The following is a 72089-nucleotide window of genomic DNA, read 5'->3' on the forward strand; positions in this document are numbered from 1 at the left end:
TATTTCGATTACGTGATACTTTGTTAACGTGATACTACGATAACGTGATACTGTTGATAACGTGATACTACGATAACGTGATACTAGTTTGTTAACGTGATACTACGATAACGTGATACTTTGTTAACGTGATACTTGGATAACGTGATACTAAAATAACGTGATACTACGATAACGTGATACTTTGATAACGTGATTTATTGATACGATAACGTGATATTTCGATTTGATACATAGATACTGACGTTTACTACGATAACGTGATACTAAGTTAACGTGATACTATGATAACGTGATACTGTGATAACGTGATACTACGATAACGTGATACTGTGATAACGTGATACTATGATTACGTGATTCTATGATAACATGATACTATGGTGACGTATTACTGTGATAACGTAATACTATAATAACGTGATACTATGATAACGTGATACTTCTATATAAGGTGATACTATAATAACGTGATACTATGATGTCAAAAAGATAACGCGAGAAATGATAACAATGGGGATCTTACAGAACGATGGTGATAATGGGCTTTGTACAATACTGATCATTCCATGTCATTATATATCAGGTGAAAATAGGTTGACGAAATTATCACCGTATTGTACATTGTACCCATCGTACTGGCATATTGTCGAGTCTTAGATGTCATGTTTATCGCATTGTCATAATCATGTTATCGCATTTATCATAATCATGTTATCGCATTATCATAAGCATAATCATGTTATCGCACTTTTGTTATTGTAGGTTGGTTTTTATTATTGTAATATTCAGATTTACATATAAAAAGGGAATTTAATAGTTTCTTAAAATGATAACTCTGTCGGTTTTCAATAACGAAGTTAATCATTTCTTAAAATGATAACCCGGTAGGTTTCCAATAACGAAATTAATCATTTCTAACATGATAACCCTTTCGGTTTCAATAATGTGGTTAATCAGTTTTACAATGATAACTCTGTCGGTTTTCAGTAATCACGAAGTTAATCATTTCTGACAGTTATAACCCAGTCGGTTTTCATTAACGAAGTTAATCATTTCTTTCAATGATAACTCTGTGGGTTTTCAATCTGTCAGTGTTTCTCTATTTATTCTATTTATTGAAATTCTACAAAGTCCGACACGTTCTGTTTGTAGAATCAAGATTAAAGTTCACTAAGCGAGCATTTTGTTTACTTTGTGTCCGATATTGGACCGATAGCAATATTTTCACCCAATAAACACAGGATGTATTATATAACATTTATCAGGCCAAGTTTTCATAACAAGGTCAAGGCCCATCCATTATTCCATACTGATTTATTCGAAAGAAAATAAACAAACGGGTTGTGCCATTCTTACACGGGTTACTGCTTGAAATGTCGCAAATATTCATTTTTTCTGTGTGACGTTCTCATATTATCACGTGTTTTTGTAGGTGAAAAATAAGTCATAACAGCACGTGAAGCATGTGAACATAACATACTTACAAAGTTTTTTGTTGTTGTTGTTTTTTTTGTTGTTTCTTTTTTTTGGGTGGGGGGCATTTTTTTGGGAGGGAAGGGGGAGGGGATGTATGAATGGTATGTGCACGTGTTTTAAAATGGCAAGCATTTCCACACGAATGATATTCAACTGATCTGTTTTAAGCGGTATAAAAGCATGTTTGATAAACAAAATCAGTCGTTTTCTTTTGAATCTATTTAGTTCTTTGATAATTGGAAACTATTCAGTATGGAAAAAGACACTCTTTAAATCAAGTGTGATATGCTACTTTATAAAATTAAAATGACAACATTTAAGCATTTTAGATTTGTATGTTTCACATTTCTTTTATTGTTTATTAATATTATTTGTGGCTCTGGGTGAAATTTCATTAAATTTGATTCTTAGTGTATTTGAAGAAAGACAACTCTTCCTTCAAACATGTTTTACACATTTTTTGATTACCTCCCTTGTAAACAAGCCATTCGTTGTTTTTATTTGTTTGTTTGGGTTAAACGGCAACATCGACACATTACTGGTCATGCTGCGCCTAAAACTATAATAAGTAGGCCAAAATAGTTTGTACAAGTGAGGTAATTAACTCTTATAAACAGAAGATAACTTTCTTTAGGTAATCAATCGGGGATTTAGATGGAACTAAGTTTACTTTCTTTGAGTAGTCAATTAGGCCTTTGGATGGAACTGAGGTTAAAAGTGTTCTAGGTAAATTGACTGGATAAAATCTACCACGAACATATGCAATATTATTGTATTCCAGAAGGAAATGTTTGACAGTAAAATGTTTATTGCATTAACGATTTTAACAGAAATTAACAAGAATTTATTTCAAACAACTTTTCACAACAACTATTGATATTTTAGAAACTTGTCAGTGGTGGCCAGTGGTGTCGGAAATCAACGATATCAACAGTTCAAACATGCCGCCTTTTCATGTTGCATAAGACTGTTGACTGTTAGGACATTTTACTAACATATTTACGCTTAAGATTTGCGCAAGTTTAAACGTAAGCGTCAAATGACGATAACCCTTACGTAAAATTTTCGAATTGTTAGTAAAAACGTTCTCCAGGTACTTTACCATTTCATGTTATTACATGATTTTAATGACCAGGAATCTAAGATAAATAACAATAACTGACGAAATAAATCACCCTCAGAAAATAATAGCATGCTGAATTCAGCATCATAGGATTCTACTCCAGTTAGCTTACGCAACGTCGGCACCGTGGTTCTACTCAGGTGTTGCCTGAAATAATGTACTAAGGGGCACCTGAGGTCTTCCTCCACCAGTAAAGCTGGGAGGTCGTCATATGACCTATACTGTCTTTTATGCAACATTAACCCTCCCCCACAAAAGAGATGCAGGAAATAAATCAAGACTTTTATACACATTAATTATTAACTGTAAGATTTCTAAGAGTTTATTATCATGTTATATAAGTGTTATGTTTAAGAATTCAATTTTCATTCATTTTAATGCTAATAGCCAGCTTAAAGTCGTTGGAACAGTAAAGTGCCAAATCATTGATAAACCAGTTTGCCGTGAGCATAAATACATATTGACGACCTAGTTTCAAGTGAATGATTCAACATAATTATGGTGTACTTTTATTTTTTGACCACAATTTTTTCATGCATCGTGTGCTGGATAGTGAAGCTTTATGATTTTGACCAAAAACCTTTGCTATGTTTCATACAAAAAGAATGTTTCATACAATGGCCAACTAAAGCTTTAGACCAATAAATGGTTCCGATCCGCGAAAAGCTGCATTGCCGTTTTGACAGTTTGCTGAAAACTGTCGTTTCAATAGATAAATATACATTATATATTTCAATAGAATAAATATTTTATTGAAATACATTTTGTACATTTAATATTCAGAATAAAGTGTGTTCACAATTCGCAAGCCCAGTGTACTGATTGTTTATATAACAAAAAATAAAACATTTGGCACGCACACACACACACACACACACAGAGGAAAAAGAAAAAGGAGAACGCATATCAACTAAAATACATGAACCAGATTCATAAACAGTCTAGTGTTTGCTAAAGTTAATGATTATTGTTGTATTTGTAAAATATGATTCTAAGTAGTATTTAACTATCTAACAAAAGTTATATATATGTATATAGTCATCATCACCACAACCAATAACCACATAACCTATTTTGCTATTCACAGCAACTGATAATGGCTTTTTGATGTTGCTGATAATTATCCTGTTTCTACGGTAATTATCTTTTGAAATCTGATATACATTGTCGGAGAAACACCCACACACATAAATATTACCATCGTCGTCTGCTGCCAAATCCGTTATACCTTTCAAATAGCTTCCATCACTGCTTTTATAGAACCAAGACTCTTTGAAAATGTTGCTTGAATGATCGGAATAACCAGTATTGGTGAAACGGTGAAGCTTAGTAAATTCTGAAACTAAAATTTCATCCATGTCTCTACAAAAAATACGTCTATTTCCATCCTCCTGAAATTCAAAGGGAACGCCAACCTGATTTTCAAAAGTGACTGTTTTAAATATTCGGCCAGTTCTAGCACCCCTAATTTGACAGAAAAGCCTTTTGTTAGCGGCGTTTTCAAACTCTTCGAAAAGAATAGCAATTTCATCGACATTTCCTACTTTTGCAATAGCAAGTATTATATATTTTTTTGGGAATTGTCTTAAATTATGAGCATTACATGTTCCAATACCAAACGTTTGAATTGATTTTTCAAAAGAAACTGCAACTGTTTTGTCACTTACATGACACACGTCAAAAGGATGATCACAGAGACCTTTTGTAAATACTAGAGAAAAACTTTCTTTAAAGATTTTTAGTTTCTTGTTGGCATTATCAATCATAACTAAACGTTCGTCAGGCAGAATTTTTATAGCATAAATTTTACAACGTGCTTTATCTCCTGAGCATCGAACTTTATAAGAAACTCCCTGCTGATTTATGTTTCTATTCATCAAACTGGGGATTTTTACATGTTCTGTAAGATTTTGTGTAATATTGGAACTGCTGGAGCCACCAGATGTGTCAAAATGGCCAGTCTGCAAAGCCACTTCATCGGTTTGCGTGGTAGCATTACATTTCGATGGACGAATTTGTACCGATGAGTCTGCCTTTTCTTCTAATGTATGAACTGGTCTAGGGATTTCGTCGCTGGACACACTTACATCAGTGTTTGCTCCTTGTTGTTCATTCAGAGACGCGGGCACCATTGATATGTTTGCAATATTTCCGATTATTTCCATGTCAAGTGTTGTTTCAAAAATAAGTGACTTCTTTTCTGTAATATTTTCTGTTTTGATTGTTTCATGTAACTCTTTTGCTCTGGTCAATATAAGATGAGGCATAACACTCCTCTCAGCAGAGTTCCCAAATTTCATAACAAATTCAAATACCTTCCTATATTCTTCTCCTTCGACATCTGCTTCTTTACATTTCGTTAAATTCCTTTCATGATAATTTACTTCTTTAGTAACAAGATTAAGTGTTTTGGACTCAAGATTGGCCTTTGCTTGTGACAATTTTTCATAAATACTGTTGAAAAGACTTTGTTGTTGTAATTTCACTTTAGACAGATGATCTTTATAAGTGGTTATATTTTCTTCTGATTCTCTTTTTGAAGCCGTTGCAGTGTCTTGTAGTTGAGATAATATTTCTTCTACACGGGCATGTATGTCCTCATTTACAGGGGTAGTAGCTTTTGCGATTTCGTTAACCGTTTTACATTTACGGTGACACTCTGCTAAACACGTGACGCAAACATATTGTTCGTGATCTTCACATTTATACGTCACAGCAGTGTCGAGATGGTCAGGGCAATTCATCATTCTGTTCATTGCCGCAATTGTTGTAAATTTATCTGAAATATCCTCACCTTCGAACAACTTATGATTCCTTGATAGTTTATTCTTTCTATGTTCACGAGCACAACTAGCACATAAATGCTCGGAACAATCCGTACAAAATGTACTTGCTTCTTTTTCAATGTTTTCAAAGAGACAAGGTTCACAATTAAAATTCGTATTTATTACCGAAGTCTTTTTTTTACTGTCATGAAGCCCCCCAACTGCTCCCAACTCTTCAAACGGGTTATCAGTCTTATCAGCCATATTCGTGCTAATCATTGTATTCATGCGCTACAAAAAATTAATATCCAAAAACTATTTCACTTAAAACATATGACTATGTCAAAAGTATGTACAAGATTAAGCTCTGAGAATATGTTTATTATCATGCATATTTTTGTTTACCACATTAATAAATCAAAGCACAGAAGGCGCTGAATTTGTTTCAGAAAGGTGAAGGTTGTGAGATTATAAAACAATTTGTTTTTGTATAGTGCCACCAAAGCTTTCCAGCGTTTTAATTGTAGAAGATTGGCTATAAGACTAATTGCAACACTGATATTCAATCCAATGTTTATTTGACTTAAACAATTTGAAAAAATAATGAGTCGCCTTAACTCCAGACCTCTCGCTTCCTAAGCGAGCGCGCAAACCCCTCGGCCACGGTGAATTTATATGTTAACAGCCTGAAGAAAACCATATTATTCTAAATTAGGGTTTGAAATGACGCCAACTGTTGTTTAACACATGTGTAAATAATCATGGCGCTTACTATAAGCATGTATATCTATAAAGCATAAAACAATATTAGAAATCTTCGACCATTCGGAATTATTTTGCTTGAAAATTAATGCGCCTGTCATGTGACCATATTTACGCAGTGATCTCCCCTGAATTTTTCGGCCTTAGTGTTACATATAAAGGGAAGTAACCGCTTCAAAAAAGCGGACTACTTTCGGCATTTGCAATTAACAGCATTAGAGTCTGAAATTTCGCCACCATTATTTGTTTGGTCTGACGACCCAAACAAATAAAAAATTAATTAGAAGTATGGATACGACGGTAACAAAAACGCTGACCAATAGAAATATTGTGTGATGATGACATTCGTATGAAAACCTGATTAAATGTTCATTTTAGATGCCGATAGCTATAAGTGATAATTTCACTGTGAAACATTCAAAATGGAATATACACTTAATGATTTTTAGTTTGATAATATTTCATAATATTTCATTGTATAAATACAATCACACCCTTAGATATATCACAATAAACAAAAACACAATACATCATTGAACTATAGACGTAAGTTTTGAACCTATGGTATACACTTAACAGCATATTGTGGAGCCTCCCCTGAATTGATATTTTGGTACTCAATTGAATCACCTGTAATAATTATATCATTTTCATCACCCCTTTCTGATCGTAGCATCGTGTTCTTGGTTTTCATATTCAACTTATTTTATGACAATGGTCCTTACACGGCTCGGTACATATTCAGTGTAATCATTATCACAAAGTAAATATACATGTAGTTGAGTAAAAGACAGTAATTTATTTAGCTTTTGTTTTATGTTTTAAATTTAAAGATTTACAAAGTTAAGTTCAAAGCATGAAACGTCATGAAATAATAAAAGTACATCCCTCATGCGTTACACCTACGTCATATCTACCGTCTGGAGCTTTGTTGAAATGAATAAATGAATAGAAATCAGTGTTTTGTGAACCTTATTAAAGAATGTGTAAGTAGGCCTACTGTTACTGTAAAGTAAGAGAATATTAAAGTTTGTCAAAAAATTCATAATTCTTTATTTTTCAAGGAAAGAGTTATTAATGTTTGTTTCGCCCATTGTTTTCTCGTTTATGTCACTCACTTTTCTTTTATGTGGGGACAATACACCGCTTTTCACGGAATGGGCACTAGCGTGTCACATTAAAGGTTCCATGGTAACCTCAGTATGATCACATCTGCGGGTGTTCCTAAATTTCACCATTTTCATGTTTAAATCTTGAATTCTGCTTAAGCCGGGTGCTACAGGGCGTGAAGGGTAGTTTGCACTTGGCAGTACCGTCAATAATCAGGCTCAGTCAAAACCGAGCCTGCAACAGTTTCAATTTTGCCGTTTTGGACTTTCTTTAGGGATTCCTATTTTCCCTATTTTTTACTGTCAGGTCATTTTAGAAAGAGCGAGACTAAAAAATGTGTTTGGCACCCCACTTAATACCGTTTTCCGGTATATACCAATATGCAGAAAATATGACGCGACCCGGAACAAGTATGTATATGTTCATGTCATGTCCTTTTGCAACGTCATGTCATAAAGATGGAATTAAAGTTGTATAAGTTTAAAACATCAGTCAAAAGGCGATTAATGTAAACGTTATCGTGTTCGACTTATAACGTACAATTAGCGGTAGTAACACACTTGTCTAGTAGCGTTCAAAAACTAATTTGGCTAAAAGCCGTCTAAAATCAGATTGACTTCCTGTAAAATTTACAGGGAAGAACTTAATATAAGAAAAATTTTCATTGGTCATTTAAAAATTACAAACTCAAATCTGGCAATCTCATTGGTCATTCTGTAACATTTATCTACTATTATTGTGCGTATACATGTTTAAAAGGATTAGTATAAGGATAACAAAAGTCTTTTAACAAAATTACACACAAAGTGAACAATTGTAAATTCACGTGTTTTTTTTTGAAAAAAAAAACTAGATATCGGTTGAATACACATGGCTCAAATTTGATATTTGAAAAACACTGATAGTTGATACAAAGGTCTTTTTAAATGTTCAATAAATATATTTTGTGTAAACAGACGATATGTTACGTTTTGAACTAATCATACTGTAGGAAAACTCGGTATGAATACATAGTGTCAGTAAAAAACGGCATTTTATTTTTAAAGACAGGTCCACTTTAATTTAACCAGATATACTTGACAGATATATAAAATACAGCTTCCCAAACATCCATCAAGCATACATGTGTATTTCATACACGGGTATATACGAGTATACCCGCGGCAGAGTATGCGATATTTCTCTTACGAGATCACCAGCATTCAAATTCAATATTTATTATGTTATAAGATTATGTTAAAGACATAATTAAGCAAAACTTTTATATAAAGAAAAATTTACAAAGTTATTGAAAAAAATTATTGAATGTGTAGGTTTATTTCAAGTTTGTATATGGGGAACAGAACTTGTATTTTGATTAAGGAAAATATATTGATATGTATATATTTGATATATATGTAAGCATGCCTGAGCACAGTCCGTTGTTTAATATTCCGAGGAATAGTCTGAGGAGGATTTCTTTCGTGTTTCCTCCGTGCATGCCCACGGATTCTACGGTTCCTATTACATTTAAAAAAGATAAAAGGGGTTTAAGACGGCCAGTATTCCTCAGACGAATATGCGATCGAACCTGTTAAGTTTAGTTTATTTGACACTTTATCATGAAATGTCTTGGACATATGACAACAGTTTAGATCTTGATATGCTTTATACATATGCATTTCTCATTGTGATATATCCTCCTGTAAATAAAATAACCTCGCTTTATTGAAAGTTAGAGTAAGACGTAAATGTTTCATCGCTTTATTCAAAAATCTATATCACTTATGTAAATATATGAATACATTTGTCTACTATCAGCTATTTATGTATTTTCCGAAATATTAACTACCAGATAATGTTTGCAAAATGGGCAGGTTAATCATTTCGGACAATAAACGAATGTAATACACGATCAGTAATTGCGACACAATGTCTGATGTTCCCCCACTTACTGTCATACCAATTATTGACATTATTCGCCATCTTTTGCATCTTTTTTCTCGCTAACTGCACTAGATGGGTTCCGACATTTTATCTCCGTCACCCTTTTGCATTATCGTTTTTTTTGTCTACCTCATTTGTAACACTGGCTTCCTGCTCTTTTACATTCACTTCTGGGTCATTCTTGCTAAACTTATCTTGTTTCACTGGGACACCTGAATTTTTGTGCCTTCGCTGGGATTATTCTTGAAACCTCAACTGTTGCACTTGCCATGGACTCTGGATCCTTCTCGCCTTCTTTTTTCTCTTCATTTTTTGACAACTTCATCTTTTTCCTGAGGCTCTTTTAGACTTTGCATCCTTTTTAGACTCCACATTTTTGCCAACTTCACTTTTTTTCAGTAGTATCTTGACCTTTTTTTATCTTATTTTGGTTTCTTCATTTTTTGCTCTCTTCACCTTTTTTCGGGAGACGTTTGATTTTTTTAGGTTCACTTTCTTTAGTTTCGTTTGTCCCATCACCATTTTTGTCGTTTTTATGATCATCACTACTCTTGCTTTATTGCTTTTGTTTTGGGTTAAACGGCAACATCGACACATTACTGGTGTCATGCCGCTCCGAACACTATAATAAGTAGGTCTAAAAAGAGGTTGTACAAGTGAGTTAATTAACTCTTATAAACACAAGATAACTTTCTTTAGGTAATCAATCGGGGATTTTAGATGGAACTAGGCGAAAAGTTTCTCCATATGAATTGACTGAATAAAAAATCTACCAACGAACAAAATAAATTGCGAGATCATTGCCTGTTTGGCAGTCAAATATTTGAAGAAAGACAACTCTTCCTTAAACATAATTTTACACATTTTACGATAACCTCCCTGGAAACAGACTTTAACTAAGCCAGTCGTGTGTTTTGTTTGTTTGTTTGGTTGTAACGGCAACATCGACACATTACTGGTCATGCCGCGCCGAACACTATAATAAGTAGGTCTAAAAGAGGTTGTATAATAAATACAAGTGAATTAATTAACTCTTATAAACACAAGTTAACTTTCTTTAGGTAATCAATCGGGGATTTAGATGGAACTAAGGCGAAACGTTCTCTAAGTGAATTGACTCGATAAAATCTATCACGAACATGTGCAAGATTATTGCATTCAAGAAAGAAATGTTTGACAGGTAAAATATTCATTGAATTAACGTATGATTTACCAGAAATTAACAAGAATTCATTTCAAACAGCTTTTCATAGCAATTATTACTAATATTTTTAGAAACTTGTCAGTGGTGGCCAGTTGTGTCGGAAATCAACGCTATTTACAGTTCAAACATGTCGCCTTTTTTCACTTGGAATTTCATTTTGTTTGCGTAAGTCTGTTTTTCACGATACCGTTTTACTAACGTATTTATGCTTTAGAGTTGCGCAAGTTTAAAACGTAAGCGTCAAGTGACGATAACCCCGTAAAATTTTCGAATTGTTAGTAAAAACGTTCTCCAGGTCCTTTTCCATTTCATGTTTATTACATGATTTTAATGACCCAGGAATCTTAGATAAATAACAATACTGACAAAATAAATCACACTCAGAAAAGAATAACATGCTGAATTCAGCATCATAGGATTCTACTCCAGTTAGCTTACGTAACGTCGGCACCGTGGTTATACTCAGGTGTTGCCTGAAATAATGTACTAAGGGGCACCGGAGGTCTTCCCCCACCAGTTAAGCTGGGAGGTCGTCATATGACCTATACTGTGTTGATGCGACATTGAAATCCATAACAAAATTTATAACTGTAAGGTTTCTAAGAGTACTTTAAGATTTCTTAGAGTTTATCAACATTTAATATGTGTTATGTTTTCACTGTAAAGTTAAGGTAGTACACCCCTAATGCACTATCGCCACTATGAAGAGAATTCAAATAGACTAGAATCACTGTAAAAGTGTATTGAAACTGAGGGGTTCAAACCCCAGAAGGGGCAACATTTTTTTCTTTTTTTTTTCTTTTTAACATTTTTTATAAATCTCTCAGATCCCTTGTGGAAGAAAAAAGTGTTTCATTTTAATTGTAAAATTATTGTAGGTATTTATTAACTAAATAATGCCAAATTTAATAGCAAATATGATACCAGATATTTTCAAAGTTTAATAAAATAACAAGAACTGTCGGAGGACAGTAACGCTCGACTATTCGAAAATTTGTCACAAGGGTGTTTCATTGAGTATAATAATGCTTACCTATATGACTACATAAAATTGTACGAAAAGGTACAAACCCTTCAAGTTTCAATACAATCACAGAGAACAAGTGTGTGAAGTTTCAATCCATTCCCTTCAGTAGTTATGGAGATACCAGCTTACACACAAAAACTTAACCACGAATTTATGAATCGAAAAAGGGGAATAATTATGCGAAAAAGTAAATCAGAGTTATGGGACTTGTGCCAATCATCTTAAATAATCACAGAGACCAAGTGTGTGAAGTTTCAATCCATTCCCTTCAGTAGTTATGGAGATACCAGCTTACACGCAAAAACTTAACCAAGAATTTCTAAGTCGAACAAGGGGCATAATTATGTAAAAAAGCAAATAAGAGTTATGGGACTTGTGCCAATCATCTTAGATAATCACAGAGAACAAGTGTGTGAAGTTTCAATCCATTCCCTTCAGTAGTTATGGAGATACCAGCTTACATACAAAAACTTAACCAAGAATTTCTAAGTCGAAAAAGGGGCATTTTTATGTAAAAAAGCAAATCAGAGTTATGGGACTTGTGCCAATCATCTAAGATAATCACAGAGAACAAGTGTGTGAAGTTTCAATCCATTCCCTTCAGTAGTTATGGAGATACCAGCTTACATACAAAAACTTAACCAAGAATTTCTAAGTCGAAAAAGGGGCATAATTATGTAAAAAAGCAAATCAGAGTTATGGGACTTGTGCCAATCATCTAAGATAATCACAGAGAACAAGTGTTTGAAGTTTCAATCCATTCCCTTCAGTAGTTATGGAGACACCAGCTTACATACAAAAACTTAACCAAGAATTTCTAAGTCGAAAAAGGGGCATAATTATGTAAAAAAGCAAATCAGAGTTATGGGACTTGTGCCAATCATCTTAGATAATCACAGAGAACGAATGTATGAAGTTTCAATCCATTCCCTTCAGTAGTTATGGAGATACCAGCTTACATACAAAAACTTAACCACAGGGACGCCGACGCCGACAAATGGGTGACTGCATTAGCTCGATTATTCTACGAATAGTCGAGCTAAAAATTACACGGTAACAGTATTTTATATTTTGCAAGATCAACCAATATACATTTAACAAAAGTTAGGCAAACTTTGAAAACAGCCCCTCGTTGTGCAAAATTTTAGGGGTATTTTAAGTAAGGCTTTTTACATAGGGAAATGGTCAAATAAGTGTTAGAAGTGGGTGGGGTAGGGTTACATTTTTATACATATTAAAAACATTTTGTTTAAAAACAATCATTTTGCTTGTTTAATTTGTTATTTAAATGTCATTATTGGTTTCTTAACAATGAGCAATAGGAAAATTTTTTCATAATGATGATATTATAGATTATTTAGAGTTTCTTCATTTCTGAAAAAAACCGTTCTAATGGCAAAGTTTTAGTTGAGAAAAATGACTCATAAACCACACGGTAAATTTTGTTTAAATTTTGCATATAGGTGACATTTAAGGCATATAACTGTCATATGTTGTCAATTTTACAGTTCCTTATAGTGCCCATTAGGGGTGTTCTACCTTAATTGCCAGAACGGTAAGGGAAAGATGCTTAAGTGCCAAATTATTGATAAGCCAGTTTGCTGTGGGCATAAACACATATTGACCATTTTGTTTCATATAAATGATTCTACACAATTACGATGTAATTTTATTTCTTGACCACATATTCTTTTCCAAAAAAGATCAAACCACCGTGTGCTGTATAGTAAAGCTTTATGATTTTGACCAAAAGCCTTTGCTATGATTAATTCCAGTAAATACAGAAGAAGGAATATTCATTCACATAATGATCAACTTAAGGCCAATGAATGGTTCCGATTCGCGAAAAGTTGCCCTGCCGTTTCAATAGATAAATATAAATTCTATATTACAAAAAGAATTTTTATTATTGTAATACATTTTGTACATTAAATATTCGGAACAAAGTGTTTTCACAATTTGCAAACCCAGTGTACTGATTGTTTATATTACAAACGATAAAGAAAGCGAACGCAAATCAACTTAATACATGTACCGGTATATTGTAAATTATGCATTGTTCTCAAACACTGCAAACAAATTCACTAATACTGTATATAGTCCTGAATTCATAAACAGTCTAGTTTTTGCTGGAGTTATTGGTTATTGTTTGACAAATGTATTTAAAGCAACACGCCTCCAGATTCATGCTAATTTTCGTGAAATTTTTGAAAATGTATTTGAATGTGTAATATTGTGAAGCAACCAAAAAGAAGCAATATATATATAGATTATCAGTGGCACTTACAAATCTCAAAAATACCAAAAAGTGGTCAAAATATGCATAAATAGCCTTTACTGAAATAAATTTTGAAAAATCAGTCATTAATCGCACATATGTAAAATATTATTTAAATCTTAAAACTTTTTAATTTTCCTTACGTCTTAGTACATTTTTCTCAAGTTTGATTTTATTGAAATATTTTGACTCATCTGGAGGCATGTAGCTTTAAAAATATATTTCACATTTCAAAGTAGTATTTACCTATCTAGCAAAAGTTATATACATGTATATAATCATCATTATCACAACCAACAACCACATAACCTTTTTTGCTATTCACACCAACCGACAAGGGTAATTTGATGTTGCTGATTAAAATTCTGTTTGTTCTGTAATCATCTTTTGAAATCTGATGTACATTGTAAGATTCACGCCCGCACACATAAATATTACCTTCGTCGTCTGCTGTCAAATTTGATATAAATTTCAAATAGCTCCCAGCACGGCTTTTGTAGAACCAAGATTCTTGAACAACGTTTTCATTTTTACCGGCATAACCAGTAGTGCTGGCACTTTTGTAACAGTGAAGTTTTTCAAATTCTGAAATAAAAATTGCAACAGTACCTCTGTAAAGCATACGTAGAGTTCCATCCTCTCCAAACTGACAAGGGACGCCACGTGAGCTTTCAAAACTAACTGTCTTAAATATACAACCAGTTATCGCATTTCTAATTTGTAGGAATGGGTTTTCATTGTCTTCAAAAAGAACAGCAATGTCCTGGACATTTCCAACTTTATCAACACCAAATACCCTAACTTTTGTCGGAAATTGGCCTACTCTGTGAGCATTATTTGTTCCAATATCATACGTTTCAATTGATTTAGAAAAAGAAACTGCGATTGTCTTGTCATTTACATGACACAAGTCTATAGGGTTATCACGAAGTCCTTTTGTAAATACTAGAGAAAAAGTTTCTTTAAAGATTTTTAGTTTCTTGTTGTTGTAATCAGTCAAAATTAATCGATTGTCAGGCAAAATTTCTAGAGCATTAACACAACAACGTTCTTTATCTCCTGAGCATCGAACTTTATAAGACACTCCTAACTGATTTACGTTTCTATTCATCAAACTGGGGATTTTCACATTTTCAGTAAGATTTTGTGTAATATTGGAACTGCTGGAGTCACCAGGTGTGTCAAAATGGGCATTCTGCAAAGCCACTTCATCAGTTTGCGTCGTGGCATTACATTTTGGTGGACATTTTTGCACCGATGATTCTGCCTTTTCTTCTAGTGTATGAACTGGTCGAGGGATTTCGTCGCTGGACACACTTACATCAGTGTTTGCTCCTTGTTGTTCATTCAGAGATGCGGAAACCATTGATACGTTTGCAATATTTCCGATTGTTTCCATGTCAAGTGTTGTTTCAAAAATGAGTGACTTTTCTGTCATATTTTCTACTTTGATTGTTTCATGCAGATCCTTTGCTCTGGTCAATATAAGATCAGGGATAACACTCCTCTCAGCAGAGTTCCCAGATTCCATAACAAATTCAAATACCTTCCTAAATTGTTCTCCTTCGACATCTGCTTCTTTACATTTCGTTAAATTCCTTTCATGATAATTTACTTCATTTGTGACAAGATTAAGTGTTTCGGACTCAAGATTGGCCTTTGCTTGTGACAATTTTTCATAAATACTGCTGAGAAGACTTTGTTGTTGTAATTGAACTCTAGACAGCTGATCCTTATAAGTGGTAATATTTACTTCTGATTCCCTTTTTGAAGCTGTTGCAGTGTCTTGTAGTTGAGATAATGTCTCTTCTACACGTGCATGCATGTTCTCATTTACAGGGGTTTTAGCTTTTGCGATTTCATTCACCGTATAACATTTACGGTGACATTCTGCCAAACACGTGACGCAAATATATTTTTCGTGATCTTCACATTTATACATCACAACAGTGTCGGGATGATCTGGGCAATGCATCATCTTTTTCATTATCGCAATTGTTGTAAATTTATCTGAAATATCCTCACCTTCGAACAACTTATGATCCCTTGACAGTTTATTCTTTCTATGTTCACGAGCACAACTAGCACATAAATGCTCGGAACAATCCATACAAAAAGTACTTGCTTCTTTTTCAATGTTTTCAAAGAGACAAGGTTCACACTTGAAATTCGTATTTATTCCCGAAGTCTCTTCTTTACTGTCATGAAGCCCCCCAACTGCTCCCAACTCTTCAAACGGTTTATCAGTCATATTTGTGCCACAGATATTTGGAGTATAGACTCTGCCCTTCGCCGCCCCTGAAAATAAAAAAAACTAAGTATTATCTATTACAATAATTAGTTTTAAATTTTTGCTTATATTAGTATGAGACGGTTAAGTGTCTAACACGTGAACAACAATTTCATAACGTTTTAAAAATGTCAATTTTTTACCAATGCTTCAATTTCCTAAAGATCCCAAGCTTCGAAATGTAAACACAACTGTGGAACTGACCTACATATATTTCAAGTATTTATGTTATCACATGCCATTTATTTCGGGTCCTACTAAACACTGCTAAGGACCGCTAAGGACTGCTAAGGACTGCTAAGGAGCCACAAAGGACTACTAAAGAGGCACAAAGGACCTTAAAATACCTCCTAGGCCATTCTTATATTACCTGGTATTATTTTTAGTGAAAAAAAAATTCTAATTTTAAGAAAAAATATGATTTTGGTGAAAATTTTATGAGTTGTCGGACCGCTAAGGACTGCTCAGATACACAAAAGACTGCTAGGAAGGCACAAAGGACCTTAGAATACCTCCTAGGGCATTCTTATAATACAAGGTAGTATGTTTAATGACAAAAAATGTATTATTTTAAGAAAAAATATCATTTTAGTGATAAAATTCATGTTTTTTAAGAGTTGTCGGGCCGCTAAGGACTGCTCACGTGCACTAACAACTGCTAGGGAGGCACAAAGGACCTTCAAATCCCTACTAGAACATTCTTATAATATATGGTAGAAAGTTAATAGACAAAAGTGTATTATTGTAAGAAAAAAAAAATTTTTGGTGATAGAATTTATGCTTTAGATGAGTTGCAGGACCGCTAAGGACTGCTCAGGTGCGAAAAGGACTGCTAGGGACCTTAAAATATTTCCTAAGGAGGCACAAAGGATCTTAAAATACCTGTAAGGGCATTCTTATAATACATGGTAGTATGTTTAGTGATAAAAAATGTATAATTATAAGGAAAAATATAATTTTAGTGATAAAATTCATGTTTTTGAAGAGTTGTCGGGCCGCTAAGGACTGCTCAGGTGCACTAACAACTGCTAGGGAGGCACAAAGGACCTTCAAATCCCTCCTAGAACATTCTTATAATATATGGTAGTAAGTTAATAGACAAAAATGTATCATTGTTAGAGAAAAATATAATTATGGTGATAGAATTTATGCTTTAGATGAGTTGCAGGACCGCTAAGGACAGCTCAGGTGCGAAAAGGACTGCTAGGGACCTTAAAATATTTCCCAAGGAGGCACAAAGGATCTTAAAATACCTGTAAGGGCATTCTTATAATACATGGTAGTATGTTAATAGTGATAAAAAATGTAAATTTTAAGGAAAAAATATCATTGATAGTGATAAAATTCATGTTTTTGAAGAGTTGTCGGACCGCTAAGGACTGCTCAGGTGCACTAACACCTGCTAGGGAGGCACAAAGGACCTTCAAATCCCTCCTAGAACATTCTTATAAATTATGGTAGTAAGTGAATAGACAAAATTGTATTATTGTAAGAAAAAAATATAATTTTGGTGATAGAATTTATGCTTTAGATGAGTTGCAGGACCGCTAAGGACTGCTCAGGTGCGAAAAGGACTGCTAGGGACCTTAAAATATTTCCTAAGGAGGCACAAAGGATCTTAAAATACCTGTAAGGGCATTCTTATAATACATGGTAGTATGTTTAATGGCAAAAAATGTATTATTTTAAGAAAAAATATCATGATAGTGATAAAATTCATGTTTTTGAAAAGTTGTCAGACCGATATGGAATGCTCAGGTGCACTAACAACTGCTAGGGAGGCACAAAGGACCTTAAATTACTTCCTAGGGCATTTTTATATTATATTGTAGTAAGTTTATAGATAAAAAATGTATTATTTTAAGAAAAAATATAATTTTGGTGATTGAATTTATGTTTTCGATGAATTGGGGGACCGCTAAGGACTGCTAGGGAGGTACAAAGAATTTTAAAATACCTCCTAGGGGCACAAAGGACTGCTAGGGAGGCACAAAGGACATTTAAATATCTCCTAGGGCATTCTTATAATATATGGTAGTAATTGTTTAGTGAGAAAAAATGTATAATTTTAAGAAAAAATATAATTTTCATGATAGAATTTATGTTTTTGATGAGTTGCTGGACTGCTTAGGAGAGCTCAGGTGCGCAAAGGACTGCTAGGGAGGCACAAAGGACCTTAACTTACTTCCTAGGGCATTTTTATATTATATTGTATTGGTTAATAGATAAAAAATGTATTATTTTAAGGAAAAATATAATTTTGGTGATAGAATTTATGTTTTCGTTGAATTGCAGGCCCGCTAAGGACTGCTAGGGAGGTACAAAGAATCTTAAAAATCCTCTTAGGGGCACAAAGGACTGCTAGGGAGGCACAAAGGACATTTAAATATCTCCTAGGGCATTCATATAATATTATGGTAGTATGTTACGTGAGAAAAAATGTATAATGTTAAGAAAAAATATAATTTTCGTGATAGAATTTATGTTTTCGATGAGTTGCCAGACCGCTAAGGACTGCTCATGTGTGCAAAGAACTGCTAGGGAGGCACAAAGGACCTTAAATTACTTCCTAGGGCATTCTTATAATATATGGTAGTATATTTAGTGAGAAAAAATGTATAATTTTAAGAAAAAATATAATTTTCGTGATAGAATTTATGTTTTCGATGAGTTGCTGGACCGCTAAGGAGAGCTCAGGTGCGCAAAAAACTGCTTGGGAGGCACAAAGGACCTTGAATTTCTTCCTAGGGCATTCTTATAATATATGGTAGTATATTTAGTGAGAAAAAATGTATAATTTTAAGAAAAAATATAATTTTCGTGATAGAATTTATGTTTTCGATGAGTTGCTGGACCGCTAAGGAGAGCTCAGGTGCGCAAAGAACTGCTAGGGAGGCACAAAGGACCTTGAATTTCTTCCTAGGGCATTCTTATAATATATGGTAGTATATTTAGTGAGAAAAAATGTATAATTTTAAGAAAAAATATAATTTTCGTGATAGAATTTATGTTTTCGATGAGTTGCCAGACCGCTAAGGACTGCTCATGTGTGCAAAGGACTGCTAGGGAGGCACAAAGGACCTTAAGTTACTTCCTAGGTCATTATTATAATATATTGTAGTAGGTTTATAGATAAAAAATGTAATATTTTAAGAGAAAAAATAATTTTGGTGATAGAATTTATGTTTTCGATGAATTGGAGGACTGCTAAGGGGCACAAAGGACTGCTAGCAGTGTGGCGCTCAAAATCAGAAAAGCATAATTATCAATTTAAATTCTTAAACGCAACCAGTAAAGTTGAGGTACCAACCCATATTGTGTCGTCATGTGGTGAGTACACTATTGGACATAGACCAGCTGTGGCAAAAAAACCAGGCCAAAAGACCCGTCCAAAGGTAACAAGAACCTTCACACCAAGGAAGTGAACCTGTGTAATGATTCTGTAGGAAACAACAGACATCTTGTTCTGTTGAGCAGCACACTTTCACAACCTTTAACACCCAGCTGTGGCAAAAAAACCAGGCCAAAAGACCCGTCCAAAAGTAACAAGAACTTTCACACCAAGGAAGTGAACGTGTGTAATGATTCTGTTGGAAACAACAGACATCTTGTTCTGTCGAGCAGCACACTTTCACAACCTTTAAAGGAAATAAAAACCAATATGACTTAGATCATTGAAATAGTACTTGTGAAATCTTATTTGCATATAACTTATTTATCTCTATATTTATGTATTTGTAAATAAGTAGACATAGAAACATTAGGTCCTGCTGAGAGTGCACATTGCCTGCTGCACAGTAAATGGGCAAATTATTTCGGAACAAACAACATATAATGCAGGCTTTTTTTTTGAAAAATATATTGCATTTGCAATTACTTTGTTAGGTTTTCCCAAATGCCAAACTTAATTAATACATTAAATGTGCCTTAAAGTTTTTTATAATAGCATGACTCAAAATATAGATACAGACATTGTTATACCCTAAAATTGCCCAATTTTATATGTAATGTAATACATAAGCATCTTTTTTGGATTTTTTTTTTTTTTTTTTTTTTTTTTTTTTTTTTTTTGGTGATAATGGAGTAACCACCACTATTATCTGTTTCATTTTCTTACTTAATTATTTTTACATGCACATAGAAAATGTAATGACCTTTCCGATGATATATATCACTTGGTATAGGTAATCCTATATATAATATATTTAAAACATTTTTACCATAACACTCATTATAGAGGAGAAAAATAAAATGTGATGAAAAAAACTAAAACACCCCCTCACCCCACATAAAGTATCCAATTGTGAAACAAATGCGCATTACGCATGACAAAACCATGTTACTGGTGCTTATTGATAGTCTAACAATGAAAATGTTACAAAAATTGCCATTTTCTCCGGCAATTATGTAACAGTTGTCTGTAACATCCGTCCCTATCATCAGTATTAAATATATATGAGCTGCATCACGACAAAATCAACATAGTGCGTTTGTGACCAGCATGGATCCAGACCAGCCTGCGGATCCGCGCAGTCTGATCAGGATCCATGCTGTTCGCTATCAATTTCTCTACTTGTAATAGGGTTTGTAAGCGAACAGCATGGATCCTGATCAGACTGCACGGTCGCAAAGCCATTATGTTGGTTTTGTCATGACGCGGCTCATATGGTGCTTACTTAATATAGCAAAGGGAGTTTTACCCTAAATCTCCAAAGCAACCGATATTATTTTTTTCTACGAAAATTATTTACATAAAATAGATTATATGTTACTCTAACCTTCAGTGGACCAACAATTTATCAACATAATATTAAAGCTTAAATGAATTTCGGACACAATATATAGAGGATATTGAATGAGTGTAGTTTAATACTAAATTTATTGAAAGAGTTGAATAAAATCATATTATGCGAGCCTCTGGCGAGCATAATACTGTTTTATTCAACGAGTTCAATAAATTTAGAATTGAATCTACACAAATATAATAAGAACAGTGAACTGTTAAAATGAGTAATTCTACAATGACGTGCCCATAGAGTAACGCTATGTTTATATATAGCGCAAATGACGTCACGTCAAAGTGTTATTACACTAGTGTAATATCGTTTTTATTAAATGGCTTTATAACACTCCCGCGCCAGGGTTTATGTGATAAAAATATATATATATAATTTTTTTTTTTAAGGAACTGAAGTGGACAGATGTAACAGAAATGAGCAAATGATTCTTTTTACACTAAACTTATCTTGTTCTCATGTTGTATGATATGGAAGTAGTTAGCTTTGTAACTGTACATAGAAATATTTCACACTAAAATTAAATAGAATAATCATAACAGAATAATCTTATCAGGCTATATATTCACAGAAAACTATTAAAGTAGGATATATAGAATGTTGAAGTGACATTGTGGTTAAAATTAATCAATGTTTAAAACATAGATTCTTTAAGATCATTCTTTTTACTTCAATAAAAAACAAATCGGCTATCCCAGCCCCTCATAAAACAGTGAGATATGGATCCTAACTATATATATACAGATGGGGCTGGCACATTATTGGAAGTTAACAAGCTGTATATTGGGAGCTGTGTATTGTATATTGGGATGTGTGATTTATTACAAACCAGTGGGGGTTGCCAATATAGGGTGATATACTTCAAAACAGTGGGAGAGACTTTCTGTTAGAGAATGCCTATTAAATAGTCTGTAGATCAATTAAGTCTAAGGATCTATTGAACATCATTTTTTTATTGGCCAAATATATAGTCAATATAAAAAAACAACCCAAAAAACAAATATATTTCACCACCCTGAATAAAGTATTTGTCTCCATATTCCAGCACATTGTCATATCACTTGACCAATATAATTATTATAAGAAATGGAAGAAGATCATAAGAAAAGGGATTTTAATATATGGTTATGACCCCAGTAATTGAAAAGTGATAATAATTAAAATTTGTTTGTAAACAAAGTCCTAAACAAATATTTTGACTCTATAAATTTTAATGAATGTCAGATCAGCTGTCCATTTATACTGAAACATTAACATAGAAACATTAACATTACTGGGAAATAATGAACTTATAACACTGAATCATAATAACATCTTCATATAATAATGTTACTGACATTTCACATAAATAAAAATAAAATTTCATCAAATGGTAGTAATAAATTAAAAACAATTTAAAAGCAGATCTGTAAATTTTTTAATGAAAATTTTTATTTGTTGGTATTTACTATTTTAGTAAACAGAAATTCAAGCTTATGACAACTTATAATTTACTTCAGCCTGTATAATATCTATTAAAAACATAAATCTGATTATATCACTATATATTGTTTTGTAAATATATATAGAAAGTTTCTGTCTGTATGACAATTTTCTTTAACACAATGGTAATACATTATCTGGAAATAAAGAATATTCCTTTCATTATCAATGTTCTTATTTAATTTAGAACAGTTCATTCAAATGTCTATGCAGCTTTTCATTTTATTTATGTTAGTCAGGTCTGACAGTTTCAATTTCAAATTTCATTTAAATATTCAACAGTTTGGTATCATTCACATGCATTTTTAACCATCCATTATTGGCCAGTATTTTTTTTTAATTTACAGTTGGAGTCATTTTCTGTTTTGTTTCTCTTAAACTATACAAAATTCAACAGGCTTCATTTAAATTGACTCTCCTAATAATTTACCTTCACTTTGAAGGGTATTCAAATAGGCTTAAGAACTACTGGCAACTGCATTGAATCTTAAGCCCCAGAAGGGTCAACTTTTTTTTTCTTTTATTTCTTTTAGCATTATATAATTAAGAAATAATACATCCCAAATAGTGATTTTATCGCTCAATAACATCACTGTTTGGAGTTCAGATGCGAGGAATTATATCACAAGGTATTATAAAACCACCGATTTGGACAAATATTATTTTGATTCTAACACGACATCAACAAATATATGCTGCCATACCTGATATTTTAGCTAAATTGCACCTGATTTGTTTCTGTACTGATTTTCAGCGCATAAAATTTTTAATGGTTACGTCACATGTATAATGATTACGTCATATGTCTAAATATAGAATGTCACCAGTGATTTTATTATACAATTATTGACTAGTGAGCCATTGAATATGATGTGATATTCACCGGCAGATGACATATTGACCGAGGCGATAGCCGAGGTCAATATGACTTTCTGCCGGTGAATATCACATCATATTCAATGGCTCACTAGTCAATAATTGTTTTATTATATGAATAGGCTAAGAATTAAAAAAAAAATCACGAAAAAGTACATCCTTATATACATGTAAAAATTTTGCCTCGTTGAAGCGCGGGAAAAAAGACGCACGTGTTAGGCGTGCAACGACTACGCGAACGCTGCGCATACAAAAGTAATTCAAGTTTATACTCATCGATGCGGTTTAGCCTTTAAGTATAACAGTAAAGTAATGATATTTCAATCGAGAAATATGCAATAAAGAACAAAACGCAACAATTATTTTTTAATTAACACAAGTAATTAACAGTCTACGGTGTATGGTCATTGAATATGACTCTCAATCTATATTTAGACTTGGAAAATCCAATTCAGCCAGTTAATATGATACTACACCCAGTGAATATGATTTTATAAAAAGTTATGTTGACTACAGTTTGGACCAATGAGATTGCAGCTATTTTTAGATCATATAATAATGCATAATAACACACGTTCGGTTCTTCTTTGTTCAATAGGGAAAAATACTGGTCGTGTTAGAATATGTATATATAACACATAATTTGTGTTTCTCATCTCCTTTTTGGGAACAAGTGTTTATTTTGATTATTTAATTAATATAGGTATTCATTGCCTAAATAATACTGAATCATATATATAGTACATGATATTTCCAAAGTTTTAAAAAGTAAAATATTTTATATTTTACAAGAATTAGAATAATTTAGGGACAAATTTAGAGTCTCATTTGGTAGTTTTTAGAGATTTGTTTTTTTAATGAGGCTTTTTCAGTAGTAAAAAGGTCAAACATGTTGTAACGGAAAGTGGGATACAGTAATTTTTTTATACATATCTAAAAAATTTCAGAAAAACACTAGTTTTGCTTAGGTGAAATGTTAGCGGAATGGTCCATTTGTTTCTTACCAACAATAAATGGAAAACCATGTTTCATAATATGAAGATAAATAATTGTAGATTATTTCTGAAAAAGGGACATTCTATAATCTCACCTTCTACAGGTGTCTTTAAATGTATATATCAGACCTACAATGTATGTTGTTAATTTTCCATTTTCTTATAGTCTGTTAGGGTCATGTGCCTTAAGTAGGTTTCGGATATCTTTATTTTTGAAATGAATGTTGCATTTAAGTAAATAAAAATTAATTTTGGCCATGGGAAGAGTACCTCCTCGTGGTATGGCCTGGATGCAGATCTATGGGTACATCTGTAACTAATCACTCTTCAAATACAGTATTTTTATTTTGTATTATTTATCAATTGATTGACTCTTATTAATTTGATAATTTATCATAATGTAAATTCTATCACCAAAATTATATTTTTTCTTACAATAATACATTTTTGTCTATTAACTTACTACCATATATTATAAGAATGTTCTAGGAGGGATTTGAAGGTCCTTTGTGCCTCCCTAGCAGTTGTAAGTGCACCTGAGCAGTCCTTAGCGGTCCGACAACTCTTCAAAAACATGAATTTTATCACTAAAATGATATTTTTCCTTAAAATTATACATTTTTTATCACTAAACATACTACCATGTATTATAAGAATGCCCTTACAGTTATTTTAAGGTCCTTTGTGCCTCCTTAGGAAATATTTTAAGGTCCCTAGCAGTCCTTTTCGCACCTGAGCAGTCCTTAGCGGTCCGGCAACTCATCGAAAGCATATAGTCTATCACCAAAATTACATTTTTTTCTTACAAAAATACAATTTTGTCTATTAACTTACTACCATGTATTATAAGAATGTTCTAGGAGGGATTTGAAGGTCCTTTGTGCCTCCCTAGCAGTTGTAAGTGCACCTGAGCAGTCCTTAGCGGTCCGACAACTCTTCAAAAACATGAATTTTATCACTAAAATGATATTTTTCCTTAAAATTATACATTTTTTATCACTAAACATACTACCATGTATTATAAGAATGCCCTTACAGTTATTTTAAGGTCCTTTGTGCCTCCTTAGGAAATATTTTAAGGTCCCTAGCAGTCCTTTTCGCACCTGAGCAGTCCTTAGCGGTCCGGCAACTCATCGAAAGCATATAGTCTATCACCAAAATTACATTTTTTTCTTACAAAAATACAATTTTGTCTATTAACTTACTACCATGTATTATAAGAATGTTCTAGGAGGGATTTGAAGGTCCTTTGTGCCTCCCTAGCAGTCCTTTTCGCACCTGAGCAGTCCTTAGCGGTCCGACAACTCTTCAAAAACATGAATTTTATCACTATCATGATATTTTTCCTTAAAATTATACATTTTTTATCACTAAACATACTACCATGTATTATAAGAATGCCCTTACAGGTATTTTAAGGTCCTTTGTGCCTCCTTAGGAAATATTTTAAGGTCCCTAGCAGTCCTTTTCGCACCTGAGCAGTCCTTAGCGGTCCGGCAACTCATCGAAAGCATAAATTCTATCACCAAAATCATTTTTTTTTCTTACAATAATACATTTTTGTCTATTAACTTACTACTATATATTATAAGAATGTTATAGGAGGGATTTGAAGGTCCTTTGTGCCTCCCTAGCAGTTGTTAGTGCACCTGAGCAGTTCTTAGCGGTCCGACAACTCTTCAAAAACATGAATTTTATCACTAAAATGATATTTTTTCTTAAAATAATACATTTTTTGTCACTAAACATACTACCTTGTATTATAAGAATGCCCTAGGAGATATTTAAATGTCCTTTGTGCCTCCCTAGCAGTCCTTTGTGCCCCTAGGAGGTATTTTAAGATTCTTTGTACCTCCCTAGCAGTCCTTAGCGGTCCTCCAATTCATCGAAAACATAAATTCTATCACCAAAATTATATTTTTTCTTAAAATAATACATTTTTTATCTATTAACTTACTACAATATAATATAAAAATGCCCTAGGAAGTAATTTAAGATCCTTTGTGCCTCCCTAGCAGTTGTTAGTGCACCTGAGCAGTCCTTAGCGGTCCTGCAACTCATTGAAAGCATAAATTCTATCACCAAAATTATATATTTTTTTAAATTATACATTTTTTCTCACTAAACATACTACCATATATTATAAGAATGCCCTAGGAGGTATTTAAATGTCCTTTGTGCCTCCCTAGCAGTCCTTTGTGCCCCTAGGAGGTATTTTAAGATTCTTTGTACTTCCCTCGCAGTCCTAAGCGGTCCTGCAACTCATCAAAAACATAAATTCTATCACCAAAATTATATTTTTTTCTCACAATAATACATTTTTGTCTATTATCTTACTATCATATATTATAAGAATGTTCTAGGAGGGATTTGAAGGTCCTTTGTGCCTCCCTAGCAGTTGTAAGTGCACCAGAGCAGTCCTTAGCGGTCCGACAACTCTTCAAAAACATGAATTTTATCACTATAATGATATTTTCCTTAAAATTATACATTTTATCACTAAACATACTACCATGTATTATAAGAATGCCATTACAGGTATTTTAAGGTCCTTTGTGCCTCCTTAGGAAATATTTTAAAGTCCCTAGCAGTCCTTTTCGCACCTGTGCAGTCCTTAGTGGTCCGGCAACTCATGGAAAGCATAAATTCTATCACCAAAATCATATTTTTTTCTTACAATAATACATTTTTGTCTATTAACTTACTACTATATATTATAAGAATGTTATAGGAGGGATTTTAAGGTCCTTTGTGCCTCCCTTACAGTTGTTAGTGCACGTGAGCAGTCCTTAGCGGCCCGACAACTCTTAAAAAACATAAATTTTATCACTAAAATGATATTTTTTCTTAAAATAATACATTTTTTGTCATTAAACATACTACCTTGTATTATAAGAATGCCCTAGGAGGTATTCTAAGGTCCTTTGTGCCTTCCTAGCAGTCTTTTGTGTATCTGAGCAGTCCTTAGCGGTCCGACAACTCATAAAATTTTCACCAAAATCATATTTTTTCTTAAAATTAGAATTTTTTTTTCACTAAAAATAATACCAGGTAATATAAGAATGGCCTAGGAGGTATTTTAAGGTCCTTTGTGCCTCTTTAGTAGTCCTTTGTGGCTCCTTAGCAGTCCTTAGCAGTCCTTAGCGGTCCTTAGCAGTCCTTAGCAGTGTTTAGTAGGACCGCTTATTTCTGGTTTAAATCAGTCGATGCATATATTCTTTTAATAATTAAATGCATGTTATTATCCGATCGTACCTTTCTTCCAAGCTTTGCACATTTAATTACAAATTACATATTCCTAACCGTGTCACATGCTTCTTTACGAATTCATGACGACTGAAAGAATGTTTGCGGATAAAGAAATTCAATCGCAACTACTCGGCCCTTTCCGGGTGGGGGGAAAATCCCGGGATCCGGGATCCGGGACGCCCGGGATCCGGGATCGTATTAGATATATAGGGAAAACTCATAAACTACATTTGTGTTGATTATTGTCGTAATGAGAGGCGATTAAACGTTAACTATTTATTTCCTTAATTGTATGTAATGAACAGTAAATGAATTTAACTTAAGATTTAAATATATTTCGAGTTATTTATTAACAAACTTAAAATGCGGAAATCACAATACTTAATTGTAATTATAGTATAATTGGAAAAATCAAAGTTTTTGTTAATACACTATTTGGCTTAATTTTATGTTCATGTATTTAAATATTATTTTTAGAAAAGATCAGAAGATATACTTAACATAATTGATAACAAAAAAAACACTTTTGACGTGTATGACAGGTGGTCAATTCCCGGGATCTCTGTAGTGTTTAATAGATTTCGGCTTTTCTGAAAGCAAGATGGTAATGGTCAATTTCCCGGGATATATATATCTTATACGATCCCGGCTTTTCTTAATGCGATTACCCGGGATCTCTTAAGTCTAATAAGGAAAATCAACTATTTTTTCGTGACCATTATGGTTGAGGATTTATACACTATTGTAAACACAAGTTCGACTTAATTGGCATGCTTATTTTACGTAAAAAGGCGGTGTAAAATATTACATTTGTATATAAAAATGCTGATTTATGATAATCGAATGATAATTTACTCTTTATCTGTACGTCTAATACGATTCCGGTTTTTCTGAAAAACTCTATATTCTTGAACTGGTCAAATACCCGGGATCCCTATGTGTTTTAATACGATCCCGGCTTATCTGACAAAAATATCTTCTTGGACTGGTCAATTCCCGTGATCCCTATATGTTTAATACGATCCCGGCTTATCTGAAAAATATATCATTGGACTGGTCAATTCCCGGGATCCCTATGTGTTTTAATAGGATACCGGCTTTTCTGGCTGCGGTTCGTATAACATTGAAAATAGTAATTCACGTTACATAACTTGATGAAAATTTATATGTGCAAGATCATGGTAAATGAAAAATATAATGATGAAGCAATTAAAAAATTCAACACCTTAATTCGATTTAATAGGTGTTGCATTAAAGATTAATTATACTTAAAATTGATATTTTAAAATACTGATAATTTCTCTTTCTGAATGTAAAATAAACATTTTAGTGCAGACATGTAAGATATATTATCTTTACACACGATATCAGTAAACACAGTGTGAAACACGGTCCATAAAAGGCAATTTAAAATAAGACCAAATAACTTGACACTGTAAAATGCTTTTGCCAATAAAAACAAGTTTGAGTCTTGCAACATCAAAACATTGTTTCACAAAGCGAATTAATTGAGAAAAGATAAAAAGGCATTATCATAAAATTATACTTCACGCCAGTTTAATGCACTGCATATTTTATGAAAGGTACAATGAATTATGTTGTGATATTTTCAACTTAAATTTTTTATATTTTTCGTATTCTGCTTATTAGATAATGTAAAGAAAATATTTTCCTTCAATTAACGTATTTATAAACAAGATGACAAACGTACACAGAAATTTCGTTAATAATTGAAAAATACTTATTTCTGTAACAACTGTGTTTATTAATACCAGTTGGAAATCATTCTTTGGGATCAAATCAGTGAGACATGGCCAATGTCATAAAGCCTCTAGGATGATCATTTAGCTAAAGTCGGATCATAATTAAATAACTGACACGAGTGAGGTTATCTGATGTAATGTTATGCACCCTGTTGATTTATGATATCATGGCCCTGTGTCGCTTAATTGTAATTACAACATATGCACCCTGTTGATTGGCCCAGCGTCGCTTACAGATACAAATCTTTGTATTAATGAAATAATTTCTGTGACAGAAAAGATTATATTAATTTACATATTACTCTTAATCACATTTGCAAAATCTCTTGGAGTCAATTATACTTATATAATATATATTTAGAAATTAATTACGAAGCACAGATTAACCACGTGCATTTTTAATTAAAATTGTGAAACTTTATGTACTAGGCAAAGTTATTTTACTTGTATAATACTTTTATGTTTTACTATTACCACGGTATGTGTTCTTCCTTGTTAATTTGTGTCATAATCATATATCATACTTTTTTTATTATTTTATAAAAATTGATTTGTAATATCAACAATAATCTTATTTTCGTCTATTGTGAATCCTAATACTTGAAAAAAGTTATTGCCACATGGTTTTCGATTTTTCAGGAACGTTTATATATATTATACATCCCTGGTTCTATGTAAGAATTCTATACCGCATAATGAAATAAAATCAATATGTATGGTTATAACAGGTACGTATATTAACGTTATAAATACGACAAAATCAGGCATAAATCGCGTATATCATGTAAAGTATTATCTGAAACTTCTTTTTTTTTTTTACTTTTCTTAAAATCTTGGTACATTTTTCGCGAGTTTGGTTTCCTTGAAATATTTTGGTTTATCAGGAGGCATGCAACTTTAAAATGAATTATCATACTGAAACATGTGTTTATTTACATGTCTGTATATGTGAAGTTTTGAAACGAAAGATATTTAGATATATTGCCTGAACATTTGAGACGATTTGTAACTAGATTACGAACTTCTGCACACAACCTAAGAATACAAACTGGCAGATATGCTAGAAAACAGAATACATACAATACAATAGAAATGAACGCTACTGCCAATGTTGTTCTTTAAAGCTGCATGCCTCCAGATGAGTCAAAATATTTCGATAAAATCAAACTTGAGAAATATGTACTACGACTTTAGGAAACGTAAAATGGTTCAAGATTCAAGTAATATTTTACATGTTATGTGCAGTTAATGACTGATTTTTTTTAAATGTACAACTATATTTCTGCTGCGTTACTAACGCAGTAAGGTCTATTTATGCATATTTTGACCACTTTGGTAATTTACATGGCTTGTAAGTGCCATTGATAATATATAAATGGCTTCCTTTTGGTTATTTCACAATATAAAACATTCAAAAACATTTTCAATTTTTTTATGAAAATTAGCATGAATCTGGAGGCGTGCTGCTTTAAGAGACTTAGAAGACGAATTTCATTTTGATCTTATATGCCCATGTTATACAAATGTTCGTAACCTTTATATAAAAGATATTATTTTGTTAACCCAAGTATGTACATATTTATTGCATTTGTGCAAAGTGATAATAGAAAAGGAACTATGTTAATTAGCATTTTATTACAAAAATGTTATGACTGTTAGAACTTCACTATTAAATAATGTTCAATGATAGATCAAAATTTTTTATTTTTAAGTTTTGATATTGATTTTCTTCCTTAAATATGTTCATCCTCAACTGAGGCTTAATAACAATCAACATAAGTTTCATTACAATTATTGATTTCTTTATATTATTTATATCACGATTTCTTTACATTGATTGCACTGAAAGTACATGTTACTTGAATATTATTATGTATGTGATGATGTACTATGTATAAATCCGAAATAAAAGTTCTGTTCTGTTTTGTGTTTGTTCAAAATGAACTAGCTACTTCTACCTTACTGATATATGATTTAGATACATGTATATTATCATAGAATTAATTGATTGCCAACTTGTATTGACCTTCGTTATATACACATTATTATATTGCCGCATGCCACTCAATAATAATTTCCCCTATATTATAATAACTTGATTTATTAGTGATGACGATAATGGTGATGATGACGACGATGGTGAAAGTGATGATAGACACTGCTTGTCTAAAACGATCCCGGCTTTTATATATGTGATCCAGCACGGATCTCTATATATCTAATACGATCCCGGCTTTTCTGACTGTGACATGGCAGTGGTCAAATCCCGGGATCTCTATATATCTAATACGATCCCGGCTTCTCTAAATGTAATTTGGCAGACGGTCAATTCCCGGTATCTCTCTTTGTTAAATACGATCCCGGCTTTTCTGACTGTGACATGGCAGTGGTCAAATCCCGGGATCTCTATATATCTAATACGATCCCGGCTTCTCTAAATGTAATTTGGCAGACTGTCAATTCCCGGTATCTCTCTTTGTTAAATACGATCCCGGCTTTTCTGACTGTGACATGGCAGTGGTCAAATCCCGGATCTCTATATATCTAATACGATCCCGGCTTTTCTAAATGTGATATGGCAGACGGTCAAATTCCCGGTATCTCTCTTGTTAAATACGATCCCGGCTTTTCTGAATATGACACGGCAGTGGTCAAATCCCGGGATCTCTATATATCTAATGCAATCCCGTCTTTTCTAAATGTGATATGGTAGATCAAAGATGTTCTAAAAATATTGTACAAATATCGTAATGATTTAATAGAGAAAATGATAATTCGTTTGTTGTGATTTTTTAAAGGTATAATATACTAATTTATTGATAGGAGTAAAATGCTTTGAACATTACAAGTCTGATTCTGTTTGACAAGCGGAAATCACTAAAAATTAAAAGATTTATATCTAAGTAGGAAAATCAAAATATTTATATAAAAGGTCATCTTTTTCCGTGACGAATCAAACAAAATGTATTTAAATAAAATTTTAAAAAACCCGGCTTAATCTTATTTTACGTAGCAAACACGCTTTGGTTCACCAGACATGTAGGTGTCTCTCATCTCTCATAATATTTATTATAAAAGTGCACGTGTCATTTGTGTCAATATCTCGAAACCAATATACAATGACTTCCACTGCCAGTACATGTACTTACAATATTAAATAAGATTATGGGTGTGTGACATTCTGAGGTCAATTAAGGCTCTCATCTGTGAAAAAATACGCTAAAATATTTTTTCATAACTAGGCCTACTACAAATCAAACTTATTCAAAAGCTCTACAAAAAAATTCAAATAATAATAATAATAATAATAATAATAATAATAATAATAATAATAATAATAATAATTATAATAATAATTAAACAACAATTATAATATATAATCTAAACTTTATTTTCGTACAAATTGTAGTTTTTTAGTACGGCTGTTAATTAAATGTTTCCATTATCAAACATATGAAATAACCAACCAAGACACATGTATAAAGTATTACAGTACATGCGAGTCTCAACGAAAATCATTCAAATACAAATATATATCATAGCCATCAACGATAAAAAAAACATCATAAAAATTGTGAACAAGCATATCACAAGCATATCTTTCACAAAAGGCATGAAATAATCGATAATTTATCGATGACGGGTGGTCAATTCCCGGGATTACTATATGTTTAATACGATCCCGGATCCCGGCTTTTCTATAGGCGATCCCGGGATTTTTCCCCCACCCCCTTTCCGTCAGTCTTGTGTACTGATTAGGGGAAGTAACCGCTGCGGGATTTTGGTTCTCGGCATAAATGAAAGCGCAAAACAGTGTCGAAACTCATTCCAGTCGTCTCACATCAAAGGAAAGCGTACATTGTTATCTTTATGAAATAATGATATTTTAGGGACCTTTTTAAAATAGCAGAAAACAAGTTTTATGTTCAAGACATGTGACCAGGTCGTAATAATATGCAAAAATATTTTGACATACGGTTTGCACGATAAAAATAGACATGGTGTATTCAAGTGCGGATCAAGAAGGGGAGCCACGCACATAACCCAAAGAGTCTGTGATTTGTGCTAGTCATTGAAATTCAATGTCCTACAAAAAAGTTAATATCCAAACACTATTTCACTTAAAATATCCGTATCATCAATTTATATGGCGTATACAGCCACTTTATGACACAGTTTTAACCGATCGTTATGTGTACGGTTAGAGATATCGTTTTACATGTTGTAAATGTTGTAAATACGGTGTCCTTAAAGTGCTATCAACACATAGCAAACACATATTATGTACACTGTTTTTGCAAACAAGAAATACACAGCCGTGGTAAACCTAGTTTAAACATGTTAATTATTTCGTTTCTCGTCTTAATAAGTTTGCGGTATTTCTTACAGATTATCATTTATCAATAAAGTACATGTACCAATAAGAAATAAGACCTTTAAGATATGATTATATATACTATGTCAAAAATATGTACGAGATTTTAGCCCTGAGAATAAGTTTATTATGATGCATATTTTTGCTTACCATATGAATACAAAATTACATTTTTATGTGTGGATATGACGGTAACGAAAGCGTTGATCAGTAGAAATATTTTGTAATCATGACATTCGTGTGAATACATGATTAAATGTTCATTTTAGATGATACTGTCAGCTACTGTAAAAATATAAGTATTAGCTTTTATTTCACTGTGAAACAGTCAAAATAGAATATACACACCTAATGATGATTTTAGGTTGATAATATTTCATTGTATATATGCACAATCTTAAAGATATCACAATAAACACACATAATTACGGAAGAGTATACTGACCCCCCCTTATATATTTTTTATGCCTTCAAGAAAAAAAACCTTTGTATAATACATATCTTTAAAAAAAGTGACAAGTTATATGATATATAAAATAAATCTTGCACAGATTTATCTGTTATTATACACCATAAATCACAAATATGCATTGTTTCTTCGATGATATTTGGAAATTTAAGAGAACAGAATGTTCTTCTTAACATACAGTTGTTGTACACTTTAGCCTTTATCATATGAATCTCATGAAAAAAGATGTATGAATTTATAAATTAAATTAGATTATCTTGGTATAATAAGTCGCATCTATTATTATAATATTAAATGGCCATTTTTTCGTTTTGATATAAAAAAAAACATGTATAATCATTGAAAAAGATGTAAGAAATATTTATAGTATAAGTTACTCAAAGTTTCAATACCATTTATATAATAATGATATATATCAGTTAAATTATAATATTTTATATAATACTGGCAAGATACTCGTGTACCGCAAGTGTGTTATCATAACGATCAACTTATGTTAAGAAACATAATTATAAAACATCATCTAAGCTAAAAACTCAGGTAAAGAATATATATATTATATATGATTATATCATCTCTATATCTGTCAAACAAATAGTGCCTCAAAAACATACTGTTTTCAAATAAATAAAAGCGTTTACATCAAGAAAACGTCTGCTTCTTGAGGTAGAATTTCAATGAAAAGAAGAAAAACATAATTCTTATAAATAAAAGTAAGGTCTTCAGAAAGACTTAATTTTATAATACGTACCTTTAACAGTATAGTAGCCAAAAAACAGAAAAGATCAACATGAACTATATATATAAATTTTAAAAAACCATTACGAACTATGTTGTTATCATGTATCGTCGTATTTTAAACAGGCATATAAAATATATAAGGGGGGTCAGTATACTCTTCCGTACATAATGAATCAATGTACAATTATAAAAAGATTTGAACCTATGTGTTATACACTTTATGCCTCAGAAACAATTCATGTTTACTTCTTTAGAAAGGATAACATATATTCTATAATGATTAAGTAGCGGTTTTAGAGAAAGTTTAGAAAGAGTTTTGTTACCTGAAAAAAGTAACGGTAAATGTGAAATAACTTGTCATTAAAGTAGCAAAGTGTAAACATAGTAGCATTTTGACATCCATATCAAATATGAATTCACTATACGTATTGCCAAAAAGCAACACATAAAAAGATGGTTCTGGTAATTGGCCAATGATTAACATTTTGGAAACTACAAAATATAAAAAAAATATAAAAGTACATCAATTTAAAAAAAAGGATTTTTAAGAAATAAAAATAAGAGCATTTCAGAAGCATGATGGGCCTTTAACAGCATTTTGCACTGAATTGAATCACGTGCAATAATTATTATAAGCATTACTACTGATCGTAGCACCGTGTTCTTGTTTTTCTAATTCAACTTATTTCATAGAAATGGACTTAACAGTCCTCCATACATATTCAGTGTTGTCAATGTTTTATCACGAAGTAAATAAATTTGAATGGATATCTAAAAGCGGATGGCATCAATTGGTTAAAGCTTAAGTTTATGAATTGAATTTGTAGATTTACAAAGTTAACTTCAACGCCTGAAAAGCCCACTGTAGGTTTGTCAAAAATTAATATTTATTTAAAAGGAAAACTTATTCTCAGATCATTTATATACCGGACAATACGTACGTAAATGTTAAAAACTCGACTTTACATCCGCTGAAATGCATTTTAAATCTTTAATCTTCACACCACTTTTTTTAAATACGATAATGAATGGAAATTTTAAGGATCGGCGTAAAAAAAACAAAAAAAAAAAAAAACAAACCGATATTTATCTACATTGTGATAATGATTTAAAGGTACTGCTCCACCACAGTTGTAAGTTAAAGCCTTTAAGAAAATGATTTGATTTATTCTTATATGAACAATTTTTTTTTGCTGACGAGAGTACCGCATAAGCACAAGCATGTTTTAAAGAGTAGTCAGTATGGACTGGAACTGTTTAAAATTAGGGCTTTTAATAGAGGTATCCTATACTCATATTTAATATTTAAAATTGAAAATACTTATTATTGCTACACACTCTCTATTAATAAAGAATAAACATAGTTTGACTTCACCACAAAGCAGAATTGTTGTGCTTTAAACTATACAGGTGGACAAAATTTGAATGTATAATGTCATTAAAAAACAGAGTTTTTTTTTTAAAGAAGGGCCAATTTTAATTGACCCATAATGGTTACTGCAGCTTTCCATACATAATTTGCACATTCTTTATTCAAATTAGACATATTTTGTGAGAATTTCATAGATTTCAATAAATTTCTAAAGATGTGCATATAATACCTTTAAATAAATTGTAGCATTGGGTGTACTAAACGCAGTGATCTCCCCTTCATTCAAACTGTCCTGATTTGGGGGAAACCACTGTGTGCCGACAAAAATTTAAGTGTTGGACTTTTGACATCGTTTTTGATATAAAAGCGTTATATTGGATTCAGTGATGAGGCTTCGCGTCGAATCAGAATCTTTTCATCACATAATGCCTACCTAAGCAGTTTTTTTTATCTTCGTCAAATTGATATGGGACGGGCATACGACGTGACGACTTATGCTTAATATAAATATAGACAAGTCATGTTAATGTTTTACTACAAGCATAAAAATGAAACTATTTGACTGTAAACTATTTGAGTCTTTGGATTGTGATCAATAGGAAATCATTTTCTAATCGCATGACTTTATTAATAAATTTCTCGACCTCATTGAATAAAATACTATTAATATGATTCGAATTAATATAATTTTGTTCAATAAGCTCAATAAGTTAAGTAGGTACATACACTTATTGAAAATCCTCTACTTAAGTAGTAAAAGTTAATTTTAGGTGTTATTTAGAAAATTGATATCAATTATGAATGTTTTGTTGTACAACAATGCACCGTTCGAGTTCAAAATCACGAATTGTTATGACGGCTAATTTTAATAAGCCAAGGTGGTTAATTACAAAACATAATGTGTTATAATATACTTAATAAATATGTTATATCTATATATTGTACTACGCATATCGCCTGATTTTATACTATTTTAACATACAGAAATCTGACGAGACACGGAACATTTCATGACATGTCAATTTGCAACGTCATGCAATAAGGATGGAATTAAAGTTGTATAAGTTTAAATCATCTGTCAAAAGTCACTTTCTTTAGGGGTAATTATCTCTTTAAAATGATGTCTTTTCCGTTTATTTTATGATATGATATATTTATCTTTTATTTTGAATGTTTTATGTACATATAGAGGATATTTGTTTATTTTGCATATAAGATTGAAATATAATTTCACTGGGTGAACACCAGATGCAATATTTTTACGAGTGGCATAGCCACGAGTGAAAATATAATAGCTGGTGTTCACGAATGAAATATATTTCAATCTTATATGTAAAACAAATAGATTTCTTTTTATTTCATGCTTTTTAAGTGATTTTAAGTATTTTTTACTGATTTTGCCGCGTAACGGGTCACGTATTCTCCTTTGTGACGTCATCACATCATGACGTCACATCATCAATTATAAAATATAGGTCTGTTAAATTTGTCTAATTTTGTTACATTTTTAACATGATGTATGATGGCATCGACTTTCTTTTCCTAAAGAAGCAACATTTACGCATGATGGCATTTATTTCTGCCTGTTATTCCATTTAGTTATGATTTTCTTTTCATCCGCATTCAGATATAGTCCGGCTACAGTGAAAATTATATTTTATAAATTTCACTAGTGGTTTATCAGAATAAAATCATCTGATATATTACAATAAAACACTGGAAAGCATGAAATAAATTTTTGTCTTTCTTCATTTTACACTGTGATATTTATTAACTTGCCACTCTTTTCTAAGGACCACAATGTTCTCTTTCTTGTTTTATCCTAAGTGTAATGTCTTTAAATTGATGTGGTCTTATTTCTCATATATGTTGTATTAGTTTAGTTTATTTATCATGTATTGTATATGTCTTATCTGTATGTTTGTCCGTCCGTGTACATCCATTTTTATATATATTTTCATGTAGAGATGCACTGGAATGGTCAGTCTGTTTGAAGCGTGTAAGAATCCATAATAATGTGTAGTAGTGATAATGCTAGACTGGATTTAAGATATTTATTGCAAAGGATTATAATGTACATAAATAATTTCCTCTTATTTACGTACAGTCAGCGGTAGTAGCACATTTGTCTAGTAGGTTTCAAACTAATTACGCCAAAAGCCGTCTAAAATCAGATTGACTTCCTGTAAATTTTACAGAGAAGAACTTAATATAAGAAGATTTTCCATTGGTAATTTCAAATCTCACTGGCCATTCTTAAATGAATCTGAAGGATATCCTTGTTATATTTATGTACTTTTATTGTACAGATACATGTTTAAAAGAATTAGTACAAAGAATATAAAAGTCGTTTAACAAAATTACATACAAAGCGAACAATGGTACTTACTCACGTTTTTTTATAGAAAAATGTATTGTTGTACTCACGTTTTTTTTAAACTAGATATCAGTTGAATACACATGGCAAGACACTTAAATAATGCAAAATATAAAGAAACATACATATCAGAATGAAAAATGCGATTAAAAATATATTATGCTCAAATTTGATATTTGAAAAACACTGATAATTGATACAAAGGTCTTTTTAAATGTTCAATAAAAATATTTTGTGTAAACAGACGATATGTTACGTTTTGAACTAATAATACTGTAGGAAAACACAGTATGAATTCATAGTGTCAGTAAAATAAAAAACGCATTTTACGGCATTTTATTTTTAAAGACAGGTCCAAATTAACTTAACCAGTTATACTTGACAAGTAATATAAAATACAGCTTCCCAAACATAGTTTGTGCATTCTCTAATTCATATTAGACATATTCAGCTAGACTTTTCTATATTTCAATACATTTCTGCGATAAAGGTATTTTATCCAAAAATGAGCATAGTATATCTTTAACAAGTCATGCATCATATCTCGCAACAGTTTTGAGTGTTCTTAATAGAGTGATTTAAATTTTATTGACGTGGTCTATACACAACATTAAGTAAATGTTTCATTGCTTCATTCAAAAATCTATATCACGTATGTAAATATATGAATACATTTGTCTACTATCAGCTTTTTAGGCATTTTCCGAAATATTTACTACCGGATAATGTTTGCAAAATGGGCAGGTTAATCATTTCGGACAATAAACGAATGTAATACACGATCAGTGATTGCATGTCTGATGTTTCCCCACTCTTGCTATCTCTTCACGTGTCATATTATTATTGACTTTATTCGCCATCTTTTGCATCTTTTTTCTCGCTTACTGCACTAGATGGTTCCGACATTTTATCTCCGTCACCTTTTGCATTATCGTTTTTGTCTACCTCATTTGTAACACTGGCTCCCTGCTCTTTTACATTCACTTCTGGGTCATTCTGCTTACTTCACTTGTTTCACTGGACACCTGACTTGTGTTGCCTTCACTGGGATTATTTTTGGAAACCTCTCCTGTTGCACTGGCCATAGACTCTGGGTCCTTCTTGCCATCTTTTTCCTCTTCATTTTTGACAACTTCATCTTTCCTGTGCGGCTCTTCAGCCTTTGCATCTTCTTTAGGCTCCACATTTTTGCCAACTACACTTTTTTCATTAGAAAATTGACCTTTTTGATCTCCTTTTGGTTCTTCATTTTTGCTCTCTTCACCTTTTTCGGGAGACGTTTGATTTTCTTTAGGTTCACTATCTTTAGTTTCGTTTGTCCCATCATCATTTTTGTCGTCTTTATGATCATCATTCTTGCCGATTTTACTTGTTTCACTAGACTCTTGATCATTATTGTCTCGTTAAGGGTGACTGGTTTCGACAACTGCAGTTGTTTCATTAGATTTTTGAACGATACTAATCTTCTCTTCACCAACGCTCTTGGATACCTAATTTATTTCCTTCTTGGTCAGGCTTCTAATCTTCAGTCTTAACATAATCACTTGCATTATCACTCTTTTCATCTGTCTTTACAGGTATATTCGAATCTTCACTCGTTTTCACTTCGGGGGAGCTTTCTTCTTTCTTCAAAGATTCTTTGGAATTACTTTTTGTTAAATCTTTATTTTTGTCTGTTTCATTTGTTAATTCTAAAGTTTGGTTTTGACATCCTTCATCGTCCGGCAGATCTTCTTTATTTTTGAAAGAAAATAACAAAATGGTAAATACCATGTGAAATGATAAACGCCTGCTATCGAAAGGAAAGAGAATCATCTAACTAGACTATCTACAAGCCTATATAGAATATATTAAAGGTACATGTACTCCACTTTAACATGAAGTGACCAAAAATAGCAACAAAAACTGGCTTCAGGTCTGGATTAATAACTAGTGTACAAAAATAGATAATTCGATCACTCCGTTTCCCGGGCGCGGGCAAACTGACCCAAAAATGAAAAGCGTTTTAACATTTTTGTCTCAAATCGGTCCAAAAATCACCCACACGTCTATTATCAATTTAATACGAAGTATATTTAAGTTTTATGCATAGTTTCAATTTTAAATACATAAGTTGACTTATGAAAGAATTTCAAATTTGATAATTTTAGGCAATTCGATCGCATTAGAGTTCCTTAAAATTATTAATTTACTAAACTTTTCAATATGACATTGAAATTCTAATAGCACATGTGATCATATCGAGAAAAAATCGGCGAAATAAACGTTTTTGTTTATTTTGTGATTTAAATAAATTGATTTGTGTTAAAACGTCTTATCAAATCGGATTAAAATCTGTCGACTTACACATCATGATCTCACTTATTGGAGGCCCTTTAACTTTTCCGTACATAATATTATATCTAAATACAAAATATTATTACTCACCTTTGGCAATAGATGACGAATTAGACCATTGTCCGGTCTTTAATTATCTATTCAGTATGGATAAAAGAAATCAAGTTGCATATGCTTATTCATAAAATAAAAAAATCATTATGGCAACATTTAAGCATTTAAGATTTGTAGGTTTCACATTCATTATTAAGCAGAATTTCATAATATACAATCTCATTAAAATTAGCTCTAAATAACGCCCCGCTTTTAAATCTAACAGTGACAAAATTACGAAGTTATTTCTGGTAATCTTTCATAATTTTGAAAGTGTTGCGGTTTCTAATTTTAACCCTGGGAAAACAAATACCGAGTAGGCATTTGTCACAATTTCGAGAACAAACTTGCCGTTGTCCATATAGCCGACAGGTAAACTGGCAAAACAATCTTGACTCTATAATTTTAAGTAAATTTTAAAAAAAAAAAAACACACATACAAAAAAAAAAAAAAGCAAAAAACAAAAAAAAAAAAAAAAAAAAAAACCACACACATCACAATTTGTTTAACTTCCACGGATAACAGTATTTTGATACTTTTTTTAATACCAATGCAAAATCGGTTTGATTGCATCGCTAAAATCGCATTTTCGGGAATTATAAAGTAGGCGAAACATATATGGTCGTAATCAGATCTACGTAACAGAAATAGGTATATCTGAATTTTAGTCAGATTGACTATATATACTTCTTAGTGTTAATGAAGAAAGACAACTCTTTTTTAAACATTATTACACATTTTACGATTACCTAACCTATAAACAAATTCGTGTGTTTAGCTGCATTGTTTTTGTTCGTTTGTTTGGATTTAACGGCAACTCGACACAATGCTGTTCATACCGCGCCGAACACTATAATAAGTGTTATACAAGTGAGTTAGTTAACTCTTATAAATACAAGTTTACTTTCTTTAAGTAATCAATCGCTGTTTTGGATGGAACTGAGTCTTAACATTTTTTACACGTTTTACGATTACCTCCCCTGCAAACAGCCTCCATCTAAGCCAGTCGTTAAGCTTTATTGCTTTTGTTTGTTTGTTTGGGTTTAACGGCAAGTCGACACATTAATGGTCATGCCGCGCCGAACACTATAATAAATAGGTCTAAAAGAGGTTGTACAAGTGAGTTAGTTAACTCTTATAAACACAAGATAACTTTCTTTAGGTAATCAATCGGGGAATTAGATGGAACTAAGGCGAAGAGTTCTCCATATGAATTGACCACGAACATATTGCAAGATCATTGCCTGTTTGGCAGTCAAATATTTTAAGAAAGACAACTCTTCCTTAAACATTTTTTACACATTTTACGATTACCTCCCTGGAAACAGACTCTACTTAAGCCAGTCGTGTGTTTAGCTGTACTGGTTTTGTTTCTTTGTTTGTTTGGTTTAACGGCAACATCGACACATTACTGGTCATGACGCGCCGAACACTATAATAAGTAGGTCTAAAAGAGGTTGTACAAGTGAGTTAGTTAACTCTTATAAACACAAGATAACTTTCTTTAGGTAATCAATCGGGGATTTAGATGGAACTAAGGCGAAAAGTTCTCCAAGTGAATTGACTCGATAAAATTTATCACGAACATGTGCAAGATTATTGCATTCAAGAAATAAATGTTCGACAGTAAGATATTCATTGAATTAACGTACGATTTTACCAGAAATTAACAAGAATTTATTTCAAACAACTTTTCATAGCAATAACTGATAATTTAGAAACTTGTCAGTGATGGTCAGTGGTGTCGGAAATCAAGGATATTAACAGTTCAAACATGTCGCGTTTTCACTTGGAATTTCATTTTGTTGCGTAAAACTGTTTCACGGCACCGTTTTACTAACGTATTTATGCTTAAGACTTGCGCAAGTTTAAAACGTCAGCGTCAAGTTACGATAACCCTTACGAATTTTAGAAAAAGCGCTCTGCAGGTACTTCTCATTCCATGTTATTACATGATTTTAATGACCAAGATACATAAATAACAATACTGACAAAACAAATTACCCTCAGAAAAGAATAACAAGCTGAATTCAGTATCTTGGGATTCTACTCCAGTTAGCTTACGCAACGTCCATGGTTCTACTCAGGTGCTCAGTTTGCCTGAAATAATGTACAGAGGGGCACTTGGGGTCTTGGGTCTTCCTTCACTAGTAAAGCTGAGAGGTCGGCATATGACCTATACAGTGTTGATGCGACATTTAACCCAGTCCCCCAAGATGGCAGGAAATTAATCATGACTATTCATTAATAACTTTAAGATTTCTAAGAGTTTATAGATACATGTATGTTATATAAGTGTTATGTTTAAGAATTCATTTTTCGTTTTGAAGCTATTGGCCAGCTTAAAATCTTTGGAACGGTTTGGCATCTTAAGTGCCAAATTATTGATAACACAGTTTGCTGTACATATTCATATAAATGATGCAACATAATTATGATGTAATATTATCTTTTGACGACATTATTTCCAAAAAAGATTAATGCACCGTGTGCTGGATAGTGAAGCTTTATGATTTTGACAAAAAACGTTTGCTATGACTGATTCAAGTAAATACAGAAGAATGTATCTTACACACAATGACTAACTAAAACTTAAGGCCAATAAATGGTTTCGATCCGCTGCCCTGCCGTTTCAATAGATAAATATAAATTCTATATTGCAATAGGAAGAAATGTTTTATTGTAATGCATTTTGTTCTTTAAACAAGAAAAAGGAGAACGCAAACCAACTCAACTAAAATATATTGAGCCGCGTCACGACAAAACCAACATAATGGGATTGAGACCAGCATGGATCCAACCAGCCTGCGCATCCGCGCAGTCTGATCAGGATCCATGCTGTTCGTTATCAGTTTCTTTACTTGTTAAGGGGTCTGTAAGCGAAGAGCATGGATCCTGGTCAGACTGCGCGGATGCGCAGGCTGGTCTGGATCCATGCTGGTCGCAAACTCATTATGTTGGTTTTGTCATGACGCGACTCATATGTACCAACATATTACAAAAATATACATTGTTCTCAAACACTGCAAATATAACGCACCAACAGCGTATATAGTCATAAATTCATAAACAGTCTAGTTTTTGCTAAAGTTAATGGTTATTGTTCCATTAACAATAACCATTACAATATTACAATATAATTCAAAGAACAACATGTAGTATTTAACTATCTAACAAAAGTTATATACATGTATATAGTCATCATCATCACAGCCAATGACCACATAACCTCTTTTGCTATTCACACAAACCGACATGAGCTTTTTTATGTTCCTGATTAAAATTTGGTTTCTTCTGTAATCATGTTTTGAAATCTGATGTACATTGTAAGAGTCACGCTCGCACACATAAATATTACCTTCGTCGTCTGCTGCCATATCCGTTACATCTTTCAAGTAGCTTCCATCACTGCTTTTATAGAACAAAGACTCTTTGAAAATGTTGCTTGTATGGTTGGAATAACCAGTATTAGTGAAACGGTGAATGTTAGTAAATTCTGAAATTAAAATTACATTTACGTCTCTACAAAAAATACGTCTATTATCATCCTCCTGAAATTTAAAGGGAACGCTAATCTGATCTTCAAAAGTGACTGTTTCAAATATACGACCAGTTCTAGCATCTCTAATTTGACAGAAAAGTCTTCTGTTAGCGGAGTCAAACTCTTCAAAAATTATAGCAATTACATCGTAATTTCCTACTTTTTCAATAGCAAATATCTTAAATTTTGTGGGGAATTGTCCTAATCTGTCAGCATTACATGTTCCAATATCATACGTACCAATTGATTTTCCAAAAGAAACTGCGATTGTCTTCTTATTAATATGACACATATCAAAAGGGTTATCACCAAGACCTTTTGTAAATAGTAGAGAAAAATTTTCTTTAAAGATTTTTAGTTTTTTGTTGGCGTTATCAATTATAATTAATCGTTCGTCAGGCAGAATTTCTATACCATAAATTTTACAACGTGCTTTATCTCCTGAGCATCGAACTTTATACGAAACTCCCAGCTGATTTATGTTTCTATTCATCATTTTTGGGATTTTTACATTTTCAGTAAGATTTTGTGTAATATTGGATCTGCTGGAGCCGCCAGGTGTGTCAAAACTGCCAGTCTGCAAAGCCGCTTCATCAGTTTGCGTAGTGGCATTACATTTTGATGGACCTACTTGAGCCGATGATTCTGCTGTTTCTTCTAATGTATGAACTGGTCTAGGGATTTCGTCGCTGGAGACACTTACATCAGTCTTTGCTCCTTCTTTTTCATTCATGGACGCGGGCATCATTGATACGTTTGCAATATTTCCAATTGTTTCCATGTCAAGTGTAGTTTTAAAATTAAGTGACTTCATTTCTGTCATATTTTCTGCTTTGATTGTTTTATACAAATCCTTTGCTGTGCTCAATATAAGATCAGGGATAACACTCCTCTCAGCAGAGTTCCCAAATTTCACAACAAATTCAAATACCTTCCTAAATTCATGACCCTCGACATCTGCTTCTTTACATTTCGTTAAATTTCTTTCATGATCATTTACTTCTTTAGTGACAAGATTAAGTGTTTCGGACTCAAGATTGGCCTTTGCTTGTGACAACTTTTCATAAATACTTTTGAAAAGACTTTGTTGTTGTAATTGCACTTTAGACAGCTGATCTTTATAAGTGGTTATATTCTCTTCTGATTTTCTTTTTGAAGCTGTTGCAGTGTCTTGTAGTTGAGATAATGTTTTTTCTACACGTGCATGCATATCCTCATTTACAGGGGTATTAGCTTTTGCGATTTCATTCACCGTATTACATTTACGGTGACACTCTGCTAAACACGTGATGCAAACATATTGTTCGTGATCTTCACATTTATACGTCACAACAGTGTCGGGATGGTCAGGGCAATTCATCATTATCTTCATTGCCGCAATTGTTGTAAATTTATCTGAAATATCCTCACCTTCGAACAACTTATGATTCCTTGACAGTTTATTCTTTCTATGTTCACGAGCACAACTAGCACATAAATGCTCGGAACAATCCGTACAAAATGTACTTGCTTCTTTTTCAAAGTTTTCAAAGAGACAAGGTTCACACTTGAAATTCGTATATATAATCGAATTCTCTTCTTTACTGTCATGATGCCCCCCAACTGCTCCCAACTCTTCAAGCGGTTTATCAACCATATCAGCCACATTCGTGCTAGCCATTGTATTTGAATGTCCGAAAATGTTAATATCCAAACACTATGTCACTTAAAACAATTCCATGTTATAAATTTATATGGCGTATACAGACACTTTTAACGATCGTTATGTGTACGTTAACAAAAACCGATTAAGAGATAACGTTTGACATGTCGTAAATACGGTGTCCTTAAAGTGTTACATGTATCAACATATAGCAAACATGTATATGTACATTGTATTTGCAAGCAAGAAATACTCAGCTGTGGTAAATCTAGTTTAAATATTTTGTGTTAATAAGTTTGCAGTATTTCTTACAGATTGTCATTTATTAATATCATTTGATGATACTATGTCAGATGTATGTACGATATTTAAGTTGATTATAATGTATATTTTTTGCTGACGACATCAATAAAAATAACATTTTTTATTAGTGTGGATACGACGGTAACGAAAGCGCTAATCAGAAAAAATATTTTGTGATCATGGCATTCGTGTGAATACCTATTTAAATGTTCATTAACTAAAGAAAAGTATAAGTGATAACAGCCTAAATAGAAAATACACTTAATGATGTTTTTTAGGTTGTATTTCATTGTATAATATATCCACAGTCTTAGAGAAATCACAATAAACAAAAACACAATACATTAGTGCACTCAACAAATAAGTTTTAAACCTATGGTATACACTTTACAGCATATGTGAAGCCTCCCCTGAATTGATATTTGGTACTCAATTGAATCACCTGTAATAATTATATCATTTTCATAACCCCTTTCTGATCGTAGCATCGTGTTCTTGGTTTTCATATTCAACTTATTTTATGACAATGGTCCTTACACGGCTCGGTACATATTCAGTGTAATCATTATCACAAAGTAAATATACATGTAGTTGAGTAAAAGACAGTAATTTATTTAGCTTTTGTTTTATGTTTTAAATTTAAAGATTTACAAATTTAAGTTCAAAGCCTGAAACGCCGTACATCTCTCATGCGTTACACCTACGTCATATCTACCGTCTGGAGCTTTGTGAAATGAATAAATGAAATGAATCAGTGTTTGTGAACCTTATTAAAGAATGTGTAAGTAGGCCTACTGTTACTGTAAAGTAAGAGAATCTTAAAGTTTGTCAAAAGTTCATAATTCTTTATTTTCAAGGAAGAGTAATTTATGCTTGTGCCGCCCATTGTTTTCTCGTTTATGTCACTCACTTTCTTTTATGTGGGGACAATACACCGCTTTTCACGGAATGGCACTAGCGTGTCACATTAAAGGTTCCATGGTAACCTCAGTATGATCACATCTGCGCGTGTTTCTAAATTCAAAATTTCACCATTTTCATGTTTAAATCTTGAATTCTGCTAAAGACGGTGCTACAGGGCGTGAAGGGTAGTTTGCACTTGGCAGTACCGTCAATAATCAGGCTCAGTCAAACCGAGCCTGCAACAGTTTCAATTTTGCCGTTTTGGACTTTCTTTAGGGATTCCTATTTTCCCTATTTTACTGTCAGGTCATTTTAGAAAGAGCGAGACTAAAAAATGTGTTTGGGCACCCCACTTAATACCGTTTTCCGGTATATACCAATATGCAGAAATATGACGCGACGCGGAACAAGCATGTATATGTTCATGTCATGTCCTTTTGCAACGTCATGTCATAAAGATGGAATTAAAGTTGTATAAGTTTAAAACATCAGTCAAAAGGCGATTAATGTAAACGTTATCGTGTTCGACTTATAACGTACAATTAGCGGTAGTAACACACTTGTCTAGTAGCGTTCAAACTAATTTGGCCATAGGCCGTCTAAATTCAGACTGACTTCCTGTAAAATTTACAGGGAAGAACTTAATATAAGAAAAAATTTCATTGGCCATTTAAAAATTACAAACTCAAATCTGGCAATCTCATTGGTCATTCTGTAACATTTATCTACTATTATTGTGCGTATACATGTTTAAAAGGATTAGTATAGGATAACAAAAGTATTTTAACAAAATTACATACAAAGTGAACAATTGTAAATTCACGTGTTTTTTTTTTTTTTTAAAAAACCCACTAGATATCAGTTGAATACACATGGCTAAAAAAAAAAGATATTTGAAAAACACTGATAGTTGATACAAACGTCTTTTTAAATGTTCAATAAATATTGTGTAAACAGACGATATGTTACGTTTTGAACTAATCATACTGTAGGAAAACACAGTATGAATACATAGTGTCAGTAAAATAAAAAACGGCATTTTATTTTTAAAGACAGGTCCACTTTAATTTAACCAGTTATACTTGACAAGTAATATAAAATACAGGTTCCCAAACATTCATCAAGCATACATGCGTATTTCATACAGAGTATGCGATATTTCTCTTACGAGATCAACAGCATTCAAATTCAATATTTATTATGTTATAAGATTATGTTAAAGACATAATTAAGCAAACTTTTTTATAAAGAAAAATTTAACAAAGTTAAAAAAATTATTGAATGTGTAGGTTTATTTCAAGTTTGTATATGTGGAACAGAACTTGTATTTTGATTAAGGAAAATATATTGATATGTATATATTTGATATATATGTAAGCATGCCTGAGCACAGTCCGTTGTTTAATATTCCGAGGAATAGTCTGAGGAGGATTTCTTTTGTGTTTCCTCCGTGCATGCCCACGGATTCTACGGTTCCTATTACATTTAAAAAAGATAAAAGGGGTTTAAGACGGCCAGTATTCCTGAGACGAATATGCGATCGAACCTGTTAAGTTTAGTTTATTTTACACTTTATCATGAAATGTCTTGGACATATTACAACAGTTTTGATCTTGATATGCTTTATACATATGTATTTCTCATTGTGATATATCTTCCTGTTATAAAGATCTCGTAATAAAATAACCTTGCTTTATTGAAAGTTAGAGTTTCATCGCTTTATTCAAAAATCTATATCACTTATGTAAATATATGAATACATTTGTCTACTACCAGCTTTTTATGTATTTTCCAGATAATGTTTGCAAAATGGGCAGGTTAATCATTTCGGACAATAAACGAATGTAATACACGATCAGTAATTGCATGTCTGATGTTCCCCCACTTACTGTCATACCATTATTGACATTATTCGCCATCTTTTGCATCTTTTTTCTCGCTAACTGCACTAGATGGTTCCGACATTTTATCTCCGTCACCTTTTGCATTATCGTTTTTGTCTACCTCATTTGTAACACTGACTCCCTGCTCTTTAACATTCACTTCTGGGTCATTCTTGCTAACTTATCTTGTTTCACTGGACACCTGAATGTTTGTGCCTTCACTGTGATTATTCTTGGAAACCTCAACTGTTGCACTTGCCATGGACTCTGGATCCTTCTCGCCTTCTTTTTTCTCTTCATTTTTGACAACTTCATCTTTTTTGTGAGGCTCTTTAGACTTTGCATCCTTTTTAGACTCCACATTTTTGCCAACTTCACTTTTTTCAGTAGTATCTTGACCTTTTTTTATCTTATTTTGGTTCTTCATTTTTGCTCTCTTCACCTTTTTCGGGAGACGTTTGATTTTTTTTAGGTTCACTTTCTTTAGTTTCGTTTGTCCCATCACCATTTTTGTCGTCTTTATGATCATCACTCTTGCTTTATTGCTTTTGTTTTGGGTTAAACGGCAACATCGACACATTACTGGTCATGCCGCTCCGAACACTATAATAAGTACGTCTATAAGAGGTTGTACAAGTGAGTTAATTAACTCTTATAAACACAAGATAACTTTCTTTAGGTAATCAATCGGGGATTTAGATGGAACTAAGGCGAAAAGTTCTCCATATGAATTGACTGAATAAAATCTACCACGAACAAAATAAATTGCGAGATCATTGCCTGTTTGGCAGTCAAATATTTGAAGAAAGACAACTCTTCCTTAAACATATTTTACACATTTTACGATAACCTCCCTGGAAACAGACTTTAACTAAGCCAATCGTGTGTTTTGTTTGTTTGTTTGGTTTTAACGGCAACATCGACACATTACTGGTCATGCCGCGCCGAACACTATAATAAGTAGGTCTAAAAGAGGTTGTACAAGTGAGTTAATTAACTCTTATAAACACAAGTTAACTTTCTTTAAGTAATAAATCGGGTATTTAGATGGAACTAAGGCGAAACGTTCTCTTAGTGAATTGTCTCGATAAAATATATCACGAACATGTGCAAGATTATTGCATTCAAGAAAGAAATGTTTGACAGTAAAATATTCATTGAATTAACGTATGATTTACCAGAAATTAACAAGAATTCATTTCAAACAGCTTTTCATAGCAATTATTACTAATATTTTAGAAACGTGTCAGTGGTGGCCAGTTGTGTCGAAAATCAACGCTATTTACAGTTCAAACATGTCGCCTTTTCACTTGGAATTTCATTTTGTTGCGTAAGTCTGTTTCACGATTCCGTTTTACTAACGTATTTATGCTTTGGAGTTGCGCAAGTTTAAAACGTAAGCGTCAAGTGACGATAACCCTTACGTAAAATTTTCGAATTGTTAGTAAAAACGTTCTCCAGGTCCTTCTCCATTTCATGTTATTACATGATTTTAATGACCAGGAATCTTAGATAAATAACAATACTGACAAAATAAATCACACTCAGAAAAGAATAACATGCTGAATTCAGCATCATAGGATTCTACTCCAGTTAGCTTACGTAACGTCGGCACCGTGGTTCTACTCAGGTGTTGCCTGAAATAATGTACTAAGGGGCACCTGAGGTCTTCCCCCACCAGTTAATATAAGCTAGGAGGTCGTCATATAACCTATACTGTGTTGATGCGACATTGAAATCCATAACAAAATTTATAACTGTAAGATTTCTAAGAGTACTGTAAGATTTCTTAGAGTTTATCAACATTTTATATGTGTTATGTTTTCACTGGGAAGTTAATTGCCAGAACGGTAAGGGAAAGATGCTGAAGTGCCAAATTATTGATAAGCCAGTTTGCTGTGAGCATAAACACATTTATTTCATATAAATGATTTAACACAATTACGGTATAATTTTATTTCTTGACGACATTTTGTTTTCCAAAAAAGATCAAACCACCGTGTGCTGGATAGTAAAGCTTTATGATTATCACCAAAAGCTTTTGCTATGATTAATTCCAGTAAATACAGAAGAAGGAATATTCATACACATAATGACCAACTTAAGCTTAAGGCCAATAAATGGTTTCGATCCGCTGCCCTGCCGTTTCAATAGATAAATATAAATTCTATATTGCAATAGGAAGAAATGTTTTAATGTAATGCATTTTGTTCTTTAAACATGAAAAAGGAGAACGCAAATCAACTCAACTAAAATATATGTACCAACATATTCCAAAAATTTGCATTGTTCTCAAACACTGCAAATATACCGCACCAACAGCGTATATTGTCATAAATTCATAAATAGTCTAGTTTTTGCTAAAGATAATGGTAATTGTTCCATTTGTACAACATAATTCAAAGAACAACATGTAGTATTTACCTATCTAACAAAAGTTATATACATGTATATAATCATCATCTTCACAACCAATAACCACATAACCTTTTTTGCTGTTCACAGCAACCGAAAATGGCATTTTGATGTTGCTGATAATTATCCTGTTTCTTCGGTAATTATCTTTTGAAACCTGATGAACATTGTTAGAGTAATACCCGCACAAATAAATATTACCTTCCTCGTCCGTTGCCAAATCCGTTATGTCTTTCAAATAGCTTCCATCACTGCTTTTATAGAACCAAGACTCTTTGAAAATGTTTCTTGAGTGATCGGAATAACCAGTATTTGTGAAACGGTGAAGCTTAGTAAATTCTGAAACTAAAATTTCATCCATGTCTCTACAAAAAATACGTCTATTTCCATCCTCCTGAAATTCAAAGGGAACGCCAACCTGATTTTCAAAAAGGACGGTTTTAAATATTCGGCCAGTTCTAGCGCCTCTAATTTGACAGAAAAGCCTTTTGTTAGCGGAGTTTTCAAACTGTTCGAAAAGAATAGCAATTTCATCGACATTTCCTACTTTTGCAATAGCAAGTATTAAATATTTTGTGGGGAATTGTCTTAAACTGTGAGCATTACATGTTCCAATACCAAACGTTTCAAGTGATTTTTCAAAAGAAACTGCGACTGTCTTGTCACTTACATGACACATGTCAAAAGGATGATCACAAAGACCTTTTGTAAATACTAGAGACAATTTTTCTTTAAAGATTTTTAGTTTCTTGTTGGCATTATCAATCATAACTAATCGTTCGTCAGGCAGAATTTTTATAGCATAAATTTTACAACGTGCTTTATCTCCTGAGCATCGAACTTTATAAGAAATTCCCTGCTGATTTATGTTTCTATTTATCAAACTGGGGATTTTCGTATGTTCTGTAAGATTTTGTGTAATACTGGAACTGCTGGAGCCACCAGATGTGTCAAAATGGCCAGTCTGCAAAGCCACTTCATCAGTTTGCGTCGTAGCATTACATTTTGATTGACCTATTTGTACCGATGATTCTGCCTTTTCTACTAATGTATGAACTGGTCTAGGGATTTCGTCGCTGGAGATACTTACATCAGTGTTTGCTCCATGTTGTTCATTCACAAACGCGGACACCATTGATACGTTTGCAACATTTCCGATTGTTTCCATGTCAAGTGTTGTTTCAAAAATGAGTGACTTCATTTCTGTCATACTTTCTGCTTTGATTGTTTCATATAAATCTTTTGCTCTGGTCAATATAAGACCAGGGATAATACTCCTCTCAGCAGAGTTCCCAGATTCCATAACAAATTCAAATACTTTCCTAAATTCTTCTACCTTGGCATCTGCTTCTTTACATTTCGTTAAATTCTTTTCTTGATCATTTACTTCATTTGTGACAAGATTAAGTGTTTTGGACTCAAGATTGGCCTTTGCTTGTGACAATTTTTCATAAATACTGTTGAAAAGACTTTGTTGTTGTAATTGCACTTTAGACAGCTGATCTTTATAAGTGGTTATATTCACTTCGGACTCTCGTTTTGAAGCTGTTGCAGTGTCTTGTAGTTGAGATAATGTCTCTTCTACACGTGCATGCATATCCTCATTTACAGGGGTATTAGCTTTTGCGATTTCGTTAACCGTATTACATTTACGGTGACACTCTGCCAAACACGTAACGCAAATATATTTTTCGTGATCTTCACATTTATACATCACAACAGTGTCGGGATGATCTGGGCAATTCATCATCTTTTTCATTATCGCAATTGTTGTAAATTTATCTGAAATATCCTCACCTTCGAACAACTTATGATTCCTTGACAGTTTATTCTTTCTATGTTCACGAGCACAACTAGCACATAAATGCTCGGAACAATCAGTACAAAAAGTGCTTGCTTCTTTTTCAATGTTTTCAAAGAGACAAGGTTCACACTTGAAATTCAAATTTATAACCGAATTCTCTTCTTTACTGTCATGAAGCCCCCCAACTGCTCCCAACTCTTCAAACGGTGCATCGACCATATCAGCCATATTCGTGCCAGCCATTGTATTTGAATGTCCTACAAAAAAGTTAATATCCAAACACTAACGTGTTATAAATCTATATGGCGTATACAGCCACTATATGACACAGTTTTAACGATCGTTTTGTGTATGTTAACAAAAACCGATTAGAGATATCGTTTTACATGTTGTAAATATTGTAAATACGGTGTCCTTAAAGATCCTGTATGTTTTGTAATTGAGATTGCATACCACTCTTCATTAAATTATATATGTATGTAATTATGCAAATTTGTCAATTTTCAAAAATCGAAGAATATGTAAAATATGTATTGCAAATATTTGTACATATTTAAGGTAATCATTAATTATATGCATTCATTTCTTATTGGAAAAATTGACTTAGAATTTATAGAAAACTAGATTCTAATTACCCCCCTTTATTTACATGAAATATTAAATTCGGTAATATCTTTATAAATAATGTTTTTTGGAACTTACAATATCGATAAATCTTAATTTGAGCATCATAATTTGTATATAAAACCATAAAAATAATGTGTTACAGGATCTTTAAAGTGCTATCAACATAAAGCAAACATGTATATTTAAATTGTATTTGTAAACAAGAAATACTCAGCCATGGTAAACTTAGTTTAAATATTTTGTGTTACGTCTTAATAAGTTTGCAGTATTTCTTACAGATTGTCATTTAACAATATTATCAGACCATAAACATTTGATTAATCTATGTCAAAAGTATGTACGAGATTATAGCCCTGAGAATGAGTTTATTAAAATGTATATTTTTGCTTACCATATGAATACAAAATTGCATTTTTATGTGTGGATATGATGAAAGTGCTGACCATAAGAAATATTGTATGATATGACATTCGTGTGAATACCTGATTAAATGTTCATTTTAGATGTCAGCTACTGTAAAAGTGAAAGTATAAGCTTTTATTTCACTGTGAAACAGTCAAAATAGAATATACACTCTTAATGATGTTTTCAGGTGATTATATTTCATTGTATGAATATATGCACAGTCTTAAAGATATCACAATAAACACACATAATGAATCAGTGTACAATTATAAAAGTTTTGAAATCTATGTGTTATCAGAAACAAATCAATGTTTACTGCTCTAGAAAGGATAACTGTTACATATATTCTATGTAATGATTAAGTAGCGGTTTTAGAGAAAGTTTAGAAAGAGTTTTGTTACCTGAAAAAAGTAACGATAAATGTGAAATAACTTGTCATAAAAGTAGCAAAATGTTAACAAAGTAGCATTTTGACCTCCATATCAAATATGAATTCACTATACGTATTGCCAAAAAGCAACAGATGAAAAGATGGTTCTGGTAATTGGCCAATGATTAACGCTTTGGATACAATAAAAGTACACCAAAATTAAAATAAAAGCTTTTGAGAAATAGAAATAAAAGCATTTCTGAGGCATAATCGGCCTTTAGCAGCATTTTGTGGACCCTCCCCTGACTTGATATTTTAGCACTGAATTGAATCACGTGTAATTATTATTATTATCATTACTGATCCTTGTTTTTCTAATTCAAATTATTTCATGACAATGGCCCTAACAGTGCTCCGTACACATTCAGTCTAATCAATATGTTTTATCACGAAGAAAATAAAGTTGAATGCATATTTGAAACCGGAAGAAATCAATATGTTAAAGCATAAGTTTATGAATTGAATTTGTAGTTTTAGATTTAAAGATTTACAAAGTTAAGTTACACGCTTGAAAAGCCATGAAATAATAAAAGTAAACCTCTCATGTCTCCATCCGCGCATATCTAGCGTCTGGAGCTGTGTGAAATGAATAACTTTTGCACAATTAAATAAAAATATTTACAATAGAATCAGTGTTTTTGTATCTTGTTGTAAGCCTACTGTAACTGTAAAGTAAGAGAATCTTAAGGTTTGTCAAAAATTAACAATTCTTTAAAAGGAAGACGTTCTGTCATGTCATTTAAGAAACAAGTGTTGGAGCACCACACTTAATATATACCGGACAATACGCTTGAATGCGTTAATGTTAAAAACTCGACTTGGCATTCGCTAAAACGCATTATAAAACTTCTAATTCATCTCTACACACCGATTTATATACGGTAATGAATGTTAAATGTAAGAATCGGCGAAAAAAAAAACGATATTTTTCTACTTTGTGATCATGATTTCTGAAAATGCGTCTAGAGGTACTGCTCCAACAAAGTATTTAAGAAAATGATTTGATTTATTTTATGAACATTTTTTGACTGACGAGAGTACCGCATAAGCACAAGCATGGTTTAAAGAGTAGTCAGTATGGACTGGAACTGTTTAAAATTAGGGTTTATAATATAGGTATCCTAAGGTCAAATTTGATATTTGAAAATACTGATAATTGCTACACACTCTTCATGTTGATAAAGAATAAACATGTTTTGACTTCACACAAAGCAGAATTGTTGTGTTTTAAACTCCATAGGTGGACATAATTTGAATGTATAATGTCATAAAAAACTGACATTTTTTTTTAAAAAAGGGCTAACTTTAATTGACCCATAATGGTTACTGCAGCTTTCCATACAATCATAATTTGCACATTCTTTATTCAAATTAGACATATTTTGTGAGAATTTCATAGATTTCAATTAATTTCTAAAGATGTGCATAGAATACCTTTAAATAAATTGTAGCATTGGGTGTCCTAAACGCAGTAATCTCCCCTTCATTCAAACTGTACTGATTTGGGGGAAAACCGCTCTGTGGCGACACAACTTTTAGTGTTGAACCTTTGACATCGGTTTTGATATAAAAGCGTTATATTGGATTCAGTGATGAAGCTTCGCGTAGAATCAGAATCTTTTCATCACATGATGCCTACCTAAGCAGTTTTTTGGATCTTCGTCAAATTGATACGGGACGGGCGTACGACGTGACGACTTAATATAAATATAGAAAAGTCATGTTAATGTTTTACTACAAGCATAAAAATGAAACTATTTGACTGTAAACTATTTGAATCTTTGGGTTGTGATCAATAGGATATCATTTTCTATTCGCATGACTTCATTAATAAATTTCTCGACTTCGTTGAATAAAATATCATTTATATGATTTGAATTATTATAATTATGTTCAATAAGCTCAATAAGTTAAGTAGGTAAATACACTTATTGACAATCCTCTACTTAAGTAGTAAAAGTTAATTTTAAGTGTTATTTAGGAAATTGATATCAATTATGAATGTATTGTTGTTCAACAATGCACCGTTCGAAATCACAAATTGTAATGAAGGCCTAATATGCCAAAGTGATTAATAACGAAAAATAATGCGTTATATTATGCTTAATAAATATTTTATATCTATATATTGTACTACGCATATCGTCTGATTTTAATCCATTTCAACATACAGAAATCTGACGAGACGCGGAACAATTCATGACATGTCAATTTGCAACGTCATGCAATAAGGATGGAATTAAAGTTTTATAAGTTTAAATCATCAGTCAAAAGTCACTTTCTTTGGGGGTAATTATCTCTTTAAAATGATGCCTTTTCCCTAATTTTTATTATATGATATATTTATCTTTTATTTTGAATGTTTTATGTTCATACTTTTGTCTTACTTCAATTTACACTGTGACATATATTAACTTGCTACTCTTTTCTAAGGACAACAATGTTCTCTTTCTTGTTTTATCCTAAGTGTAATGTCTTTAAATTGATGTGGTCTTATTTCTCATATACGGTGTATTAGTTTAGTTTATTTATCGTGTATTGTATATGTCTTATCTGTATGTCTGTCCGTCCGTGTACATCCATTTTTTTATATTTTCATGTAGAGATGCACTGGAATGGTCTGTCTGTTTGAAGCGTGTAAGAATCCATAATAATGTGTAGTAGTGATAATGCTAGACTGGATTTAAGGTATTTATTGCAAAGGATTCTAATGTACATAAATAATTTCCTCTTATTTACGTACAGTCAGCGGTAGTAGCACATTTGTCTAGTAGGTTTCAAACTAATTACGCCAAAAGCCGTCTAAAATCAGATTCACTTCCTGTAAAATTTACAGGGAAGAACTTAATATAAAAAGAATTTTCATTGGTCATCTCAAATCTGGCAATCTCACTGGTCATTCTAAAATAAATCTGAATGATAGTTCTTGTTATATTTATCTACTTTTATTGTATGTATACATGTTTAAAGGATTAGTACAAGGATAACAAATGTCTTTTAACAAAATTACATACAAAGCGAACAATTGTAATTATTCACGTTTTTTTTAAACACTAGATATCAGTTGAATAAACATGGCAAGACACTTAAAAATGCAAAATAAAAAAAAAACATACATATAAGAATGAAAAATGCGATTAAAGATATATATGCTCATATTTGATATTTGAAAAACACTGATAATTGATACAAAGGTCTTTTTAAATGTTCAATAAATATATTTTGTGTAAACAGAAGATATGTTACGTTTTGAACTAATCATGCTGAAGGAAAACACAGTATGAATACATAGTGTCAGTAAAAAAAAGGCATTTTAATTTTAAAGTCAGGTCCACATTAACTTTACCAGTTATACTTGACCAGAAATATAAAAAAAACAGCTTCCAAAACATAGTTTGTGTATTCTATTATTCATATTAGACACACTCAGCTAGACTTTTCTATATTTCAATAAATTTCTGCGATAAAAGTAATTTTATCCAAAGATGAGCATAGTATATCTTTAACAAGTCATGCATCATATCTCGCAACAGTTTTGAGTGTTCTTAAGAGAGTGATTTAAATGTGATTTTATTGACGTGGTCTATACACAACATTAAGTAAATGTTTCATTGCTTCATTCAAAAATCTATATCACGTATGTAAATATATGAATACACTTGTCTACTATAATCTTTTTAGGCATTTTCCGAAATATTTACTACCAGATAATGTTTGCAAAATGGGCAGGTTAATCATTTCGGACAATAAACGAATGTAATATACGATCAGTGATTGCATGTCTGATGTTTTGCTATCTCTTCACTTGTCATATTATTATTGACTTTATTCGCCATCTTTTGCATCTTTTTTCTCGCTTACTGCACTAGATGGTTCCGACATTTTATCTCCGTCACCTTTTGCATTATCGTTTTTGTCTACCTCATTTGTAACACTGGCTCCCTGCTCTTTTACATTCACTTCTGGGTCATTCTTGCTTACTTCACTTGTTTCACTGGACACCTGACTTGTGTTGCCTTCACTGGGATTATTTTTGGAAACCTCGCCTGTTGCACTGGCCATGGATTCTGGGTCCTTCTTGCCATCTTTTTCCTCTTCATTTTTGACAACTTCATCTTTTCCGTGCGGCTCTTCAGCCTTTGCATCTTCTTTAGGCTCCACATTTTTGCCAACTTCACTTTTTTCATTAGAATCTTGACCTTTTTGATCTCCTTTTGGTTCTTCATTTTTGCTCTCTTCACTTTTTTCAGGAGACGTTTGGCTTTCTTTAGGATCACTATCTTTAGTTTCGTTTGTACCATCACCATTTTTGTCGTCTTTAAGATCATCATTCTTGCCGGTTTTACTTGTTTCACTAGACTCATTTTTGGCTTGTAAAGGGTCACTGGTTTCGACAACTGCAGTTGTTTCATTAGATTTTTGAACGTTATTACTCTTCTCTTCATCAACGCTCTTGGATACCTCAGCTGATTCATTCGCTTCTTGGTCAGGCTTCTTTTCTTCAGTCTTAACATCAACACCTGAATTATCACTCTTTTCACCTTCCTTTACAGGTACACTCGAATTTTCACTCGTTTTCACTTCGGGGGAGTTTTCTTCTTTCTTCAAAGATTCTTTGGAATTACTTTTTGTTAGTTCTTGTTTTTTGTCTGTTTCATTTGTAAATATTAAAGTTTGGTTTTGACGCCCTTCATCTTCCGGCAGATCTTCTTTATTTTTGAAAGAAACGGTCTCCGACTGTAAAGTAATAATATGCCCAAATTAATATAAAATATTTTCAAGCATTTTTGTCTTGAAAAATTTAATTCAATGTTAACATTATATAAAGAGCTACCAAGACATAAAAATGTACAGCAATTGCATATAATTTATTCATTTGACAGAGTCTGTTAACTTTGACCCCAATAAGTAGGTCAAGCGATGGCTCATGTAACGTGCATCTCTTTCACACATGCCTCGCTCAATATCATAAATGGACTTGTTCATCCATCAATCTTGACAGATTCAATATGACTAAAATGTATCGAGAACTTTTCCAAATAATTTATGCGCTTACTGAATAGCGAACAGTGAAGACCACATATGATCAGTTTTTACGGATGTGTCGGCAGATGTAAGTCTGCACTGTTCGTTTAGGTAAATCAATGCGCTGTCTGAAGACTAAGATTAATTACATACTAAGTGTGTAAACAGGCTAAAACATACCGCGCCTGAACTATTTTTGTTTCCAGACTAAAGAATGTTTCTTTGTTATCTATGTCACTTGTAATGATTTTATATACATACCCCTTTTCCAATTGCATGAAACAGATATCCTTGTCGACGGTATTTCCTGTACAGAATACATCCCACTAATATTATATTAATCAACACAACTGCTGTTATCAAAAGTGCTATAAGTATTGTTGCTGTGTTACTTCCATCCCCTGTATATAGAAATAGTAATTTTTGTGTACCCTGAGTAAGAGCTGTTCATTCCTAGATAAAGTGATATTTATTGTCATGTTTAGATAGTTTGTTTTTGTCGGGTTTGATGTTAAAGACCAACAGTGTACGTTTAGGTCAAATAGCGACTTTCCAACATTTCTGGTAGAGAAAGACCTCCTTTATGGATTAGTTCAGGCACGAGCACCAACCTGAGTTGACTCATCTGCCTTTCTAAAACTAGCTGGATGGCTTTCTCTCATTAAATAATTCAAAGACCTTTCCAGGTTCGAACCCACACCATTTGGAGATGCCGGTTGAATCAATATTTTAACGGGTAATTTTAATGTGTTAAAATCATTCAAACGCTAGATAAGAAAAAATGGTACGTCAGTCTAACTTACCTGGATGGGATTCGCAAATACCGCTTTCCCATACGCCCGTTTCTTCACATTGTATTATTTGTTTCTTTGGCCGATAACCGTCTTGACATTTGACTTCTGCCGTTGAACCAACAGTTGATACATGTTCTTCCTTTAATATCACACTACCATACTGAATCTGTGGTAACTTGCCACAGTCTGTAATACGAGGGTATTCAAAACGTTTTATATAGTATAAACAAATAAACAAAGGCATTTCTAGTACTAGAACCGAATCACGCCATGCAATACCGCATTTACCATACCTTAAAGGTACTCCATTGATGATTTTACATAACGTGACAAAAAATGAAAAACTGGCTTCTGGTCTGGATAAATAACAAGTGTACAAAATTTCAGATTATTCAATCACACCGTTTTCCGGGGATTATTAAGTTCAAAAATGAAAAGCGTTTCAACGCTTTTCATTCAAATTGGTCCAAAGATCACCTACACGTCGATTATCAATTCAATACCAAGTATATTTATGTATTATGCACAGTTTTTCATTTTCACTGCGCCAGTTTACATATGTAAGATTTTCAAATCTTATAATTTTAGGCTTGACCGCAATAAAGTTCTTTAAAATTTTAAATTTACTAAACTTTTAATATTATATTGATATGAAATTTTAATAGCACTTATGAAACATATTCATGGCTCTCTTTGTAGTCTTACTGCAATGCTTTCCCGCCAAGATATTTCTAACATCGGCCAATATCGTAATAAATCCGTCACTTCCGGAACGTTATTTTTCACAATCTTCGGTATTCAATAATTTTTAACCGTTAATATCCGGAATTTAGTACATAGCGATAAGGGTTGATTGATTGTAAATAATGTACTGCCAAGGATTTTGATAAACCATAACGTTCCGGAAATAACCGATTTGCTACGATATTGGCCGATGTAAAGTTTTTTTTTGGCGGGAAAGCATTACAGTAAGACTATATCAGTAGACAAACCTGCTATATTGCATGTAACATTTTCCCACTTTCCAGTGCTCAGACATTTGATCGATGGAATCGACGCGTTGAACCCTTCATCACAGGTTACAGTGGCTGTAGCACCATACGTTGTTGCAGACGATGTTAACGTTATTGTACCATTCTTCAGTTCATACACTTTTCCACAATCTGTAATTAATAAAATGTGAATGACATTAAAAATAATTACAGATATTTATTTTTTAATGGTATTTGAACAATAATGGAAGTTTTGATGTCCGTAATGATATTGATGACAATGATAAGGTTGATGATGATTGTAATGATGATAATGATGATGAAAATGATTGAGATGCTGATGATGATAATGATTAGTTGATGATGGCGATAGTGATCGTTTGCTGGTTATGATGATGATAATTAGGATGATGATAATAAAAATGATGATGATGATGGTGATGGAGATGCTGATGATGACATTGATAAGTTGATAATGCTTGAAGTGATCTTATAAAATGCTGGTTATGATGATGATGATAATGATATGTTCGGATGATGTAAGTGATCGCATGCTGTTTATGATTATGCGGATTATGATAGTTATGATGTCCCTGATGATGAATGATGATGATGATGATGATGATGATGATAATGACATGCTAAGCTGATGATTATGGTAGTGATCGTATGCTAGTTATGATGATGATGATGATAGAGATGATGAAAATGATAAATTGATATTGATGGTAGTGATCGTTTGCTTGTTATGATGATGATAATAATGATGATGATGATGATGCTGATGATGCTGATGATGATGATGGAAATGGTGACAATAAAAAGCTGATAATTATGGAAGTGAATTTATGCTGGTTTTGATGGTGATGATGATGATAACGATGACCACGTTGATGATGAAGATATTGATGATGACAATCATACGTTTATGATGAAAGTAGTGATGGCATGCTGGTTATGTTGTAGTTATGATGTCCGTATTGATGCTGGTGACAATGGTAGTAACGAAGATAACGATCATGAGTGTTATAATGATCGTGAAAATGATGATAGTGGTGATGGTGATATTATTTATATATCATTTCACACAAATATGTGGACGATTGTAGTGTCGCACTCATCTACCGCAAGCAGAAACACGTTCGAGTCCCAACAAACCTTTTTTCTTGCATGTTGCATCCTGCCATTCCCCTGTACTTAGACATTCTACAATTAGAGAAGACGCAGTGTACCCTGTATTACACGTTACCACGGCGATCGCACCAACTGTTGTTTCAGCTGATGACACTTTACCATTATCAATTTGGTAATCACTTTTACAATCTATAAATATAAAATAAGATGAAAAATTTATTTCGGAATCGATCACTTACATAATCTTATTGTGGCAAATGATAGGCTATCAGGTAAACTTCAATTTACTGTGGCAAATTTAACGCTATCAGGCAAACTTCAAGTTATTGTGGCAAATTTTACGCTTTCAGGCAAACTTCAAGTTATTGTGGCAAATTGTAGGCTATCAAACAAATTTCAATTTATTATGGCAAATCGTAGGCTATCAGATAAACTTCAAGTTATTATGGCAAATTTTACGCTTTCAGGCAAACTTCAAGTTATTGTGGCAAAATGTAGGCTATCAAACAAATGGCAAATTGAAAGCTACATGTAACAGGAAATCTTCAATTTAGCTGTACAAAGAAAACTATGAATAACACTCGATTACGTGAAACGAAAAACAAATTACATCGCTTCATACCTTATTGGAATACTTGTGCAAATAGCATACTATTATATCTTAATACAAAATATTGTTACTCACGTATGGCAGTACATGACGAACTAGACCAATATCCGGTCTCTAAGCACGTTATATTGTTTTTGTCGGACTCGTATCCTTCGTTACATATCACAATTGCCACGGCCCCAAATGTTGTATCGTCTTCTACTTTATATTTCCCGTTTTCGATAACAGATACATTTCCGCAATCTGAAAAACGACGACAACAACAACAAAAAGTCGTTAAATAGAATTAAATGTCATATCAATTTCTTGTAACCCTTAAAGACTTTACCTTCTAAATTTGTGTAATATGTTTACCTTTCCTTGAATTTGGTACAGTCTATTCCAGTGTAATTAAAAACAAAATGAGCCACGTCACGACAAAACCAACAAAGTGCGTTTGCGACCAGCATGGATCCAGACCAGCCTGCGCATCCGCGCAGTCTGATCAGGATCCATGCTGTTCGCTTACAAACACTACAAGTAGTGAAACTGATAGCGAACAGCATGGATCCTGATCAAACTGCGCGGAAGCGCAGGCTGATATGGATTCATGCTGGTCGCAAACGCATTATGTTGGTTTTGTTGTGACGCGGCTCAAATAATATTGAGCCACGTATAGGTAATTACAGTAGCTAGTATCTATGAAGAAACCCAATAAAACAAGCAATGAGTGTAAAGTTTTGAAGCTACTGAACAACGGCTACCCGCTGACGACGTTAGAGCGAACTTGATAACTCATTCAATGCTCTAAACCATGCAGCATATTCAACATACTAACAGTTTACTTTTGTGTAGGATTATAGAACAAAATACAGGTCAGATTTGAATGTGTTTAGCAAAGATAAGAAATAAAAAATACTTGATATCTTTAAATGGTTGAATAAGCTGAATGTCTGAGATCAATACGGGCGATTTTGTTTCCTTCCTGCCCTTATATTCATTTACATAACTCTACTTTCATAATTTAATAATTTGAAAAAAAAAATCAGAATACTAAGTACCGACTTTAAAAAGTTTTTCTTCGATAAAACATTTATCACCAGGTTAAATATTGCATCGTCATATGGGCCATTGAAAACTACTTTCAAATCTCAAGATTTTCATTGGTTAATATACTTTTTGCGCTGGTTTCTGACCAATCAAAAACCTTGGGGCTTGCATACATTCATTCCGAGTCTATATTGTGAACTTTCAATTCAACTTCCTGTTGTCACAGACATTTTTACATGACCTTCATTTCTATATAACCGGGTTTTAATGATTGCGAACACTCAATATTTGTCAGTTTAAGATAAAAAGGAACCTTTCGGACGACATGTAGCATTTTCCCATTTTCCATTCCCTAAGCATGTTATAGTGAGATTGTCTGGCTCGTATCCTACGTCACAAGTGACGTTTGCTAGGGCACCCTCGCTTTTGTTCGTGACGTCATGAGGTACCACATTTCCGTGAGGAATATCGATTGTGTCCTCACATTCTGCAAACATTTGATTAGTGACACGCTTAATAAAGAACATAGAATATTCAGAACTTAAATAAAAACATATTTATTATGATATACATGTAGATCTACATGTATTATATGAAGTTAATACAATATTTGTTTTCCCTATAGGCTAAGTTAAAGCGACCGGTTAATTAATAAACTTGATTAGCCTAGGTTTTCAAAAAAAACATGCAATACCTGTAAACTTAACTTTCAGAGTGAATATACTCCTTAATAAATTGATATAACTTTTGATGATACTTCAATGTCTTAATTTTGATCTCTTAAATTTGTAAAGACTACTTTTAAAATCACAAAAAAAAATCTCGTTTTAAATTGAAGTTCAATGACGTTACGAGGGATTAATTTTTTAAGATTTTGTATAACAGAATGAGCTATATCTGTTGGCAAAAGGGACAAATACTTACGTAGACAGACAGTTTGCTGCTTGGCAGGACAACTTAGACTGAACGAAGCAATTTCTTCAGAAGCTAGAAAGAGGAATGATGGTAAAAGCTTTCGAAAGTGATATAAAACTTAAACTATTTGAGCCGTGTCACGACAAAACCAACATAATGGGTTTGCGACCAGCATGGATCCAGACCAGCCTGCGCATCCGCGCAGTCTGATCAGGATCCATGCTGTTCGCTTACAAACCCTATAGCAAGTAGAGAAACTTATAGCGAACAGCATGGATCCTGATCAGACTGCGCGGATGCGCAGGCTGGTCTGGATCCATGCTGGTCGCAAACCCATTATGTTGGTTTTGTCGTGACGCGGCTCATTTATTTCATGAAATCAAAAAATGCAAGATGATATTATAACACCTGTGAATAATGACCCCTAATGGTAGAACCATAGAGGCATCTTTGGTGGCCATTGGCTTCAATTCAAGAGTCAACGTGTACATTAAAGCGGCAATTTACATCATTTTAAAGATGTTTTTTTTAGCTGTCTGCCGAACCGATTATTTCCGCTTTGTTTTCGTGAAACTTTTTGATGTAAGTTGTTTTGTTTTTATACGAGAAATTTCTGAACTTTATCAAATCAGTTTATTTTGGGGAGTTTGTCTCATACCATTATTTATGTATAACAAATATACCATACCTGCAAATCCAATAAAAAATAAGCCTTCTTGATTTTGGGTGGAGTTGTTAATGAAATCTATTTTCACATAGTGAGACTTTAGCTCCCTTGCCGGAAAACTGTTGTTGTAGCCTCCACAGTCTAACCTTTCCAACAATTCACCCATTCCATCTCTTAGCTCAATGTTTTGGTCACATGTCCTATGGTCAAGGTACAGGTCTACATCGAGTATAGAAAGAGTGACATTTGATGTGCACGTGTTGACCTCGATGGAACATGAGCACGTGTCACTGCCGGTAGTTACAGATGGGTAATTGCGGTTCGTTAGATACAACAATGAACCGTCAGACTTCAGTTCTTTACTGTTGCAGATTGCCGTGGTCCTGTTTCCTTTAACACAAAACAATAATTGTTAAGAGTGTACATTTTACCGATCTTACAATAAATGAGGAAAATATCTGCACATTTACACCTTTAACACGACAGACAGATTGAAATTAAATGGCAAATATATTTTAAGTCTCAAATAACTTCTGTTCGCGCTGACATTTGACAGGTAAAATGTGAATCAGGCCTTGTTTTTTTTTAAATTTCATTTTCGATACCCTTTTTTTGCCTAGGCTACGACCACGACGACAACGTCGACGCCGACGACAACGGTAATGACAATGGCCATGGCCAAGGTCTTTCCTGCGTCTACGAATTATACGGCCATAAGTAGACTATGACCACGAAAATGACGACGATTTCGATCCCAAATAGACTTTCACATCTTATTACTCCGAGAACAGCGACAAAAACCACATAACTACGATTTCCATTACTACGAGTACGTATGTGACTAAACCAAAAAAACACGACTACAACTCCATAGACTACGCCGGCAAATTCGGCCACGACTTCCTTAGACCACGCTTACGACTTATTCGTCTTTTATGACTGCAAGCAGTTATCTTCAACGACATGGACCTAGCCACGATTACAACTTTGAAGACTATACCAACAACTCACTTAACAACGACCACGTCTGTGCATTTTAAAACCACGCCGACACCTTCGGCGAAGATTTCGACCACGATTATAGCTACTATAAGTCGTTATCTGAGACGAGACCGCAAGTCTTCTGGACTTCCAACCTCTGACTTAATACGAACTGAAAGAAGTTGCAGCGAGTGATATCCTTGTATAATTTTTAACGAATGTATAATGCGAAAGGAAAATAAAGTATATAAGTAAGCTATATACGTCGTAAGCTGTAAACGATGCAAAAGACCCTTTATTTGCCATGTTTTGTCTTGTTGCGACGCAAATTATCGCTACCAAAAAGACAACAAGACAAATTCACTTAATTAAGACTTGTAGCAGTGCAACTAATTGCCAGCGAAAGGACGGCAACTTTCAAACTTACTAAAAAAAGGCTTCAATATTGTAAAGAAAACCTGGTGAATTTAAACAATTTTTAACGAAGCAGTTAAGCATATGAGTACGAAAGACCGGTGGGGACATTTCAACTTCATGAATTCCTGATTTCAGCTTCATGAATTCTCGATTTCAACTTCATGAATTCACGATTTCAACTTCATGAATTCACGATTTCAACTTCATGAATTCAGGATTTCAACTTCACGAATTCACGATTTCTACTTCATGAAGTTCATGAAGTTGAAATCGTGAATTCGTGAAGTTGAAATTGTGAATTTGTGAAGTTGAAATCGTGAATTCTTGAAGTTGAAATTATGAATTCACGCAGTTAAATTCGTGAAGTTGAAATCGTGAATTCATGAAGTTGAAATCGTGAATTCGTGAAGTTGAAATCATGAATTCACGAAGTTGAATTCGTGAAGTTGAAATCGTGAATTCATGAAGTTGAAATCGTGAATTCATGATTTCAACTTCACGAATTCACGATTTCAACTTCACGAATTTTACTGCGTGAATTCATAATTTCAACTTCAAGAATTCACGATTTCAACTTCACAAATTCACGATTTCAACTTCAAGAAATCACGATTTCAACTTCACAAATTCACGATTTCAACTTCAAGAAATCACGATTTCAACTTCATGAACTTCATGAAGTTGAAATCGTGAATTCGTGAAGTTGAAATCGTGAATTCATGAAGTTGAATTCGTGAAGTTGAAATCATGAATTCACGAAGTTGAATTCGTGAAGTTGAAATCATGAATTCATGAAGTTGAAATCGTGAATTCGTGAAGTTGAAATCGTGAATTCATGAAGTTGAAATCGTGAATTCATGAAGTTGAAATCGTGAATTTGTGAAGTTGAAATCGTGAATTCGTGAAGTTGAAATCATGAATTCACGCAGTTAAATTCGTGAAGTTGAAATCGTGAATTCATGAAGTTAAAATCGTGAATTCGTAAAGTCGAAATCATGAATTCACTAAGTTGAATTCGTGAAGTTGAAATCGTGAATTTCATGAAGTTGAAATCGTGAATTCGTGAAGTTGAAATCATGAATTCACGAAGTTGAATTCGTGAAGTTGAAATCATGAATTCGCGAAGTTGAATTCGTGAAGTTGAAATCATGAATTCATGAAGTTGAAATCGTGAATTCATGAAGTTGAAATCGTGAATTCGTGAAGTTGAAATCGTGAATTCACGAAGTTGAATTCGTGAAGTTGAAATTGTGAATTCATGAAGTTGAAATCGTGAATTCATGAAGTTGAAATCGTGAATTCATGAAGTTGAAATCGTGAATTCATGAAGTTGAAATCGTGAATTCGTGAAGTTGAAATCGTGAATTCACGAAGTTGAATTCGTGAAGTTGAAATCGTGAATTAATGAAGTTGAAATCGTGAATTCGTGAAGTTGAAATCGTGAATTCATGAAGTTGAAATTGTGAATTCATGAAGTTGAAATCGTGAATTCGTGAAGTTGAAATCGTGAATTCGTGAAGTTGAAATCGTGAATTCACGAAGTTGAATTCGTGAAGTTAAAATCGTGAATTCATGAAGTTGAAATCGTGAATTCGTAAAGTTGAAATCGTGAATTCATGAAGTTGAAATCGTGAATTCGTGAAGTTGAAGTCGTGAATTCATGAAGCTGAATCGTGAATTTATGAGTTCCGTATTTTGAAAACGGGAATGCACGAAGTTTAAATTGTGAATTCATGAAGATGAAATCGGGAATTCATGAAGTTGAAATGGCCCTACCGGTCTTTCGTATATGAGAGACTATTTATGTTTCTTTTACATTCTGATTTGTTTCCCTTTTTTAGTTGTATGCCCGTCTTTGAAAGAGATATTTAATTTATCTTATAAACAGGACATTAGTCTATTGTCCCTCTTATGAAAATAAATGTCAAAATGCTTTATTGATTGATATGAAAAAAACTTTAAAATTGTTACCTGGAAGAGCAAATAAGTTTTACAAAAGATACGATGAATAAGGATGATAAATTGTGAGTATTTTATTAGTCCTATCATGTCAGACATTTATAAAAAGACAATACAGGTATTTTCAACTATACAAATAGGGAATAAAAAGTGTTGATGTGTCATATTTTTAATTTGACATCACTTCTGTAATTTGATGTCATTCTGTAGTTTGAGTCCATTTTTGTAATTTAATATCATTTTGTAATTTAATACCATTTTATAATTTACTATATTTTGCAATTTAATATGCTTTTGTAATTTGATATCAATTTATACTGATCATTTTTATACTTATTATTTATCATATTTTCATACATTTGAAACACTTGTCTAATGTACATGCTCTGGGAAACAATATTTTGTAAGCTTGAGTGATGGCCAGAAAGCAGTCATAAATAGATGAAATATTTTTGACCAAAATTCAATAAATGCCCAAAATCTAAATAATTAATATCATATAATGAGAAATCGATAATATTTTATAAATGAAAAAACAAAACCAAAAAAACAACAACAACAAAACAAACAAACAAAACAACAACAAAAAAAACAACAATATCTACAACCAAAACGGCTTTGACTTACCTGGAATACAAGCATAATGCAGTACAGCGTAGGAAGGTGTTTCATTACCAACTATTTCAAAAAAACGTGGTCCAGCTTTGTCTACGCTGCAGCTTTGCCTTCCTGAACATTCGCGACGAATTTCCTGCATATCGTTGTCGTCTGCTCCAACACTACTGTGGTTATTATGAAAGCGACAACACATATTTAAACAATCGGGATGATAATAGAAGTTCAGAGATTCGATGGCAATTATCTCATTACTATCGCAAGTAATATTCACGTTATTGAGGTCACAAAATGTTTTGTTCTGCATTATTTCGGATGGGGCGACTTGTCCTGAAATAAGATGTATTAATTTGTGAAGCAACAGTGCTTAAAATAAACGAACCGGAACGAAACGTCGACTTCGTCTCGTGAGGTCAAGGCATAAGAAAGGTCACGTGATTATGGTATAATTTACCCAAACCCAGAAATCGTCAACGCAGCAATTGTATATGTATATGTAATAGATATACCATTGCTGCGTTGACGATTTCTGGGTTTGCGTAAATTATACCATAATATTATATTAACTCGACTTCGTCTCGTGAGCAAATAAATACTTGTCAACTATTTCTATGTATTTTACTTTATTTTACAAATGTTTATTAAGTATTTGTCGTGAAGAAGTGAGAATTGAGAGTTCAGCAGTATTGCGTATGAATATATCTGCAAGACGAAGACAGAGGTTTTCAACAAGCGTGCAATTGTCCACGAATAAGATGTGATTTCACTTTTTTCAGTTTATCAATCGCATTGTTATTATATGTTTAAGATTATGCAATGTTGTTTTAGCGGTATCTGAGTGATTTAAGCCTGAACGATCACTGCCTTGTACAAGACCTACTTTCGCTTGGTTTGTTTACATGATGTCCTCTTCTGTAAACCATGTTCTCTTTGTATATGTATACTTTATATGCTAAAAAAATTTGTAAAATGTTTATGCTGAATAAACTATTATTGTTGTTGTATTGTTTTGATATTGTTTACATATCAGTATAACCACATGCATATTAGATTGAATTTTACTGTTTGATGCATTTTTCTGTTTGATACATGGTTAGTCTGTGGCTGGTAAATGTATTTCATGCAAGGGCTTTTTTTGTTGCTGCTAGTTGTAAGTCTGTTAATTTATTTTTGGACTGCCGTCCTTTCCATATTATATAACCATATGACTACATTTCAAACCTTGTTCAGTATTCAGATATTCAGAGATGGATTGATTTGCAACATACTGAATTTCTCATGGTATAAATACAAATTTGATATTAAATTACAGAATTGTACATGGATTGAAATTGTGTTGAATTTACATGGAATTTGATTTACACTGAATAATACATGGAATCTGAATTGCACTGAATTTCACATGGAATATGAAGCACACTGAATCCCACATGGAATTTGAATTGTACTGAATTTCTCATGGAATATGAAGCACACTGAATTTCACATGGAATTTGAATGGCACTGAATTCCTCATAGCATTTAAATTGTGCTAAATTTCTCATGGCATTTGAATAGCCGGTAAACAGTTTCCGAACTAGCAGACGACAGGCTATTCTTGTCAGTTGAGTTTCAAGTAAAGTTAACCGGCTACATATCTCTCGGTATAAATTGTATGTAAAATGGTGTGACAGGCGATAGGTTTAACAGTTAATTTAAGTACCTTAGGTGTCAAAATGGAGAGAAAAATCAATCTACATATGCTTTACAATTCTCGGGCTTACCGCATATAGCACTTTCAGTGATGATATCACATTGTTATGTCAATGTCAGGTAGGCAGGAATGATCACAATTCGATTTTCGGAAACAAATCTCTACTAATAGACCGTATATGATAATTGAAACATTTAAAAATTAATTTACAAACCGGTTTCATTGTCATGTGTCCATTCATCTGTTTCCACACCAACGTGACAGAGCTTGCACGAGTCATCCGACTTTTCCGTTCCATTTGTATAACCATCATTTATTGGAAATAAACTTGTCAACAACTCCCAGCATTAAATTACTATTTGTTTACATGTTTAGTTTTTTAGCGTATGTTAGACCGAAATACCGCATCCGTTCT

At 32.8% G+C, this 72089-nt stretch overlaps 5 protein-coding genes across 7 annotated transcripts in view; all 5 read right to left on the bottom strand.

The window, feature by feature from the left end:
• Positions 1–3612: 3612 nt before the first annotated feature.
• On the bottom strand, positions 3613–5631 carry LOC132717123 (uncharacterized). The gene has a single exon (XM_060700527.1). The coding sequence runs from the start codon at positions 5629–5631 to the stop codon at positions 3613–3615; it is 2019 nt and encodes a 672-aa protein (XP_060556510.1).
• Positions 5632–13239: 7608 nt separating this feature from the next.
• On the bottom strand, positions 13240–27522 carry LOC132717139 (E3 ubiquitin-protein ligase TRIM56-like). 3 transcript variants are annotated; one of them, XM_060700548.1, is made up of 2 exons: positions 27417–27441; positions 13240–15972 (listed from the first exon to the last, which is right to left on the bottom strand). In XM_060700548.1, the coding sequence occupies exon 2, from the start codon at positions 15923–15925 to the stop codon at positions 13925–13927; it is 2001 nt and encodes a 666-aa protein (XP_060556531.1). In that variant the 5' UTR covers positions 15926–15972; positions 27417–27441; the 3' UTR covers positions 13240–13924. The 3 variants fall into 3 exon arrangements, with proteins under 3 accessions (XP_060556531.1, XP_060556532.1, XP_060556530.1); XM_060700549.1 differs by lacking the exon at positions 27417–27441 and adding an exon at positions 16108–16158; XM_060700547.1 differs by having other exon boundaries at positions 13242–15972; positions 27369–27522.
• A 24068-nt stretch (positions 27523–51590) lies between these two features.
• On the bottom strand, positions 51591–53609 carry LOC132717124 (protein wech-like). The gene has a single exon (XM_060700528.1). The coding sequence runs from the start codon at positions 53607–53609 to the stop codon at positions 51591–51593; it is 2019 nt and encodes a 672-aa protein (XP_060556511.1).
• Positions 53610–58226: 4617 nt separating this feature from the next.
• LOC132717140 (high mobility group nucleosome-binding domain-containing protein 5-like) lies at positions 58227–61862 on the bottom strand (the record flags this gene model as incomplete). The annotated part of the gene is made up of 4 exons (XM_060700550.1): positions 58227–59580; positions 60130–60269; positions 60672–60848; positions 61655–61862. Coding segments are annotated over 4 exons (1437 nt in total), but the record flags the coding sequence as incomplete, so codon positions are not given.
• An 894-nt stretch (positions 61863–62756) lies between these two features.
• LOC132717141 (uncharacterized) overlaps positions 62757–72089 on the bottom strand; it is a 10645-nt gene continuing 1312 nt past the window's right edge. Inside the window, exons 2-7 of the mRNA XM_060700551.1 lie at positions 69994–70311; positions 66031–66399; positions 65352–65414; positions 64741–64914; positions 63474–63641; positions 62757–62977 (exon numbers count right to left, since the gene is read on the bottom strand). Of these exons, the coding sequence (XP_060556534.1) occupies positions 62772–62977; positions 63474–63641; positions 64741–64914; positions 65352–65414; positions 66031–66399; positions 69994–70311 (1298 nt within the window). The 3' untranslated portion in view covers positions 62757–62771. The remainder of the gene's footprint in view (positions 62978–63473; positions 63642–64740; positions 64915–65351; positions 65415–66030; positions 66400–69993; positions 70312–72089) is intronic.

This window comes from Ruditapes philippinarum, unplaced genomic scaffold, assembly GCF_026571515.1.
Source record: "Ruditapes philippinarum isolate M1 unplaced genomic scaffold, ASM2657151v2 ctg516_1_1_1_1, whole genome shotgun sequence".
NCBI classification, from domain to species: Eukaryota; Metazoa; Mollusca; class Bivalvia; order Venerida; family Veneridae; genus Ruditapes; species Ruditapes philippinarum.

What these genes read in the sequence shown, in the direction of transcription:
- LOC132717123 (XM_060700527.1), bottom strand. Translation starts at nt 5,631, where the DNA reads ATGGCTGATAAGACTGATAACCCGTTTGAAGAGTTGGGAGCAGTTGGG.
- LOC132717139 (XM_060700547.1), bottom strand. Translation starts at nt 27,390, where the DNA reads ATGTGCAAAGCTTGGAAGAAAG. An exon ending in GTGCAAAGCTTGGAAGAAAG is followed by an intron (nt 15,973 to 27,368) that starts GTACGATCGGAT and finishes TTTTATTTTCAG; the next exon opens with GGGCGGCGAAGGGCAGAGTC.
- LOC132717124 (XM_060700528.1), bottom strand. Translation starts at nt 53,609, where the DNA reads ATGGCTGATATGGTCGATGCACCGTTTGAAGAGTTGGGAGCAGTTGGG.